Consider the following 72,089-nt stretch of genomic DNA (forward strand, 5'->3'; position numbering starts at 1 on the left):
ATATTGAAGTAATTTAATAAAGGAAAAAAAAGATGACATGACCGAAGCCAAAATAGTGCCAGTGTCTTAATACGGTCTTCATTCAGGACGTGTGGTATTACAACTAGGATTGTTTTCTTTTCCATGAATCTCAATATTTTTTTTCAATGAGCCAACTGGGGCTTTTGAAACCTCGATTTTAGAAAAAAAAAGAAAATCAGACCAGGAGCATGTCATGTAAGAATAAAAATAGTTTCTGCAACTTATTTACATACAAAAGAACACATTTAGGTTCCTTCATGAATTAATTATGGGACTTCTGAACATCTGCTGGATGAAAAAACGAGTACGGTGTGTGTGTCTGGGCAGACGGAGCCAGTTTGGCTGCTCCGTTTGCTTGAATCACATTCATTATGGTGGGAAGACACAAAACACGCATTTAGACTCAGATTCTGTGGGAAGCCATCTAGCCACAATGACCACACTGGTGTTCAGAGGGGAGATCCTGAAGCAGTCCACCACGACAGGATCGTACAGCATCTGGGGCGGACCGCGGAACTGCTGCACTGCAGACGAAAGCCTGGGAGGAGACAGTGAGATGACCTCAAACTTCTTCAGAGCAGCCTCATTATTTGGGCTGAATGTTAAGACACGGCAGCTTTTTTTTGCTTCAGTAGAACAAGGACCGTGAATTAGTTGGTTTACCAAAATAAAAGCTGAGAGTCCTTCCAAACGAAAGCCCAGATGAGCAACAAAACCATTTAGTTGCCAAGTATATTATCATCACACAAAATATAATGCAGACAGAGAATATTCAAAAACATCTTTAATACGAAGAAAACTACTGATAATTAAGAAAACAGGGCAACTCAAAAGGGTGCGACTGTAGCTGCCGTTAACATCCGTCAGTAATCGCTTCAGAGCTGCTCTCAGATCATTTTAGTGCAAATGCAAAGTTCTATGAAATGCATTCAGTTTGGATATTAAGGCCATAACTTGTAACATGTAAAAAAGTCACAAAGTTCTTGTTCTGGTTCCTAATTCTCTCAATTAGTAATTGGTGAACTTTCTTCTTTCAAATAAAAGAATAGAATGTAAATCTGGACTCGTGAGGCCTGAGGATGATCTCCATCAAGAAAAACAGACTTGATGAACGTGTCACAGACGGAAACTTAACACAGAAGAAAGTCTGCATTTAAGTGAGACAATATTGCCACATTAACGTACATCCTTGAGTATATAAAAAACACACAACCTCAAAAGAAGTTCCTGATAAATATGATTGAACTACAGAAAGCACCCGTTACACTGGGATGTTATTGGAGAATGTGCTTTACTTCCAGCTGTCACACAGTGGCCATCAACATGATGGGAATGCGCAACTTGAAAATCATCAATGTACGTGCCAAATCTTTTACATCAAGTTCGTCAAATGCAACAATAACAAAACAAAAAAAAGACATTTTAGGCACGTTAGTCTATGTAAAAATACGCTGACTGGGTAAGAAACCGTACACACATTCTATCCGACATGAGAACATTTACTTAAGCCGGTCAGAAGCATCAATTTTACATTGAAATTGTAACTGCTGAATACAATAATTCATATTCTGTACACACTTTGACGGATGTCTGTTAAGCAACATATCGGCGTGAGTGGGACACGGCTTTGAGAACGACCACGGATGATGCAAAACTGTTGAAACAACACAAATGTCAACATAAGTCAGTCAATGTAGTGAGACATTCTGATGTCAGAATGAGTAGTGTGCTGCTGTTGGTCAGTGTTAGATGAACAACACCTTGCATGCACTGAACAGTTTACATATCAAGTCTTGGGGGTTTTAATCCAAGCGTTCAGATTTGAAGCCCGTATTGTGCTTTCAGATGTTAAAAAAAGTTTTGCGTTTCTTCGCCGCTTCATGCTTTGAATCCAAATCTCTCAGGGTCTTGATTGCAGATGAGCAAAATATTTCTCTGCTAAACTGTGTTTCTGGCTGTGTTCGACCGTAGATCCCTAAAACACCAAGCGAGTTGCCATCAAAGAGGGGACTGGGTGACCTTGCAAATCGGTGATTTCACTGGTATTTGTGGGTTTCTTTCCCTTTTTCACCTCCATTTTTTTTCTTTTTCCACAAGCTAAAGATCACTAGGTGACAACAGGGAACTTACAAGCAATGTGTTAATTAAAGTGTGCAAGGTCCATGCCATTTATGATATTCTCAATTCCTAATTGGAGCATCACGAATTCCGAGCATTTTCACAATTTATTTAGCAAAATGCCAGGGTTGTTTGCCTCGTTTCTCTTTCCACTAGGTTTTAGACTGCCAATTCAAATATCCCCTTTCACCCACACACAACATGTGTGCATGTTGGCGGTCAACTGTCCACTAGTTTAACGAAGAGTTCAAGTGCAACTTTTAACAGGAGACTTGAGGCGACAAAAAGCCTATATCTGCACCAATTCTTTGAGGCTGGCTTGGTGTGTCAGGACCCTAAGGCAGCCGAAATGTAGGCCACAGAACACACTGACTGTGGGAGAGAGTCTGGGGGGGGGATGTGTATTGCGAAGCGCATTACTTTCGGTCCATCTGTCTCTATACACTCCAACCCCCCCCAACCATGACCTTCCTTTCCTCAATCGCAGTCTACAGTAAAGCACTAGTCTAGGTCTAATCTGCCTTTAAACTGGTTTGAGCAGCTCTCTCCCTCCCTTCCTCTCGGACTTCCTCCTGAAGGTCGGCCTGCAGCTTAACCCAGATGCTGGTGTCCCGACTACACAGAGCCTGAAGGAACAGTTCTGTGTGTTCTTTTAGCCGGTTCAGGTCGCTCTGGGTGCGCCGGTTCTGCCGGTGCAGCTCCTTGGTGCGGAGTGCGATATCCAGCAGCCCAGATTTGCTCAGGATGTTGTAAGTGTTGCAGAAGCGCTTCCTCTTTGAATCAACACCACCGTCACTGTGTTTACATTCTTCCGATGAGCTGATCTCCTGGGTGACCGTCCGGGGAACATGGCCAGTGGCTTCAGTGACAGACAGGGAGGTGGAAATCTCTGCCTGGCTAACAACAGATGAAGGCCTCTCACTGGCAGGACTACTGCTGGCACTGGTTTCTGTGGTGGGAGAACAAAGTCGGCTCTGGAGCAGAGGCAAAGTGGTGCCGGGTGGAGCAGGGACACTGGGAGTGGTTGAGGCAGAGTCACTAGCACCACTACTCAGTTTTCTGTTCTGCTTCTCTCTTTGACAGTGTTCACGGTTGTTGGAGGTCAAACTGCTACCCCTCTCTGACCCAGAAGAAGAGGAGGAGGAGTGGAAAGAAGACGAGGATGAGGAAGACGAGGAAGCGGTTCCTCTCCCCGAGGAACTAGAGCTGTCTCCAGGATGTGGAGCGATTTTGGGGTAGGATTTCAGGATTGGAAGATACTTCTTAGGACGTCTGTGTCTAGAGGAGGCCTCTTTGGAGGCAGGGGAAGCTTGACGAGAGACCACAGGCTGAAGAAAGACCACCTGAGGCTGCTGGACCACAGGCTGAACCACCTCCACCGTGGGACTAAACCTCCAGGGCTTCAGAGCAGGAGAATTATCTCGAGGCTGCAAAGGGTTAAGAGGTCTTTTCAGGCACAATGAAAAATAATTGTAAAAGTTTTTAACTGCAACACTATTCACACCATAAAGTATACACTTCCATTGAGACTGGAACCCCATATTTAGTATGTGTAACTGACAAATAACTCCTATTATCAATACATCAAATTATTTGTCTGTTGATTAATTGTCAGAATAGCATCGGCACCACTACCCAGTCAGTTCTCAGATAACTAATCCCCTTTCCGGGATTTGTTTATGATGCAGATCCACTGATCACCCATTCAACCCTGTGTTGGACCCTTTCATGAGACAGCTGTCACAGGTCAATCGCTAGTTATCACCATTTGCAGAGACTCCGGTATAGTTCTCTACACTTCACTATTAAGCCATAAAATCACATTACATAATTATCAGATATAGTTTCGCTTTCACTTCTCTTCGCCTCTCGCTCACAGGTGTGCTTTCAATGTCTCTCTCTCTTTGTCTCTGGGGACAATGAAATCAATTTCGTACGACAATATCATTAAATTATTTCCTATCCGTAATAGAGACGCCTGGTCCCCCTCGTTCAAAGGAGGATCAGATGACACATGCTGGCTGGCGTGCAGTCCATTCATTGAGAGAAACTGCAGACGCACACACCTCATCGTGTCCGTCATATCGGGGTTTAACTAGTACCAATGTGAAATACTAAAAATTATTAAGACAAAACAAAAAAACACACTGTGCCGGCAAAAATTATATTTCAATCGAAAGAGCAATGTAATGATCATTGCAGTGGTATGATTGAAATGAGCCATTTAATCTAATTAAATGAAACAAATGTAAAGGTTTTACATTGACACAGTCCTTGAGTTTAATTAATTCATTAAAAGTCAATCTGGTCTGCTTTATTAACTGTTGGACAAATCTTTGTCATAAAAAAGGGAATAACCCATTACAGAACAATAAATCAGGTTAATATTCTTGGTTTTCATAGCCTAATCTTTCATATTTACATTATTTAATGAAATCTGAATACAATTTTGAGCAACTCCTATTTACTGTTACGTCTATGTTGTTGGTCAGTAAGTAGTGTTGACGCGATGTGAATAGTCACAGTCTTTTTTTGGCAACGCATTCCAGGCAGCTGTGATTGGAATGTGAACACACATTTAAGTTAACCACAGGCACGATTACACCGCAGCTTTACTGTTTTTACCTGCCTCTATCTCTGCATGAAGTTAAACGATTGAGGGCTGAAACAGAGTGGAAGGACATAATTCCTCCAAACAGATAGTGTTGTAAGGTTTATGTTACAGAGTTATATAGTTTTGCTGTGTGGGAGCAGCGTACCTGCTTGAGGAGGACGTTGTTCATGATGATCATGGGAGAGATGCTAGAGTAGGAGCCTCCCACCACAGCCAGCTGAGAGGACTGGGGCCCCGAGCAAGAAGTCTGCAGCCCCTTGTGTACGACCCGGTGGGGTGAACCCTCAGAGTCTGTGTTGTCCATTGTGCTCATGTGCTCTGAGCTTGCATCTGTAGACCAGGAAGAAGTGTTAATGGGATTCAAGTCAGCGATGCTTTACAATCTAAGCACATTAAACTGTTGCAAGAGCAAAGCCGAACCTGAGAATCCAGAGTCTCTCTCTGAATCAGCCCGGGTGCCTCCAGACTTCATGAGGCGGGGTCTGGAGTGACTATCCGCCTTCCTCCTGGTGCTCATCTCCTTTCCTGCAGTGAGTTACCGACAAACGTCCTCGACTGCAAGAAGCTCTCACAGCAACTACAAGAGCAATGACAGAATGCGATGTTATGTAAATAAACATAAAAGGTGTTAGCTGACACACTCAGTTAGTGCATATCAGGACTTGGTGCATGCTTGTTATTTCAATGTAATGGTATACAATAAATGCCACTTTCTGGTTTTACAAGTTGCATTAACGTTACACTTTTCAGACTTTACTGGACAGTTACATGTTCGTGCAATGGAAAATGCAGGCTAGTATGAGGTCATATGTATATAATAAATATACGATTAATGTATTACCATCCTTTTTTAACACACGGCATTCAGACTGTTATATCAACACAACTGAATAAAAACACCAAACGCCATTGCTATCATACATATTGTCAAAGTAACGTCGCCAATATTAAGGCAACGGTACTGTACGTTAACTCGTCTACAAATATAAAGATATAAAAGGTTAACGGTAATAACTAACTAATTAACGTTATACATTTAGTAAATATGAGGAGAATGCAGTTCGGCTGGCTAGCTTAACGTCACGCGGCAACTCGATTCGGCGAACGTTAGAGCGTCAACTGACAAAAGTAAGCAGTTAGCTAAAACGTTGGTGAAACACACAGAAAGAATAAGCGGAAGTCTACCGTGTCCTGTTCCAGCGACGCTGAAGGGCTGACGCTACAGGCTTCGCAGCCGGGTCGAGGCGGGCTGTCTGCGGCGTTTCGGTGACTTATGTGGCCGTTATTGCTGCCTAGCTACGTCGAGCAGAACTGTTCCACGGTATAGCGCACGAGACAACGTGGCTCCTCCCCCTTTCCCCAGCTCGGTCACATGCGGCGTAAGGTGGCGGCAGCCGTTTACCGTGGCGGTTGCATTGTCCTCCGTACGGAAGGAGAGCTCCCGACAGCGTCGTTGCTTCTCACGCGGCTACCGACAAATTGCCCCTGAGCGGCGTAAAATAAAATACAATCAAGAGACAAGGGTATCAGTTACAGACGCGCTGCTATATTTGGGTGTTAAGGGTGTGTTCTTAGCTGGAGTACCGTCGACGTCACAAGTATTTCCAGGCCTCTGATTGGCCGACGCGGCCAGCAAAGCACAAAAACGTGACCACTGCCAAATGTGTGGCAAATTAAGGGACATTGTGTTCGCTGTGCGGTTAGGTGGTGTACAGTAGGCCGACAGGCATCTTGAATGAACGGTCCTGGAAGTGACGTGCACCGTAATGCACTGGTGTGTTACATAAGAGTCCTGCGGGCCCGCAGCTAACCTAAGCGGGGCAAGTCTTCTCGGCGGCACGTTAGAATAAGTAAACGCAACGCTGCCACTCAGGACAAAGCGTTTCTCACGTGCTGATCGTCACTAGGCTGATGCTACTTTTCCTCTTACTGCACGTTTTCATGCATGAATAAAAAAAAAAAAGCAAGATGAGGTGGCAACGTTGTGCCTACATGCCTGCAGGAGACAGGACAACCTCTACTAAAGAAGAGCAGATAATAGGCCTGTCACATGCTGCAAGAGAATCCTTTCACAAAGTAGGATTAGAAAGTAAATTACCTGTTGGCACTCATTTGAAATCTATATAAATCTATATCTTTTTTGGTCACTTCTCAAGGCTGTCCGGCAAACCTGGTCCCTTTGTTATGTGAGACACCGAACAAGTTTTGCCCTTAAAATCCAGCCACACCTTGGTCATCTGACATGTCTCTGAATGGATAACAGTCACCCCTGTGCTTTGTTAACAATGAGCCACTACGGAGATCCTCACATCCTAACGGTCTACCAATGCACATGTAGATAACACAGAGGCTACTTGTATTCAGACTGCATGTTTATTGAATGAACTTATAAATGTGCTGTATCTCAAAATAGGTAAATAACACTTTAAAGAAAGTAACACATGATTAACAGAGGAGTCACATGGCAAAAGTCACAGTGAACATGAAGTCGTGGGATGGATGGGGGTCTTCGTCCTTTCAGGCTGACAGCATTCAACTCATGATCTCTGTTCTTTTATGAATCTGTTGTCATATGTTTGTTTTTTTAAGCCACCCACAAAAGCAACTATTTTAGGATTTTGGTCTGTTAAAAACAGCAGTTAGAGCCAAAGGAGTGTTCAGATATGGTTGTTTGATTTGATAATCAATCAGAAAATGTTCTTGGACAAGATGGAACGTCTCATGTCTGATTGGATGAGGGAAGATATACAGACAGAAGATTACTGTTGTTTGCCACTCCAAAAGTCACTTCTTTAAACTATGGGCCGCAGTGTGAATCAGTGAAGATTTATCTTTTTTTGAGACAACTGGCACCTGAAAAGACAAAAATACACATTAAAGACACTCATATTGGTACCCTGGAATGTGTATGAAACACGTCCGTGTCCATATTTTTTAACCAACCCAGCAAACAGCAGAGCGTTTGGTGTTAATTATCAACGTCATTCATGAGCTACTATTCCCAATTAGACTTATTGTTGGATTTGCCCTTTCAAATTCTGAAATAATTAAAACATTGGGGAAACCATAAAAAAAGTACATGTTTCATGTTTTATAGCTCTTACGTAACATTTCTGAGCAGAAACCACAACAAAGTACAAAATCTCGGTCACCATAATACTCAAGAGACTTGAATCTGCCTTTAAGATACTGACTGTAACTTCTTTTAATTTATACAGATGTTTTTATTTTCCATGCATTGTAAGCGAGTTAAATTGATCTCTTCACGAACGGCCACTGAAATGGTAAATTCTCAGCTATTTCCAAATTGGAAGTGGACTCAAGTGGTTATGAGACCAACATAATGTACTAAAATAAAATCTCAGAGCTACAAATCAACACCCGATGATAATGTTGACACTTAAATAGATGGATTAAAGGACGGACATCGGGTAATAGGTCCCTTAAGACTCTGTGTGTGACATTTCTCATTGCCGAGTGAAAAGGGCAAAAATAAATTCTCCAACTAAAGATTGGGTGGAGGGGTTATGAGATAATACGCCTCTAGCCCTTTAAGAATTAGCCCATATAAATGTATAGGTCCAATAATGCATCTTTTAGTGGGGCTCATTAAAAGGTTGGACGGATTCCCTTCCTCTATTCGGGCTGCTGGATAAGATGTCCCCTCTCTCCCTTTCTTATAGAGGAGAAGGTGAAAGCCTTTCCTCAATGCTGCAAACAGTTGACCTAGTTTTCACCACATCGAGCACCTATTCAAATCCCCCGCTGTTCCTTGCTGCCAAAGAGGAAAACACTGACTGGGCCAGCAGTAAAGGATCGGTTGGACATATTTCCAAGTTCAAAACAATACTCACAAGCCCATATTTATATACGTTGAAAGACTTGATTCTTAACAGCTGTGAAGAGATCCCTCCATAATGGGGAATACATTCCACAGTCCTCATTCGCTTCATCTGCTGATTTGAGGCTCTAGCCGTTTCAGAGTGAGACCAATAAAATGGATATCTTCCACAGTTACAGTGTTTCTTTGCCGTGTCAAGATGGAGAGATACAGCAACACAAGGAGTTTCCTTTTTGTATTAAAAAGCCTGTAACCCAAGAGATAGCCAGCTGATTTAAATAACTCAAACTGCTCCTACTACATTCGCATATCTCAGCCCCTTGTTAGCTTCAGCTAAACTTCACAATGCCATTTTTCAAACATGAGGATGATGGATTTTGTTCCCCACTGTGTTCATTGGAATTGTTTTAAGAAGAGATCGTTTCAGGGATGGTGTGGACAGGAGCCATGATTAAAGCACAAACTGTTTCAATGTACATGATGTTGTTGTCATAAGAGTAAACACATTTTTTTCTTTTAGTATTGTCCTCCACCTAAATAAATACAACTAACAGGTGATTCTTTGTGTCTTAAAGTCCTGGATCCTACAGTTTATATCAGCTGGATATAAAGTATTGCATGGACCTTTTGACCAAAAACATTTTGTAACACCCTACAAACCTGGTTACAGCTTAAAAGTAATTATTAAAGGCGATGCCTTTATTGAACACCAACTCAAGATTGGTTACGTATAACGATCTTCCTCGTCAAATTAAGACTGGCCTAAACACCTTTTTATTCAAGAAGACATTTTTGACTTTGTGGTAAATCGTTGTCAGCTATTTCTTTTTTATTATAGTTTGTTTTAACTATGTTTGTATTAGTTTGACTAAATATTGGCTCTGTGGCACTCTAAGATTCTTTTGAGAGAAAAGTGCGTTACAAATTAAATGCATTATTAATATTATTAAATAGCAGAGACAGAAGTTAGGAAGAGAGACAGAGATATAATTCTGACCTTTTGACCTTCATGTGAAAAGAGTTACCACACAGACAAACAAAATACCAAACTCATTGAACATACACCTCCTGGATCGGACTGTAAAATAACGGTCTGATATTTCTCTGAATTCCTTGGACAAAAAAATGCCTTTCAGCCTTGTTCACAAGATAGATTTGGTCGCTTTTTAGGTATATTCCTTGTTCAATTCACATTCTGACGGCTGCAGAATGGGACATGGAAAATATACTGAGCCCCTCCACCAATCTTTACTGATCCCTGCATTTATTTTTCCTTGTGCGTGAATCTGATGCACGGGCCCGTCCTTGGTTGGAATTGTCAGCGGCCTTGGATTATTATTATTATTATGATTGTGCCGTAAACGCATGGCTTTACGGAGAAGCACGAGCTCAACATAAATGGTCGGTGGATTACAGACCTGCCAAAGAGAGGAGCAACACAGCAGACAATATATTGTGACATTTTTTAATCTCATCTGTCCTTGGTAGTCGGACAGCGCGAAAGAAAGGAATCAGTGATGAATGTAGCTGTAAATGTCCAGACATACTGAAGTGTGCGAGAGAGTGTGTGTGTGTGTGTGTGTGTGTGTGTGTGTGTGTGTGTGTGTGTGTGTGTGTGTGTGTGTGTGTGTGTGTGTGTGTGTGTGTGTGCCGCTGGAGGGCGATCCATCTCTTACTTGCCACAGCCGTTGGCGGTCTTCTTGTGTTTCCTCCTCCGAGGTCTGTTCTTGATAGACTCGCTGCTGCTGTGGAGGAAGTGCAAAGTGCAGTGAAGATATTGATGTGTTCAAATCCGATGGACTCAAAGTTCATCCACTGACCTTTTATTATCCAGCTGTTTCTGACGGAGTCTAAAACAGTGGCGAGGAAGAAGAAGAAAAAAACACAAACAACTGGCAGTTAGGTGTGTTATAAAAAAAAAAATCTAAATTTTGCATGCCGTGTTTTAGAAAGAGTTACCTGCATTCACACCTCTGATGCTCCACAAATGTGAGTTCCACATGGTGCATAGATATCATGGGGTGAATCCTCATCACCTGAGAAACCAAGGAAAAAACATCACTGAAGGGCCATATATTTAATATAAACAGCATCTTTAACATCTCTCTTTAGGTATTTCTGATACATCATGTCTGATTAGAGATCTTTCTCCACCTGCAGGGTGATGTTGCTTTCAAGGGAGGTCTGGCATTCCAGGTTCTCGTCCCCGCAGCAGCCAGAGCAGCGCCACAGCGGGACACAGGCGGGCAAGTAGATGTACTCCACTTCTCCCGGGTACTCCTGCTCCACGTCCACCAATTGCTCCATGGGCCGACACATGCTCTTCGCCATCACCTCATGGAACACCATCACTACGAGACAAGCCGAGTCTTTAGATAATCTGCGAGGAGATGGAAATGCCTATTCAGTGGTGCGAACCTTACCTCTTGAGTGACCATCTTCTGGAGGGTGTGAAATCTGACAAATGCATACAAAATTATTAGAAACAGTTGACATCTACGGAGATCGACCCTTCAAATATATTTAATAAAGGCATTGACATCAATGCCAAACATGGTTGTCATGATACAGAACTTGCAGACAACGAGGAAACTGATACAAGCTAGAGATTAAATGGCTTCAAGTAGTTTCATTGTGCAGCTGCAGAGGGCCCTCTTGTGGCAGATAAAAAGGACTGCATGCACATTGATCCAGTGAAAACATTGACGCAGCACGGTGTCAGGAGTGTACCACTGTGCAGCTGTTTAAGTAGTAAAGTGAGCCCGCCCTTAGGAAAAATCTGATGTGATACGAGAAGGTTTATTATTACAAGAAAGCAAAAACCTTGTAAGAATGCAAAGAATAACAGCAAATAACAGTTGCTGCTTTTACTCGTGGGAGTTTTACACACAATAAACACAGTTCAAACAAAGGCAGCACTGAGCAGTTTCATGACTCAGCATGGATTTCTCCAAGTTCTCAGCCTCCAAACTCAAAATGACAATGTTCCTGATTTTTGAATGCCAAATCGAGTAGAAACACAAAGTGAAAAGTTGATCTTGGCTCTTGTCTTCTTTTCAATATTAACAATCTCTTTCTGACTCCTCACCTCTCCTCTCTGTGAACATTGATGGGAACATTGTCTTCTTAATGTCACAAGCAGGGAATGCTTCGTAGTTTAGCCAGCAGTGGGGTTTTAAAAATAAAAGTATTATGTTATTATTATTATATTATTTATGTTTGCTGGAAGTGAGTTTGTGCCAAAGAGTGTTGGACATGATGAACTGAAACTGGTGGTTTGCTATAAAAGGACAAAATATGGAAAATAATTAAACATGGAAAAATGTCTTCTCTTGTCCCTTTCTCTCGTGTTTTTTTTTCCCGTCCTCTAATTCAGTAACTTCCACAAAGCTCAGACAAATGCCCAAAGGGTTACTGAAGACATTTGCAAACCTGCATTTTAAAAACATTTTGGAAACTAGAACAACCAGTTAGGATATATTCATTGTGATTCCCCCAGTTATTAATGTGGTGGTCATTTGCGATTCATAAAAATGGAAAGCTGAACCCTGGACTTTCTTAATATCTCAAATGATTGGGTTTTTTTCTGATTCTTGAGGCTAATTTCTCATTTTCCTGCAGCCCAAACTACAAACTTCTTTCATGGTTTTATCCCTGACACTGTGACTTCATGCAGGCCATTCATATAATATTACAAACCACGAAAAAGGTTTTTGACATAAATTGAATTCCAACCAAATGCATTTGAACTGTCAAACTGAAAGTTATTATTCTTAACGTTATCCTTGGTGTAGGGCAAAGTATTTCCATTTATGCCCGTTGCTGTGTCTCTTCCAACATCTATTACACACAGCATTGTGGATGAAATATATATATATATATATATATATATATATATATATATATATATATATATATATATATATATAAAAACACATTTCACAATATTTTAAAGGTGACTTTAAACTTGTAATAGCAAACTCATCTCACCTCTGCACTATTAAACACATTTCTGGTTATTCCACAGTCTTTTAAAGACCGTAGCTTGCTCCTCAACACAAGTCTAATCTCCTCATAAACTGCAAACCATATTCACACCATGCAGCCGGTTCCCTGCTGGGAGACACTGAATGTATCTGTCTTGTCTGGGGCCAGATGTCGTAACACAGAGAAAGAGCTGCAAAATCAGAAAGAGATGAAGAGGATAACACCCTCATCATGACCATGAGCGTCAGCCTGGCTGAGCCCTGGTTTGACTTGTTCCTCCTTCACTTCTCTATCTCCACCTGGATCAGTAACATGCAACAGCTGCATCTGAAGTTGCTGTGCCACATGCCACATTCTCTGAACATGGCAATCCCCCTTAATGCAGATATTATCGTCATGGTGGGACACAGCCAGACAAAATACAGATAGTGTGTAAACAGACTGTGGAGCAGATGTGTTAAAAGTGACTCCTGTTAGCTTCACTGTGTCCTCCGAGGTGCTAAAAGGAGTCCAAACAACCCACCTTACGTCTTCAGAATGCTGAATATGTACTAATTTCCAATTCAATTTTACTTTGATAAATATAACAATGCTGAATATTCCACGAATAAATATGACAACCATTAATTTACTAAAACTAAAACACCGAAAAGTGCAATGTCCTATATCTTAATAAAAAACATGTCTTAAGTGAGTTTGCGTTACCTGTGCAGGTGCCAGCTGCAGCAGAAGAACCGAGAAGAGGTGCGAGAGTCCGATGAAACTTTGCATTGTGTCAAAGACAATTGCTCCCTCCCTTCGCCTCCGGCCGGTCGGTGAGGACTGGAAGAGTCGAAATAACAGCGTGATGAGGATGGTGAGTGGCGTGTTGTCCCGCTGTGCGCGAGCAGCTGGGAGCAGGCGCGGCAATCCCCTTGAATACATGTTGATTATTAATAGGAGAGAGAGAGAGAGAGAGAGAGAGAGAGAGAGAGAGAGAGAGAGAGAGAGGCTGGGATAAGTTACCGCAGTGTCTCTCTCTCTCTCTCTCTCTCTCTCTCTCTCTCTCTCTCTCTCTCTCTCTCTCTCTCTCTCTCTCATATTAGGCAATAATCAATGCAGCCATAATAATACCTGATCGCCATAACAAGAAATAACAGCTTCAGTTATAGTAAACAAAACTTTAAATACTTGTAATGGGAAAAGTAGTCATGATAAATCAATCTAAAGCTAACGCTATACATTAGTATAGGGGGGACCGGAGCCAATTGTAACGCACTCAATTCCTCCAATCAGGAACAAGTCAGTCGACACTCTGCGGAAGTTCAGTGGGATTCTCTCTCTCTCTCTCTGCCTGTGGAAATGGAGCAGGATCATTTCAAGTTCAGACTTGATTTGATTGCAAACTCTGCTGATTGATTTGCATTGTATTGTCCTGTTCAGTTAAAACATGTGTGTTTCTCACATTAAAATGAAGAATCAGGTGTTTCATTATATTTGTGCGCCAAACAAACCATCACAAAAACATAACTCATGACTCATAAAAAGTTGACATCTTGAAGCTACATGGTTTAAACAGGACATGGACGTGTATACAGACATAAATCAAAACCAGTGGCCGCCAGGAGCGGTGGGAAAATACAAACTGCCTGCATGTAAAAAAACGTAGTAAGTAATGTTTTGTCGTTCAGAAGTTTAAAGAAACAAACACTTTATTTCAAGTCTTGGCACAGACACAGTTGACCTGAGGTTATCAACATTGATGCTGCAAGAATGACTTATTCCAGATTTGGGCTTATAAATACACAAGCGTGTGTTTATTTCCAATAACATGCCCGTTATTGGTATATGTCTGGTACGAGAGCTATAAACACTGCTTCATAAATGTAGCCTTCCCGTTACACAATACCTGGCTTTCAGTTACAAATAATTCAGATTCGCAATTATGTTGCCAAAATGAGTTAGCTGCAGTGATAGCTGCCATTTCACAATGCCCAGTTTGCTCATTCTGCAGAGCATGAATCACAAGCACAGATGTGCTCCTGCGTTTACCGACATGGCCCAGGTGTGTCTTCACAGCCGGCGTGATTTACGGGATAATTGGGCTGATGTGATTTTGAAAAACTGCCTCCGTGGAGGAGATAACGGAGATGGATGATAAACAAATTCACTTATCACTCCTTGCAGGCTGTGATGATGCACCTGCTTGTTGCTCAAGTGGGAAAAGTCATATTTACGTCAACTTTAACGTGATGTGAAATAAGTTCAGGATGAGTTTGCACTTCCAAAATATATCTGAATAATCTCTAAATTCAGTTCACAATACAGATACATAATCACGATTTAACGTCATGATTTCATCTGACTGAACATCCTGACAGATTTGGGGTGCGCAAGCTCCTTTTTAACCTGGTCTTCCAGCTGGGCCAACACTCCCTCCAGGCCGGGCTCAGCTCAACCACCATCCGGGGGTTTCCCCTTCCTGCTCAGACTCCCAGTCTGACGCACAGAGGTCAGATGGACAGCTGCTGCTTCCTGTCTCTGGGAACCACACTGATGCTCCAGTCCCAGTGTCCATCAAGGGAGGATGGGGTTTCCCTCAGCTGGAGCGGAGGCAGCAGCAGGTGGGATGACGCGGCTCTATAGCCTCAGATACGGGCAAGGCTGTGGTTGTCTTTCGCTATATGATCCCAAAAAAAGGATAATTTTAAAAGTTTGCATCCGGTAACTCATACAAACATGGTCCGGACTCCTTCTGCGTCCAAGCCTTTAAAATCGACCATCCAAAGAGTAACAGAGCTCTTCTTTTCCTCTCCCAAATCCCTCTGGAGTTGAAAGTGTTGACCCATCACGTGGAAACAGATGAAACAAATCACAAAAACTGGGCACTGAGAAAATGTTTCTAACAATCACATGAATGCTTTGGGGAGGCAGATGCACACCTTCTAACGCCCATCTACTGCCCCGGTCTCCACTCTGTGTTTAGGCTTATTTTAAATGCCTGTAATGAGAATCCAAACTCTTCTCAGATTTCCCACACTTTTTTTGCCAGTCTTGGGCCGCAGGTGCATTGTGGGTAACGCTACTGGTTCCCAAGCCCACAGTGACCAGACTGACCAAGACCCGAGTGATGACTGTGACCCAAAAGGCCAAACAGATGCAACTCCATTCTGGGATGTATACAGTGCAGGGTTTCTTGAATAAGTTTCGCTGAACAAGGAAATACACAACTGAAGAGAAAGGAGCGAGTGGATATTAAGAATATGTGAGGAAAAGTCAAGTATATATATATAGATAAATAAACACTGTATTATATTGATTTGGGAGTGTATGCATAACTGTATTTTTAGCTTGATTCTGGCAACCGACACAGTGATTCCTCCCACATGTTGTTAAGACATCCAGAGGAGGGAAAGAGATTTCGCTATGATTCTAGCTCAGACTCAAATTGGGGAGAACCGTAGAAACTGAATTGAGCAGCCCCTGAGGCAATACTGTCAGGAAAAATTGTCCTTTATAGTTTGAGTTATTGTATTTCTCGATGTGACTTCAGAAATTCAGTGTCTTTATTTTCGAGGGAATTCCTGACATCATAAATACATTTGTCTGCTTGTTTTCTAGCTTTGGGAAATAGGTCTGTAGCCTGATTTTAAGACGTGTGAACTAGGAGTGTTCAGAGTTTAGGCTGGAAGCTCGCTTCACACAAATATCCCATCAGATATTTCTCTATAGAATATTTTATGCCAATCTAGGACAGAAATAGCAAGTCGGATTGGATTCTGAGTATTTATTTGTTGTAATAGTTGAATTTAAAGGTTACAGAGCAAGACTGCATTGTTTGGAAGATGTTTTAAAGCATGTAAACAACAACAAAAACAACATTAACAACGGTGGACACACAGGTGATTTTAATTATTTACTGCTCAGGACAGTGTGGATGTGCTCAGGTCAGGACTGATTGACATCCAGGCCGCCAATGTAAATTAGAATGTTTGTCATGACTTAAAGAAAAAAAAAGAAAACAGAAAAAGCATCTCTGACCAGCTGGAATAACTGAGAACAGCTGGAGTGTACAGGGCTTTTATTGAGTTCAACAACCACTTTACACTGATATATAATAAATACATGAGTGTTTTTTTTAATTGGGGAGGGGGGGGGGGGGGGGGGCTTCATGGGACATTACTGTCAAATAAACCAAAATACAGTCAAATCTCCATGAAATAACTTCTGCTCTCTGCAAAGCAACATGTTCAGCGGTTTGGCTGACAAATGGAGTAACTTGGTAATCATCTGAAACTTTTCTACTGAACATGATTTTTTAGTTAAACCGTCGTCAACAACATGCAGAACAAAGTGGAGCGAGAGCGGGCACGGCCTCAATGAGACTTCAGATGAAAACTGAAGTCAGAGATGCGTGTAGCACAAAACCTATTTTTAAGATTCTAACACTGTAATCCTTGTAGAATATCAATGTATCCCATAATTTGAATTTTTTTTTAAAACAGCTCACAGTCGGTGCACAAAAAAAAACATACATGCGACTAACTAGACTTAAAAACATCTGGAGCTGTTTGTGTGTTGAAGACATTGACAAGACTTGTTGAGACGTTACATTTTAAGATTACTGAACTGTTTTAGTACGTAGAGTAAAGGAGAGGACATCGTCTGAATTATCGCATTCTACTTCTCTGTGGAAAAGGCTCTCTTCATGAGCGGAGGAGGCGTCTTTCCAGCTTCGTACAAAGACTCGGGAGGAGGGGAGCTCAAGCAGCACCAGTCTGGGATGCGGCCCGTCTGGTTGTAGTAGTCTCGGGACACCGACCTGCTGCCCAGGATGTCCTGCAGTGCCCCGAAGATAGCGCCTGTTGAGCAGAAGGGCAGTATTTCAATTCAATTCAGTTTATTTTGGATAGCCCAAAATCTGAAATTACAAATTTGCCTCGGACGGTTTTACAATCTGTACACATACGACATCCCTGTCCCAGGACCTCTCATCGGATCAGGAAAAACTCCCCCAAAAAATAGAAAAAACCCTTTCACTGGGAAAAAAAGAAGAAACCTTCAGGAGAGCAAAAGAGGAGGATCCCTCTCCCCGGATGGACAGAAGCAATAGATGTCATGTGTACAGAATGAACAACGTAACAGAGTTACAGAACATTCAATAAATATGACAGAAATTATTCATATAATTAATAGTAGGCATGGACCACGATCCAGATAACCACGATCCATGTCAGCAGGAGTAGATAGAGAGGTATGAATACACAGAGAGGGCTTTCCAAATGGTACGAGAGACCACTTATAAATAACTTAGAAAATCTCCTCGTCTACAATACTGAAAAGGGCTGACTCCCTCGGACAGGTAGTGATAAAAAATATCTGACCTCCGAGCCAGGCGGTGCAGTTGGGCTTGGCAGGGGGAGCGTGTATACGCAAGCTCTTGCTGGCCAGCACGCTGCTGTACTTGGGTTTCTCCACAAGGAGGCGTATCTCCGCCAACAGGCGGTGCAGGAAACCCGGCAGCATGGCCGTGCCGCCGATCACCACCAGGTTCTCTGAAAGCACCTTCCGCGTGTCGATGGGGCACTGCGGGGAAACGCATTCACCGAATTAGATCATCGACATAGCTTTCACCCTTTTATCAGTTATCCAAGTCCACGGCCAGCGCAGGAGGAGAAAACACGAGACAGGAGGAAGCAGCCGGTTGGACCACTACAGGACAGCACTTTATGGGTTTCATGTGCAATCTAAATGAGACGGATGAAAGACGGTGCGCAGAGCCCAATTTATACATTGATATACTAGTGCACAGATCGGTGTTTAAATGTCTGAGGCTGTGTAACGTCTGCTGTTGTTGCACCCTCTGAGATTAATTAGGCTGTCTTCCCTACATGGCACAACAAAAATTGCTCTCGGTTACAAGGAATGGCCTCAGATGAGCGTTGCCATAGCAACCACACTGAGTCAAACTGCACACTGTGTAATACGGAGAAGGAAACTGGGCTGTCGCTGTTCCTCCTGTCGAAAATACTGAAGATACTGAAGCAGCGTAATAAGGGAGAAACTAATTCAAAGTGCAATCGAGCAAAAGGGAGGAGGAATAGTTAGGCAAAATCCAAAAGAAATAATGTCAACCAAGGCCCAAAATATGGTGACGGGGGCCATGTGTAAAACAGTTGACATTTCTAAATAAACAGGCATATAAAAAAAGTGTTATTTCAGTACATTTAGGAGGGTTCCCCGTCGAAAGCCACACTGGAAAGTTTGCGCAACATCAAAATGCCTTTATTACAAATGGAAAAATGTATTTAAATGTTCAACGCCTTGCAACCAACACAGGTCTTCATCAGGGTCCGTTTAAGGCACAGCCCCTACTGAGTGCCTTCGATTTTTGAAGGAGACCATATTCCACCCATAAAATGAGCCCTTCACAAGATTGAATAAAGATATTCGGATGTCTGATTAAAAAGGTGTCAACTCGCCAACATCATAATTAAGAATATCTGTTCCTGGTTTGACAAAGAAGATCTTTGCTGAAAAAAATAAAACTCTTTTACAGTTTATTTACGTTAATAAAGTGTGACGGATCGAAAGTGACTGTTTATAAACATGCCACATCATATAGAACAGATAACTTTTCTCTACCTTGACCAGAGCGTCAAGTATCAGAGAGGCCACACTCTTCTCTTCGTTGTCCTGTTCAAACAGGATTTCCATCAGAGAATCCCTGGAGACCAAAAAAAAGAGAGACAATCTAATGAGGGACAACTTTGTGACAAAAATGTAAACACACAGTGAAGAAAACAAGCAAGTTAAAAGACAAATGCATTTTCCCACAGATGGACGGTGCAGCATTAACACCAGAACATCTTATTTTTACAGGACAATGACAAAGGGAAACTTGAATCTCTGGGTTTGATGAAGTACCTGATGGATCCTTTGACGTGCAGGATTTTTTCACCATCCAGAGGATAATCAACGTCCGGAGGAGGGGCCGGACGCTACAAACACATTCACGAGAATACAAGTACAGCAATGCATTATTTAATGCAAACATTGGTTTACAGTATAACTAAGTTGACTAAGTATAAAAAAACAATATGCACACAACATGTCCCTCACTTCAGCTGTGCCATCCAGGTTAAATTTGGCTTCCTGGATCTTCAGGCCTCTCTGCAGGTCACTGACAAAGCAAGTTCTGACTGCAGGAAACAAACAAGCAAACATCAGAACTAAAACAGAAGTACATTCATAACAAATGGTGAACATTTGACCAACATCAGTAGTGAATGTAGGCAATGTTAACGACCGGTCATGAATTAAAAGGTTTTAAGATGCACATCCTTAATGGAAGCTTGAATTACATTATTGATGAGGGCTGTTTTGCAGCACAAGTAAATTACATATATGCATCATTATGAAACACTCAGCTGGGATAATATTCCAGTGGACGGATGAAAGAAGCAGCCGCAGTCTCAATAGAGCTTTGTATCTGTTGTGTTGTTGGCTTTTGGGAACGCTGCCTTTGAAGGGAATAATTAAAATCTTGATGCATTGCCCTCAAGGGAGCAAAAGCGAGGGGTTCGGATTTTAAACCCGAAAACAACTCAATCAAAACCTACCCTTGATATCTTCCACAGTGTCCTCTGGGATGGTCCCTGAGGGAAAAAGATGAAAAAGACATAAACCAAAGTGACGCTTCTATTTTCCGACAAATCAGCCACATTGTTAACTTCACAAAGAGGTAGATTTACGACGAGGCGGAATAGGCGTTTGGGGAAAGTGTGCGCTGACGCTGCAGCAAAGTCAAAGACAAGTGCATGAAAAACATGACTGCTTGGTGTAAAACAAACACTTCTTGTTGTCACTACTGTCATAGAGATGATTTACAAATTCCTGGATGGAGAGATTTTGGACATTTATTTTTCTCCTCGAGTGTAAATGGTTGATTGCAGAGATCTCAGCCCATCTGTGCTTACTGCAGAAATGCAGTTGGTTCAGCAGCCCAGCAGAGAGAGTCCACCGGCTGTCTGTCTCAATTATTGATGCATTATTATGTTGAGCTTCTTTCACTCTGCTGCAGCTGTAGAGCTCAAAGCTCAACGCGATAATACATCTATGGAGATAAAACTCTAAAATGGACTATGTGCATGTGTAAATTTCACAAATTGAGAAGGGGAAACATGTTCCTATTATGAATAATAAATCAAAGCCATTATATTTTTTTGCTTTTTGCATTTTTAAACAAATCACTCCATATCAGAGTTAAAGGTTTATCCATTTAAAAAGACAAAGACACACAATTTATAGTTTTATTTCTGTATTTACCAATGGCAGCTGGTACACTCTGCCCTGTGATGGTGTCGGTGTCCACAGTGCATTGTTCCATAAGAAGTCCATCCAATTCTCTACAATAAATACACATACATGACGTTATGGGAGAAAAATGTGGCACATCTTTAAAAATAAAAAAAGGTCAGTTTTACAGTCACAAGATTTGCAATCAACATGGAACAGAGTGTAAAATAAAAGTCTTCTTTTTAGAGAAAAGTGTGCGTAAAATAGTACACCAACATGTAAAGTCACAGACTTTACTTAAATATGTTAGAGCTACTTACTTATGGATTGCTTTTCCTCCCAAAGGCAAAGCCTCCCAAGCTGGCAGAATAGGAGTGCACTCATAGACCTGTGTTTGCAGTTAAGGCGGTAACATATGAAGTGTATACACAATAAAATAAACCTTTTTGCATTTTGTTCTTGTAACTTGTCATTTCCCTCTACTTCCTGTCTTTCTGTGTCCCGTTCCACTCTCACCATTGAGCTAACGGAGAGATTAACCTGATATCAATCTTCTCTCCTAATTACGGGTAAGAAGGCAAACAAATCCACATCCTAAAGAGCGGGAATATTCCTTTAAAAAGGTAAAAGATGACAGGAAAAGGATACCGGCAGCACCAGCGTCTCTGTGTGGCCACAGTCCATCACCAGAGCAGAGTTGATACCCAAAGTCATGACGGCCATGAGGTGACTTGGTGCAAACAGCACAGAGGGAACCTGGAAAGCACAACAACAAAAACACTTTTGTGACATTTTTTTGTGTCACATTTGTAACACGCATTAACACTTTTTCAAAACATGTTCTGCAGCTTTTATAAAAGATGGATCTGCTTGGTTTTCATACCTCAAACTGTTTGAAGAAAACCTTGGTGAGCGTCTCCCTGAAGTGAGACGGGCAGAGGATGGACTCGATGATGACCACTCTTCTGTCGCGAGGATTCACCAGCAGGTGCCTGATTGGAAGAAATGAGAAGACAAACATTGATTCGACGAGACCGGATCACTCCCATTTTTCAGGTAGAATTGGTATCTGTTGTGTAAAAAATTATGCTGAACGCCGGCTTACAATGAATAACAAACGCAGTAGAGTCTCACCTGAAGTAGAGTAAATGGATAAACTCTTTGAGGATGACATAAAGCTCTTCTGTGTTGATGTTGTACTGAACCACTTTGATGGCCTGAAAGCGAGACACTACATGTTCATATGTTTTGCAATTTCCAAACAAACGATTACAGGCAGCAAAGCCCAGCAGTGTCCCTCTCACCTGCTGCTGTCCCGGTTTCCGGATCTCGCTTGGAATGATGAACCTGGGCCCCGTTTCCCCTGCAAAGCCACATCTGCAAGAAATGGAAAGAGTCAGCAGAGCTACAAGATAAGGTTCAGATCTATACTCTTTTTTGGGTTGATCTTTTTTGTGTGTGGCTCCTATACAATCTGTAATGCAAATACATCAAGGGACTGCATACAAAGTCAAAGGGCTACATAGTAATTTTGGAAAATGGCAACAAATATTAAATTATTATTTAGATAGATAGATAATTAATCCACAAGGGGAAATTTGTTTGTGGCAGCAGCAAGCAAAGTTACATAGAATATAGTAAGTTGCATATAAGAAGAAGAAAAAAAACAGTGCAGCTCTGTCAAATGATGTAGGACAGTAACTGCAGAGAAAGAGATCATTATTAAAAGTAAACGGTCCTCTTGATATTCATGTGACTTGCCTCAGGCTGGTTTCTCCTCCTAATAATATTATACAATTGCTTCCAACTCCAGCAGGATGACATAAAATCCATTGAAGCCATTCATACTGCCAGCGAAATATATGAAGCATTTCACAACAGCTCACTGTAAATAACCTAAATGCGTGTATAATAATGTAATGTTAGGTCACGTGACGTTTAGTATCAGACAGCTTTCAGATTTCCAGGTTAATTAATAAAAACTATTTAGGACACTCGGACAGTTAACAGTTAACATATTATTGTGTTTATCTCACAACAGATAATGAAAAGGAACCTGGTTTAAATTATGGTTTTAAATTAACAAATTCTCTGACATTTACCCAAATAAGAAAATACAGGGTGTTGGAAAAATCATAAAAACAGATATAAACGTGACCTGGCCGTTACTCACTTCGTGTACGCGGCTCCTAAATCAATAACGATCGCAGTCTTCTCTCCTCCGCTTCCTAAGCCATCAAATAAGGGCATTTTATTATCACTTTGTTAAATAATGTGATGAGCGTTGGGTTGACAGTAGCCAATTTTCATCGTATCAAAAAGGGAGAAACAAAAAAAGCTGTTGTCTTCCGGTCGCGTCGGGTTGGGTCCTCAAGAAACGGGATGACGTCACGGGAATTGCCTGATTGAAAATAGGCTCCGGGATGACGTCACGGGAATTGCCTGATTGAAAATAGGCTCAAAACTATTGATGAAAACTTTCTACGCAACAAAAAACATTTCAGGTGAATCAACCAAATACATGAAGTAAAAACCTAAACAAAAAAAAATACCTTAAATTCAACATATATTTTCCATCAGATATATACTTTTTATATACACAAACATACTTAAATATTGCTAAAAAACATAGTTAACAAATAATTACAATGTATAGATAATACATAATTTTACTGTTTATATTTATAGCAGATATCTTATTGTGCTGTGTAGCATCCATAGGTCTTCTTTGAAGCATTGAAACACCATGTGATGTACAGGCTGGGGACATTTGTACCAGTAAAAAGCTGTAATACAATTTCATTGAATAAAAAAATAGTATTAGAAATAAAAGACGTGTAATGATGATCCCTTTGACTGTTGACAATAGACAGATGTAACCCATTGATGCTGATGGTGTAACTTCACTGGACCACAAGAGGGAGTCGCTTTGACCTTTCCTGTGTACCCAGACCCTATTTTACACAGTCTATGTCAGTGGTTCTCAAATGTGGGTAATAGTTGAAAGCCCCCCAGGGGGTACTTGAGATTTAAAAAAAAAAAAATAAATATATATATATATATATATATATATATATATATATATATATATATATATATATTTAAAATTAGCATAAATTGTTATTGTTATTTAATAAATAGTCAATAATATAAGTGTATGTTCTGAGATTGAATTGTATATATTCTAAATTAAATCAGACACTGATGGCGCAGTGCTGTGTATTAAATTGTTTTTTCAACCAAAAATGCTTTGCGCTGGTACTTGGCTGAAAAAAAATTCCACAGGGGGTACATCACTGAAAAAAGATTGAGAACCACTGGTCTATATAGCCCCAACCCAACTCTTAGTACACTCCAGCTTTGCCGGGCTCTCAATGGAATATCTTAATATTAAGGATTTGTCTGTTCCCACATGAGTCACAAATATCAGGTGGAAATACAAGCAAATTAGTATCTACTTTGTTATTCAATTATTATATCACATTACCATATCATTAAATGCAACTGGCCTGGAACCGGTCCTGCCTACTGCCATGGCCCTGCTGATGCCCCTCCTCTCTACCTCCTTCTGCTTAATGGATCGTGGCTATCTGGATCATGGACCATGCCTACTACTCATTATATGAACCATTTCTGTCATATTCATTGAATGTGCTGTAATTCCGTTACATTATTCATTCTGGCCACATGACATCTATTTTTTCTGTCCATCCGGGGAGAGGGATCCTCCTCTGTTGCTCTCCCTCAGGTTTCTTCCCCTTTTTCTCTGTGAAATGGTTTTTACTTTCTTTATTGGGGGAGTTTTTCCTGATCCGATGTGAGGTCCTGGGACAGGGATGTCATGTGTACAGATTGTAAAGCCCTCCGAGGCAAACTTGTATTTGTGATGTTGGGCTATATAAAATAAACTGAATTGAATTGAATTAACTGTTTTCAGCGTGTCACCTAATTCCTGCCTATAGTGCTTGTGTCCGCACATGCTGGTATGCTGCTCTATTTAGGAATGACTGTGCTAACTGAAGGGGCCAGGGTAGAGGAATTAATCCGCTGTCCATTAAACAATTATCTATTTCTATCAATGGTAAAGTTGGGTGCTCGGTGAGGCCTTAGATATAATACTGTGCGTATTGTATCCCTAACTTCTGCACTACTTTATGTCTTAGATTCTATTTTTACTTGCCTGGTGTTTATTTGTATACTTATTTATCAATGAGCATTGTTGGAGGGAGCTTGAGATCTAAGATTGCATTTTATTTCCAAAGACTGCCTTCTGTGTGATTGATGTGCACATGACAATACAGAACTTGAAACATACAGGTGCTGGTCATAAAATTAGAATATCATCAAAAAGTTGTTGATTTATTTCACTAATTCCATTCAAAAAGTGAAACTTGTCTATTATATTCATTCATTACACACAGACTGATATATTTCAAATGTTTTAATTTTGATGATTATAACTGACAACTGAGGAAAATCCCAAATTCAGTATCTCAGAAAATTAGAATATTACTTAAGACCAATACAAAGAAAGGATTTTTAGAAATCTTGGCCAACTGAAAAGTCTGAACATGAAACGTATGAGCATGTACAGCACTCAATACTTAGTTGGGGGCCTTTTTGCCTGAATTACTGCAGCAATGCGGCGTGGCATGACATCAGTCTGCCATCCCAAACCATCACTGACTGTGGAAACTTTACAGCAATGTGGATTGTGTGTCTCTCCTCTCTTCCTCCAGACTCTGGGACCCTGGAGGAAGAGAGGAGAGACACACAATCCATGTTGCTTGAGGTACAGTGTAAAGTTTCCACATTCAGTGATGGTTTGGGGTGCCATGTCATCTGCTGGTGTTGGTCCTCTGTGTTTTCTGAGGTCCAAGGTTAGAATATCAACTTTGTGATGATATTTTAATTGTATGACCAACACCTGTACATTCTCACCTAATGTATGCATTAAAGCTAATGTAAACGTTAAAAGTAACAGAGTTAACGACAGTTAAATCAACACAGCAATACAAACTTTAATATAATATGTTCAGCATAATAATGGTCCCCGCTGTTCTCTGCAGGCGACCTTTAACTTGAGGTCAAGGAGCTGTCCATTCAGCACCACCAGGAGCCTCTTTGGGAAAGACAACTAACAAGGGAACTAATGATGATCATACGACAAGGAATAGATGCACTCGAAAGGCAATACGGCGCTTAAGCCGATTTAGAAAGCGACAATTTGCATAAATTCTGCAGATTTGAAGCATTTGGTGGCAGCACTTCTGTTCTGGAGCAGGCGGACGTACGTAGAGAAGACTGACTTTCAGTCAGTGACGACAAGCTGCACAACAACAAGCCTCTCCTTCAGCTTGCTTTCCCACACTTGACTCTCCGGAATTTGTTTCTGTGCACGAGCAGATTTTTGTATTATTATTATTTTTTCACACAAGATAAACTCTGCGTCCTCCAGGCACAGCGATCCCGTCATGAACTCTGGAAGGTATTTATTTGTTACGCGACTCAAATCACATTTTTACCAATATGCATTTGCGCTCTCGCAGCCAGAATGTGATGGGTGGTGCTATTTAAGGGGAATGCATTGTAGTCTCCGTGAGTGCATGTGATTAGCCCCAGAATGATCATTCCGCAGCGTGAATGTGTTTGCGGTCCAAATGCTCGAGCCATTGTGTTGACAGGCGGTGCATGAGCGTATACTGGCTGTTTCTCTGTATTGATCACAGGGGAGGTGCGCAGACAGAAAAGTGGGGTTGCGTTGTGACATTGTTGGACTGTGTCCATAGCCGGGGCTGGATGGTCGTTCCTCTCAGACGTGTGTCTGACTCAGACAATATGAAAGGGTGTCACCCTGTGAACGCCAGACGTGGTCGTTCCTCTCCATTTTCTACAGAATTATTGGTGATTATTGGTGGTCACGTCACGTGAAGCAACAAATTGCGCCGCAGACAACTGTTTGCTTATGTTTTCCAAATCCAATTTAGCATTTTGACAAATGTGCATGCATATTTGAAAACTGCCGCTTTGCAGGTCTGTGTGCATTCTAACGTTCATGGATCCATCTGTAGAGGATAGAAAACCTGGTGCTATTTATAGGTAAAGTGCAGGGAGGAGGGTGGGTGGGGGGGCTGAGGGGGAGGGGGGGGGGGGGGGTTAGGATTGCTGTGTCAGACTCTCTCTCTCTCTCTCTTTCTCTCTCTCTCTCTCTCTCTCTCTCTCTCTCTCTCTCTCTGCCACTCTCCCTCTGTGTGTGCCCAACATGTCCTTCTGGTTACACAAAATGAACAGAAGCATGCAATGAAAAAGGGATTGCATGAAAATTATTCAAAAACGGTGCAACGACAGGCAATCTGGATCATGGACCATGCCTACTACTCATTATATGAATAATTTCTGTCATATTCATTGAATGCAAAGGCACGCAGACATGCACAGTGAATCTGGCTCTCTGTGGTTATCGCAGGATATGTGTCAAGTATACACTTTGCATTCTGACCCTTTACTATGCGCCCTCTCTCCTATCTTAACCACCACCACCTCTGCTTTGTCTCTCTGTCCATGTGTCTGCTGGGTGTTGGAAGTTGCAGGCAGAGACTGTTCACATCTCAGCTGAGCCTATTAGCATTCATCATTTGTGTCCACTCTCAGCAGGCACTGAGACGAGACAGAGATGCTGATGTCTGCGAGGCTCCGTCGCCTCCTGCTGGCTGGGACCTGTCTCTGTGTCTACGGGACGCCTGTCCACCTCCCAAACGTCACCCCCACATGGGACGGCTCGGTTACAACTGTTGGGTCAATGCACACCACAAGTGAAGAGTCTGAACCCTCAGACACAGAACATGTGACTGGCCTGATATTGAATGCAGGTGCAGTAGGAGGCGTTGGCCCACATGGACGACCTGAAGGGACGGGTCCAGTGACGCAGACGGAGAACGGGGGCAGCGTTGATGGAGGATCTGGGCCGAGTGAGGCCGGCGGAGAGGCATGGAGCCAAAGTAGGCGGGTAAAGAAGTTCGGGAGCTCATCTGAGATGGGAGATGCTCAAAGACAGAAGGAGGCAGGTCCAGTGCTGTCTGTTGATCCAGACGGGAGACATGAGGACATAGCTGTCATTAGTCAGCCTGCGTTAAGTCCCACAGGTGGGAGAAAGCTGTTGAACACAGCAGTGAATAAAGCGAGAGATGGATTTTTAGCCTCCCCCTCAGAGCCCCCACAGCTGAGCATCACAGCCAGAGAGGCCAAACACCAAGGCGAGGAGGACCTCCCCACCACAGAACCTCCAAACCCTGGCGCACCGATACAGAAACTAGCCTCCCACAGCTCCATCCCTCCCACGGTCTTTGTCTTCCCTCGGACCTCCACACATTTGTCAATTTGGGGCCATGATGAAACAATGTCCTCTCTCCCAGACCCATTGTTACCCGCAATTGGACCAAACCTGATGCCCAGAGAGGATGGACCAGAAAGCCTGTGGACGGAGGCGGCGAGGTCCAGTGGAGGTAAGTCAGAACGATTAGAAAAGTGTGATTAACGTGGATGCAAAATTGACCTTTTTGGGGGGTGGGAAAACTTTATATAATCCCAACTATTCAACGTGTTCAAACTTAAGACACACAAAGTCCCTGGTGTAAGGTAATGCTCTGCAGGCATTGTCACCCTGTAAGACTTCCTTCCACAAGAGCCCGTTCTCTCTGGCTCGAACGAGTTTGCAAGGTTTCAGGAGGCTTCATTAAAAAGTGAGGCGGAAATGAAAACGACACGTCTAGTGGCAGAGATTGCCTTTGATGATTGGCAAAGAAAAGGCGTACGCTTTTCCACGCTCCACTTTGAACCCCAGCTGGTACCCGTGGCAGTCTAATTACTTTCTATTCCTGACTCGAGCCTGCATGTAGAAAAAAAGAAAAAAAGAAAGAAAAACAGAGAACACACAACTGCTAGGAATGGGCTGTTGGATTCAACCCCTTTTTTCTCTCTATCTATATATTCCCCCTTGAAACGGCCTCTCCTTCTTTCCCACCCTTCACACTCCCCATCCAGACTATTGTAAAGAAACAGGCAGATTAATATTCAGAGGCAGAGGGAAATGGATTAAAGCAGTCTGTCTGAGCCAATATGTATTCCCGCTGTCCATTTGGGGATTGTCTGTTTGATGAAGCTTCTTCCCAATAGAAAGGAAGCTGGAAAAAAAACAGCATTATATAAAAGGATTGTACGCATTTCCAGCCAACTTTAGAAATGCTTTGGACTAAAGGAAACGCCTGAGAGATATGCAGTGGCAGTTTCTCCGGTGACAGCCCCCTCTGTGGTCGCCTCTTATCTAGAAACGAACGATTTCTCAAACAATCCTACTTTCATTGTGTCTTAGCTCCACTGTGAACTCAGCTTTGTGAGAGCGCTAGTGCCTCTAATGAGAAAACTGCATGTCCAAAGAGGTTCCTCTTTCAGAAAGCCGTAAACTGTCATGAATACTTCAGCGCTAAATACAGTTTCTGCTTCGCAACAGAAGATGTCTTGGTACTTTATAATAACTACACACTATTTAGCCAGTGGTGAATTGGCCATAGGGAGTACCGGGAGTTTTCCCGGTGGGCCGGTCAGTAGTGGGCCAGCAGTGGCTGACCTTTTTTTTTTTTGTATGTAAAGAGGCATAAGAGGCCCAGTGGCCCAATGATAGGCCCAGTAGTCCCGTCCACGCATTTTCCAGACCCCCTCGTCCAATCACCTTTAATGATGAGCTAATGACACATCATTAGCAATCTGTGAGAGAGAAGAGAAAGCAAAAATGGAGAAAACACGAAAAGGCGGTGCAGAAAAACTGAGGGAAAAGAAAAAAGCAACTGATGCTGCTAAGAGCAGAAATATAAATATATGTTTGCTCCTGCGGGGGCCGGCGGCGGTGGTGTAGCCTCCGGCTCCGGGGCTTTGGCTGCACCGGGCGTGGCGGGTCCCTCTCAGGTGTCGTCGGACAGTGAAAGTGAGGCTCCCGCTGTCATGGTGGCACAGTGTCATGAAGTGGAGCTTCTACTGAGCACCAAGACACGTCTGGTATGAACGGACTCACTTTACTGGTGAACTGCAGTATTACTGCAGTATAACTGTTAAAGCATTGAGAACGCGCTCTTGCACCAGACTTGTATATATTTTCCACACGTAACATTCAACATTAGTTAGCGTCAACAAGCACGTATCATTGTACTTTCTGCCTTCAAAGTAAAAGCACTTCCTGTTTCCATTCTCTTCACAATAAGAGTAAATAATGTAATAAAACAAGTTACAACATACAGGAGGGGGCGGAGGAGATTGGTGGTGGTGATAGCAGGTGAGTGTGCTAGCTAACATGTTGATGTTGTGGATAAACACTCATTCACTAAATGTTCAGAAACGTTGTCTATGAACTTTACTTGACATAATAGCGTTTGGTGTAAATCTAGTTCTAAAATGTTGGAAAATTATATACTATCCTGATTAATTAACCACTATTTTATGGTGCTGTGGTTTGAGCATGCAGATCTGCTTTTTCACAATTTTAATAATTACAAATCAGGTCACCAGAGTTATAGTGTTTTAACTATCAATATACTTTCTTTAAGCTCCAATTTGTTCAAATGTGCTTTACCTATTTTTTTCTGTCAGTGTTTATGGTTTATTGTCCATGCTTTTCTTTTTTTTTAACACTTATCTATGGACATTTTCAGATTAAATTACATCAAATAAGAGACAAGGAGACAATGACCCATTTCAGTATAGTAGTGTTATTAAGGGCTTGTGTGATTATATGCACAGTATCTGCGCGCGGATTGTGGTGGGTCAGTCTGGACCAAAAAGTCCAGGGTCGAATTTTTGTCCCAGTCCAGGCCTGTATTTAGCATTAGTAAAGCATAAGTAAACACTTAATTCATCCTTTATTAAGCATTGTTCCAACATGAACACTCATTAGTAAATCATTATTATGCAATTCATAAACACAGTTATAAATGTTTCATTCTTGATTACAAATGGGGAATCCATCATTTATAAAGTACGAAAAACCCAAGCATGAAGCATAACTGAGCTCACAGTAGACCACAAAAACACACTTTATTCACTTTGGTCACTTTAATAACTTTAACTGGTGCAATATAAATACTTTTTTAAATACTTTTTTATTCTGTCTGTATATACAATACTTCTATTGTGGATTCGTTTTTTTTTTTACTGTGGTTTTAGTACTGTTTTACTGTTTACTTATATTTCTTAGTTTATTTTATTTACTATGTTTCTCATGCTGCTATAGTCCTGCAATTTCCCCACTGCGGGACTAATAAATGAGTATCTTATATTATCTTATTTTATAATGACACGCTTATTAAACTATTACGTTTATGAATTGCATACTAATGAGTTATTAATGTTCATGTTGGAACACTGCTTTATAAATGATGAATTAAGTGTTTACTCATGCTTTGCTAATGCTAAACAGCGTGAAGTTATTACGAGATGTCTTTTATTTGAGCTGTCAACAGAGTTGTGTGTTAGCAAGACCTTCATTTATTTGCTGTAGTTTAATCACTGAACTGAACTGAGCACAAGTTTCAGACTGCAGTATTTCACAGACTTTTCCCAGAAAGCCCAAACAATTCTGCCCTTTGTAACTTAAACTCTGTGCCACGCATGTTGTGTTTGACACAATTACAGTGGACACTACGGTCCCGCCGTCTCAGGATGAGGCCACAGAGGGCACTATGTCATCAGAGGCTCTGCCTCTCATCTTCGAGCCGTTTGAAGATGTCACATCAGAGGGGGCAACGGTCACTCGGGTGTCCGGCAGCGCTCAGCCTCCTGCTGCCATGGCGACCGGAGGAATGCCTCAGTCGGAGGTGGACCTGGACCGGCTCGTCACCGGGGAAAAGGACAGCGACGGCCCCTCGTATGCCCCGTCCCTGCTGATGCCAGACTGGACGTCACCTTGGCAGACGTCTGGCGGCGAGCTCCTGGAGCCAATCGGCTCCTCGGGTCCGTCTGTGTCACAGCTGCAAGCCGGAGTGGAGGATCACGCCGAGAGAGGTGATGTGGCAGCACCAGAATGAATGAATGAATCTCAACGTTAACACAATGCTCTGCAGAACCATGAGGGATGACTCATTTTGTTTCTACATGTCACATGTACTTCACATTAAAGCAACCTATGGTAGGGGTCGTGATGTAAATGTAATTATAATATCAGAAAGTGCATTATCAACATAATTAATTTACTGTATGCTACATTTGTATGAGCATATGCATCTAAAACTTAGTTTAAAAGTGATAGTATTGTGCCACCCGTAGGTGCTGCGAGGACACCGAACCTCAAGGAGCGCTTGCCCGCCACTGGCCCCTCCTTCTCATTCTTCCAGCATGCTATGACAACGGTAACCATGGTGAACCATCGGCCAGCGCACAAATCCAGATCAGGGTTGGAGGAGATGGAGTCTGAGGGTAAAGCGAGTGAATTGAAAATATTTCCTTTAAATTCATTTTTTTCTTTTCGTATTATGAATCGTAAATGTGATATTTCCGTGGCTGCTGAGTCGATCAATGTTAATTGTATTCCCGGCAGAGGATCCAGATGAAGACGAGGACGAGGAGAACTCTGAAGAATCGGTCGAGGATGACAGCGAGGAGGATCTAACGGAAACACCCAAAACGTCCTCAACGCGGCCTCCATACAGCCTCATACCTCCACCTCCCGTCTGGGTTCAACGCAACCAGGGGTTGAGTAAGTGAACACGGCTCCTAAATCATCTCCCTATTATAAACCCTCGAATTAAACACCATGCTGTATTTAAAGCTCACACCTCCACTTGCTGCCATCAGAAACATTTAAAGAGAAATAGGGCTAAACCTGTGGCTCTTTTCTTCCAGTGAGGAGCTGGTTGGAGCTGATCAGAGAGAAGGTAGGACTGCCCCGTTGCCCTAAAACTGTCCAAAAATTGTAATTTTCCTTTGCTCCCTTACTGAATGATATGATGGATAAAGCCGGCGATATTCTCTATTCTCATCTGTTAGACGTCTTTCGAAATCCAGGCAAATTAACCACCACTATATTTGATCATTTGGAGTAGGAATTCGTCAACAAGACTAAATCCAGGCAATCTGGATTTAGTCTTGTTGACGAATCTGCTCCACTTTGACCTCGACAGGCGGGTTATGTGTCCGGGATGTTGGCCCCCGTGGGCATCGGCATCACCGGGGCCCTGCTCATTGTCGGCGCCCTCTACAGCATCCGCATGATTCACCGCAAGAGGAGGAACAGCTTCAAGCACCAGAGGAGGAAGGTCCGGCAGCCAGAGGTCAATACCCCCACTTGCACTTATTCCACTTGTTACTGAGGAACGATCCTGTATTAATGTTCTGTATTAATGTTCTGTGTAAAGTTCATTCTCGCTCCCCAGCAACCTCGAGAGCCCGGCACCAGCCGTCAGGACCAGGCCATGCTGCTGGCTGACAGCTCCGAGGACGAGTTCTGACGAGACCCTTCGTGGCACCTTTTCATCGGTGACCAATGCGGTGATCCCTCTCCCCCCCATCGCCATGACTACCGCATCTCCAATCACCCTGGGCTGTTTGGTCTGTGACTCATCTGATCCAGTGTGACTTTGTGGCCTATAGGGGACAATTTGCACGGGCTGCACCAATGGTCAGCTTTGAACATGAAAGTACCAACGTCAGCACTTTTCTGAACGTCTGAATTCCAACTATTAGGCAGCGCTGGCGGGATGCACTTTGACATAAAAATGATATTGTTGCTTGTAATTATTATTTTTTAAATGCATTAGCGGGGTTTTGGCAGGATGGTGTTGCTGGTAAATTGTTTGAGGAGAGGCAAAAGTGTGAGTCAGCAGGTTTTCTGTCAAGTAATAAAAAATGAAAAAAGGGCTGTAGAGGAGTTACGTTACATAATGTAAATATATATGTACTGTATATGTAGCTGACTTGGGATCAGTCTAAGTTTTCTTTTCTTACCCCACATACAGGATATTTAAAGAAAGATTTGGGGAAATGAACCTATTTGCTTTCCTGCCGAGTTAGACGAGTGGCCTCTATCTTCTCATCTCTGAGCGAAGACGTGCGTTTCCCAAAAAAAGATTTCCAGAAAACCTTCACAAACAAATCATCAAAATTACTTTGTTTAAATGTACTTTTGTCGTAATGTAAATGTTTTATTCTAAGGAATTTGTTAATTTAAGTTACTGTGAAAGTATGTAGCATAAAACAGATTTTGATGTACAATATAACTGATAGAAGTTATTCTTTTGTCGCATTTTTTTTTTAAGTGCATGACTATAAAGTCTATTCATACACTCTGCCCGTTGCAGAGACTTCTATTGAATGAAGGGTTTCTGTCAGCTGGAAAAGCACAAACATTGAAGACCAAGAAGTTCATATTTCCACGAGTGGATTACTTTTGACCAGCTCCTTTTTTTTTTTGCACAATCGTGGCGTTTGTGCTTTAATCCGGTTCAGACAAGGGCAAGAAAAGATGTTTTGGACGACTCACAAGAATCACATTGCTGAGATGCAACGATATGTAGTTAAAACAAGTCGTATTTTCCGAGGAAATGGTGTAATAAAAAGATCTGTAGATTAAAAGGGAAAGTATGCAACAAAATATCTGAAAGCTGCTCTTTGAGCCATGTATGTAACACCAATGACATCAACACAAAGTCCTGCGTTTTGTTCAAGGGAAATATATTTTCTGTAATTTCACAAGCCATCGGATATGCTTTATGTACAACTGCCTGTTTATTTGCAATAATACTGTTTTAGAGTACGTGTGGCGTAAAATAGTGGAGACTTTTTTGTGTGTCTCTTTACGTAAATATGAAACGTGATCAAATAAACAATTACTTTAGACGTCTGATTGGGACTCATTCTTATAGCAAAGCTCAAGCGGTGACTTCTGTTTGTAAATGAAAAAAACACTCCACACAGCAGACAAGATAACCCGGTTTACAGCATTAAAAAAATCAAATAATTTATTTCTGTGTTCTTTTTCCACATTAAATAAAAGCTATCGGACATTTCCAGATCAAAATCAAGAGAGGGGAGACAGGAAAGAGTAACAGGGGAAACAGAAATGTGACATGCAAAAATACCTTTTGCGCTCCCCTTTGCACACAAAAAGACTACAGGAAGCCCCTGTGATTGGTTGACGGGATCACAGCCTTTTTTTTGTGGCGCAGCGTGACTGCCAAAAAACACACTGGTTTCTGGGGGGAATTTATAGTTGTTAAACTAGAATTGCAGGATGGCAGATGTCGCCCCGGGTGAGAACGGAGAAGTAGGTTTTTGATTGTTATAATATTCCACCTGGATATCACAGCGGACCTCCAGGACGAGGAAAGAAACGGCCTCCGACATCTGTGAACACTGAACTGGCATGTCAAGTCAAAACTTATTCCAAATGCATCGTCGGAGAGAGGAGGGGGAAAGAGAGCGAGAGCTGCATGGGTAAAACTGTGCAACACCACAGGCCATGGCTATGAATTTATATTGATGACAAAGCCCTTCAGTCTGTGATCAGAAGCTAAACGGAGCCCTTCGGCTCTTTGCGACAGGCTGTAATGCCAACATGGAACTGCCAGAGTTTCACAGGAGTTAAACCAAGAAAAAAAAGAAAAATAACAGACACGTTTCCTTCAAAATCTAAAACGCCTTCTCAGACATACTGATAGCTGGTGTGAACGAGGCGGGTTCACCTTGTAAGATGTTACCTGTCCTTTCATCCACATCAGTAGTCACTGTGTTAAAGAGGAAAGAGCCCCAGACAGTGAGAGGGAGGGGGACACACACACAGGAGGGGAAACAAGTGTCCAAACACAGAGACAAGAAGATTTAAACTTCCAAAATAAACCAGGGGGAGTTTACACAGGGTGATCATTTAAACAGCGTCAGATGAGCAGTAAAAGGAAAAGTTGGTGACAATGTAGAGCGTTTTTCGTTTTGCCCGTTTCAAGTTCTCGTTACACCTCTAGATGGGCTGAAAGTAGCACAGAAAATTAAAATAATGATTAACCCAAACCAACCCTCCCTTCCCAAACAGATGATTCAACCCCCCCCCCCCCCAAAAAAACATGCTCTCAATATAGCCAAGGAATAAGAACAACACTCGTATACAAATCTGAAGAAAAAAAGAATAGGTCATCTGATCCTTTGTTCCAAATGCAGACAGACAGACACTGTTATGAGGGTGGCGACTCTGTAAACATCTACTCTTCTCTACTATCTTTCAGTCCTGGACTCCAGGGATGAGACATCTCAGCTGGTCTGTTGAACGGGGAAAAAACCTAAAACACGAACACGGTTTTGTGGCGTCATTCACGGAGACTACTGTAACTCATCAGTCATCTACGTTTGCTTGTTTGTTTGTTTGTTTGTAGCAGATTTTACTGACCGTGACCGTGTGTCCTGCGCTGCTTTCTACTCTGAATATTGCAGGCAGGATAAAAAGCATGCAGAATTCCAATTGCATAATTTGAAGTTGACTTAAAAAAAAATTGCATGAACACCTGTGGCGTAGGTTTTTTTCTCCTTTTCTTCCTTTCTCAATTTTAAAAAGCTAATTGAAGGGTTTATTCTGCCCTCAACTATGAACCAAACTGTCTCCGGCCCTTTCCATCACAGTGAACACTAACTCGAAACCCTGGAACGCTAAAAAATATAAAGTGTGTGATTTGTTGCTTAGGCCGGAACAAAACACAGCACCTCAGAAGGCTATGCTTTTCCTGTGTGGGGGTCTCTGAAAGTAGCAAAATAAAAGTCTAACAGATCAACACCATTGTCAAAAATAACAGGACACACGGACACGTTCATACGTACACATACACACGGCAGCGATTTCCAAAGAGGCTCATCTGACCTTTGTTCATATTACGTTTAAGAAGAAAAACAAAACAACAAAAAAAGCGGCTGAAACAGACTTTCTTCGCATATTTGTGTGGATTGGAACGTCCGGGTGCATCCACAGGTTTTGAGATCTCAAAATGTTAGCGAGGTTGGTTGTGCATCGAGTTAGGGCACCTGGGAAGTGCATTGTGGACTCAGCCGCTCATGAGCAGCATGAGGTTATAACAGGTGTATATTAGACAATCTAAACAAACTGAAAGCGAACAAAAACAATAAAATATAATCTGCTAAGAATACTTGTCTATTGTCCTTTTTTTTCCTTTTTCCTTTTCCTTTATCAAGAGATAAAACACACACACACACACACACACACACACACACACACACACACACACACACACGAATCCAGCGTTACACAACACTCCACCTCTGGCGCCGAGCGCGGACCAGAAGCGGGCCAAGGCTTCGGCTTGGCGCCCGTTAACGAGCTCATCAATGCAGCTGTGGCCGAGTGCGCTGATGGATTGAGTGGCACTTGCATTGAGGAGAACAGACGAATAAGCCCAAAAAATAATAATTCAAAAAGTAAACTGAGACGGCTGGGACACATTTGACCACACCATCATTGGCAAGGAGTCTCTTAAAAGAATCATTTTTTTCCTTTTTCGGGGGCCGGGGGGGATTTCGCAGCGGCTGGCAGTGCATTCGGGGGGGAAAAACTAGTTATGATCTGCAAATATAGGAATAATAAAAATAAAATAATCAAATTGCTTGCACATACTGTCAGGGTTTGATGATGAAAGATCGAGTGAAGGACACTGAAGCAACAAGGTGGTGTGCTATATGGAATGATTTGTTTTCGATCAACCGCTCTGCACCAACATACGACACCAAACACAGGAAGGGGTTTAGCCTCACACTGGGTTTTCAACGCACGCACGCACACACACACACACACACGGCTGAGGCAGGTGACGGAGACAGCAGCACGGAGCTGCCGTGCCCTTTGGACAGGATGGGAAACAAAAACCAGACATTATGCACAATTCGGACCCAGCCTGCGCTTACGCAGTCGCACAAAAACCCTTTCTCACGGAGAAACCAACCACAAACACGTGCCCACGAAAATCAAGCCAAACACTCCCCCACCAAAAAAACAAACAAAACATGAGGCAGTACAAACAGTCATACTGTAGCTTCTTCCGCCCCCGACCAACTCACAAGGTTAAAAAAAGAAACCATAAAATAAACTCCACAGATATTTTCTTCTAACTTTTTTTTAACTGCCCGGCTTCCTTGTTTCACGTGTTGCTGTTTAATTTAAGTCTTCTTTTTTTTTGTCCCGTGTTCCGCAGGAGGACTCGGTGTGGTGCCTTGTCCTCTGGGGTTCGGACTCACTCGCGTCCCCGGTTCAATGCGGCATCCAAGCTTGAAGGTCAAGAGGTCATCTAGTCCCTCCTGCTCACAGAAAGTCTCAGGGTCATGAGAAGATCAGGTGGGATGTCAGTCCTAAACAATAGTTGTTCAGAGGTCAGGGACAAAAAAAAAGGTTTGCGTGTCCTTATTTTTGTACACAGGTGTGTATGCGTGTGTTTGTGTGTAAATGAGTGAAATGACCAGGGCTGGGCTGAGGCTGTCATGCCGATAGCGTACGAGGTGAACAGCACCCGCTGTTCCGTCCTCACCCGTCCCCTCTTCTTCCCTCTAGCGGAGCCACAGTTTGAGCCGCAGCGCGTCCACTCCGTTCAGGTAGTATCTGAACAGCCGCTTGTCTCTGACAAAACCCAAGTTCTCGTACAGCTTCAGGGCTGATTTGTTGGTGATTTCGGTCTCCAATACAACCTGGGGACAGACAGATGGACATGTCAGTGTATTGTTTCCTACACGAGAGGACTGACTGAACCGTGTAACTTGGGACTAAAGATGTAATTGGCTGTTGTGGACCCAAACAGTATGTTTTGCACGTTTCATCCTATTAAAAAGGAAAATGTTACATTATTTGAAATCAGCCAAAGACTGTATGTAAGAAGTGGACATAGTCACCATGACGTCACGCATTGGTTTGAGGACTACAGTTTTGAAGCCTCAAATACCGTGTTTTGGCCGTCGCCATCTTGTTTTTTTGGAACCAAAAGTGACACAAGAGGGTGAAGCTAAGTACAATCGAACAATACATATGAAGTCGGCCAGAGTATTACAATTAACTTTCATGAACTTAAAAACACTGTGAAAGGGTTCAAGTTGGAAGATGAGAACATGGACAACTCCCAGACAACGCTGTGGTATAGACCTGTCAATCACAACGTAGCCCCGCCCTAAAGCATACCCATATTTACTAAATGAACATCATGCTGTATTTGAGAAGACTTTAAACTAGCGACTGAGACCATAAACTCATGTTCACAATGATTACTGAGGGAATAAATCAAGAGAGAAGTAGAGTCATTTTCTCATAGACTTCTGCCCCTGACGGCCATTAGAAGGAATTAATGTTTCAGGCACTTACGAATTGGCTTCCATTTTCAGACCCGGAGGTTGACGCCCAATTTTAGCTCATTGGTTGTCATCAATATCAAGTTATTCTTTGCTCGCTCAGTTCAGAGATATGTTTGTCAGAAGTGGAACTCGAGAGATTCAGCCTCTGTAAACCAAACAACTAGAAAGCTAGTCTGCAGTACTTAAGAGTCGGCTGGGTTTAGCACACAGGGTTAAAAGTACACGTCCTTGTTGTCCGAATGAGAAAGTAGGTTTGCCCCCCTTCTACAACATTGGTACATTTTTCTGTATATGCCCATATTACACATATTAAGTGCCTCCTTATCTTTATTCCCTTCTGACGCCAAATACTCTGCAGCTGCAACCTCTGTTCTTGGGGTCAAATTATGCACGTCATTCCTAATTCCTACACCGTTTTTTGGCGAGAACGCTTATAAAGTTTTCAGACCCTCATCTTGTCATGTGGAAGAGTGACATTTTAAACTAGATTACCTCGCAAGGATGTAAGATTAAAAAAAAACAGTATTGAGGATCATTTGAGCACTGAATGTCCTTGTCCTAATATGGACTCAGAATTTGTTGGTGCGATTTGCTGGTTGATTTTAAGTCTGTCGTCTGTCTTTTCATGTTTGTTTTTTAAAGAACTGTACATCCTGACCAGGACCCTCTTGTTAAAGAGATATACAATCTCAATGGGATTATCCTGGATGAATAAATGTTGAATAAAAAAGACAATCGATTAGCTTTAAAGCACCTGACATTTTATATGCTATGTGCAGTTTGCAGGGTCAGCTGGTGTTGGTCAAGAATAGCTTCAATGAGTAAACTAGACAGTTTTGAAATACACCTTAGTCAAAGTTGTTACCCACTGCTTTCTGTCTTTATTCTACAGTGAGTGTTCCATGTAATGGAGCAGACATTTTGACTGAAAAGCACAGTACATAACACAATACAGCACAAACAATATCTCCGTCCCAGTAAGTCATGCCAGTGTGACAATGAGCCAGCATACAGAATTACAAGTACCACTATTAAAGTATATACTTGACGGTATAGTTTGGATGTTTTAAAGTGGGGTTATATGAGGTCAACAGTAGATGACGGCTGGCACGCTCCCACTTTAGAGAAATAGACCACATAGAAGCAAAGCAACGTACTGCTGGGGTCTGGGATGTCAGCAAAATATATTTTAGCTACAAATAAAAGGTCCAACTAAAACAAAAAAAAATCTATATTAAGTTTAAGGGTACACTATATCTAGAATATATCCGTCCGTTAACTCTGCTGAAAGACAGCAAAACAGTTGCCAGACTATTGAAAAATCAAACAGTAATTTTACCTCGCAGAATACAGAGGTTGCTGCTCTACTGCCGTCTTGATCAGTTAGTTAGTGTTATTGTGAGACTTCTATTAGTTTGGATGCAGCCAAGTCACACAATAATGCAAACAAAATAACTGATTGAAGCATCGGTAGACCAGCTGTGTTCTGAGAGCTAAAATGTCTGTTTTTCCTCAATGGCGGCTGAGGCTTTGAAGAGAGCTTAAGATGATTTCCCAGTAAGAAGTGGCAGTCAAGGTAAAGTGATGAAAACATATTCTAATCATAGCGTACACTTTTTTGGGATGGGCCTTTCAATTCGGCGTCTCACATATATTTTGCCGCTGCCCTCGTCCACGGTGGTAAATGGTTTGCCTCTCCAAGCTAGCGTCGTGCCGACCGTCATCTACTATAGAGATACACCGGCTATAGATGTACATCGGCTATGGAGAAGTACCTCATGCCACTCCCCAGTAGCTTTTTGTTTGCATTCACTGCACTTCTATGAAGAACGTCAGGAACAGATATTTTTTGTCAAAGATTTGTTATCACAAAGTAATGCAGTTGCAAGAAGGAGATCTTTCTTGTTTGTGCGTCCGAGGAAGACCTTTAAAAAGTTAACTATCTGGAGGTTTTTGTATTCACAAGCAAGTCAGTACTCTAAAGACGTACTGACTGTAGAAGTCCAGGACATTTGCATATATGTATGTATGTATGTATGTATGTGTGTGTGTGTGTGTGTGTATATATATATATATATATATATATATATATATATATATATATATATATATATATACACACACATATACATACATACATACACACACCCCTAAAGGATTATTAGGAACACCATACTAATACTGTGTTTGACCCCCTTTCGCCTTCAGAACTGCCTTAATTCTACGTGGCATTGATTCAACAATTCTTTAGAAATGTTGGCTCCCGTTCCACCACATCCCAAAGATGCTCTATTGGGTTGAGATCTGGTGACTGTGGGGGACATTTTAGTACAGTGAACTCATTGTCATGTTACATTAATACAAATACAATGCAAATACATTAAAGTACCATATGTGTACTACTGAGCATTAACATGCGTTTCATGGAGCGGAAGACATGATAACTAGTTGCCTATAAGTATTGTAATTGTGCAAAATAGGCGGCGGCGGCGACTCCGACACAAACACTTAAAGCTGAGGTTCTCAAACTTTTTCTGTAAATAACATAATTGTGTGAATCATCTGTGCTTTTATAAGTAACAGAATAAAGAAAATTGCAATCACTTACAAGTAAATCAGATTGCCCCATCAGACAATGTTTTGTGTAAGTTCTATCTGTGCAAAAAATAACTAATATTTAGTTTCTACTAAATAGCTCACTGTGGAAAACAATAAGCTTTTCATTTTTTTTTGCCAAACAAAACAGAATGAGTGCAGATATGTGAACCATCACGTTGTATCAGTATTAGTGGAGCAGTGACCTGCTTTCCTCTCTACACATATGTTATAAACGGGGTTGTAGATTTGATACGGCCTCTCTCAATTCATATCAATATTGAGCTTAGATCTGTTTTTTTTATTTTGAGAAACGCAACAGCAGGAAAAGACGAGCTCACGGAGACTTCTGGCAAAACGCAGGAAAAAAAAAATTGCGTACTAGCATAGAGTCGCATGCGCAAGTGTAACCTGTTAACGGCGTACTGTAACCATTTACCCGAAAGTACAGGCATTTCTCCATGTATTTATTCATGAAGCCAGCAGATCATTGTTGGTAGAAGACACGAGCACCGTGGCTCGTTTCACCTGGAGCAGGAGAGCTGCTCCGGGTTCAGCGAGCTGCTCCGGTGCGAGGAGAACTCCGGTTGCTCCTCACAGGAGAGCTGCTGTTGCATCTTCACCCTGGGAGCGTTTAAAACGCAGATATAGCGGTCTACTTTTTATGCGACATATTTGTCGACGTCTCTGTCCGCTGCTGTGTGTGCTCAGTGCTCACCTGTGTGCGCGCGCACGTATCTGTTCGCAACGGGGCGGAGAGGTTTTTTGTGTGTGTGTTTTTGAACGATGACAAGCCGGAATGAAAACAAACCAAAATTAAATAGTAACGAGGCTATTTTTAAAATGTAGGGAGTAGAAAGTACAGATATTTGCGTGAAAATGTAAGGAGTAGAAGTAAAAAGTCGTCTGAAAAATAAATACTCCAGTAAAGTATAGATACCCAAAATTTCTACTTAAGTAAGGTAACGAAGTATTTGTACTTCGTTACTTTACACCTCTGATATATATATATACACACACACACACACACACATATACATATATATATATATATATATATATATATATATACATATATATATATATACACAAAATCCCAAACCAATGGGGCCTGGAAGATTAAATGTATTAATATGTATAGTTGGCTTTGGAAAATAGTTGGTAAAGGTGTGAAGTGATAAGTGGTAAGGAAACCTGTAAAACCACTTGTACCTGTATTATAGCCACGTTGTAATGTTTTGTTGGAATCTGATACACAAGCATCAGAGCTAGAAAAACACAGCTTGCAATACAGTTACAGCTTAATTGATGAAAAATTAATTCCTATAAAAGGGTGTCATCTTGGTACTCTTGTGATGACGCAATCACACAAACATGAAAATCATTTGAGTTGATTCCTCGTCAGTCGTTTAGTCTCAGTCACCAAAATGATCTGAGAGAGTTTCATACAGAGTCTCATTTCGACCTCAAACACCTGCAATACATGGAGGTTTCAAAATTATTTCAAAACCTACTGTGTGCATAAGTCAGTGTGTGGTTATTCAGAGCGTGAAATAGTCTGTGGAGAGAAAATACTGAGAGGCTCGCAGCAGCCGAGTATCCTTCCAAGGTTACCAGCAAAAAAAGATAAGTGAAGGACGGGGAACGAGAACTGGTCCTTGAAATTCAAGCAGCACAGTTTTTGTTCTCTTGGTTTGTGCTCACCCGGAGGCCAAACCAAACCAAGGACCCAATGTACAGATGTATTTCAATCATTTCATGTGTTGTTATTTTACGTATTAAGAGTATTTTCTGTACGATCTGGTTTGATAAATGCAAAACTGTCCTTGAGTTCACCATTGTGAGTGAATACGCAGCTTGTGTGTGTGTCTCAATATCGGGCATAAAAACCACAAAATGTGCATTTCGGGCTTTTCTCCAATATTCTGTGGCTGTACTAAAGAACCTATGGGTCTATGCATTTTACCTCGTCACAGTCACCCTCCACCATGGCATAGATGGCCTTCTTCACCAGATTAGTACCTGAAACAGAAGAGACCTAAGTCAATGATGGCACGCAAAATAAACAAAACACAAACTTTTCATAAAAGAGCATTTGACGTCTGCTAGTAGAACGTGAATGCATGTTCCTTCAGGTTCAAGTATTGTGTTACACATCAACCCCCAGTACATAACTTATCTAAATACTGCATTTGCATTAAGAGATTTGGTTGTCAGAGAAAGCACAAAAGACGCTGTTGCGCAACTTTGTCTCGGCGCTACACATTGTAAAAGGACAGACTTTTATGTTATTCTTTATAACGTATAATATATAATATATACCTGTTAAAAGGAGAGTTTGTTTTTCTTGCTAATAAGCAAATGTGTATATACATAAATGTTATTCTTTTGTACGAGACATGCAGGGTCCAGATCTCACCGATGCTTTTCCTTCTGTGTTTCGAGTCCACGGCCAGCATGGCGATGTAGCCACGGCGGAACATCTTCTTGTGCATGTCAAGCTTACATACGATGGCTCCGACACACTCCTGCTCCACCATGGCCTGTGACACACACACACACACACACACACACACACACACACACACACATACACACACACACACACACACACACGTTAGGGCCTCTGAGTGTCTACGGGAAAAGCCTACATACAGTTCCCGTCATCCTGCCAGTTCAGCTCGTTCTCCCGGCTGACCTCTGATCTTTATTTCAAGACACTTCCTCTTACTGCACATGGATTGCTCCGGACAAACTGGAACTGAGTTTATGACCTTGAGGCTCAGAGGATAAACAAAGAAAGGATAGTGTTTGTCAAAGTGGAAACCCCTGACTGGACAATGTCTGTGGAAGAGGAAACACCAACAGCACATTACTCTTCAACTAAAACTGGAATGCGAGGGTTTAAAACCGTTGCTCGTGTCTGAATTCCCGTACATGTGACGGGACAAAAGACCCTTACATGAACTGTATACTGTGTGTGTGTGTGTGTGTGTGTGTGTGTGTGTGTGTGTGTGTGTGTGTCCGCAGTGTGGCTGCCTAGAGACACACTGACAGTCGATGGGAAGCTATAAGTGTGCAGTCACACCCAGCCACAGTAATGCTATGCACCTTTACGTAACCTTTAGGGAGTCCATGAGCTGGATCACACTTTATTTCGACTTGAAGAACAGAGTTATTGATGTATTATCCTCACATTGAGATGGTTTCAGTGTCATACTCACCAGAAAGCAGAGCTGCGGCCAGTTGTGGATGAAGTACCTGTAGGTGTAAATTGAATAAGGCTCAGACAAGTCCTTGGTGATCAGTCTCATGATCCACGGCATCTGAAGCTCAGACTCGTAGCGGACATAGCGGATGCCATGGCTGTCCTCTTCCGCTCGGCCCGGAGACCCGCTGAGGTCGAGCCGGGCCAGCTCGGCCACCGGCGGCTGCAGCTGCGGGTCCGCGGGGCTCTCCTCTCCGCCGGGCCCGGCGTCTGGCGGCCTCGGTGGCTCCGTGAGGTCGAAGCCCTCGTTCCCTTCGTCCCCCGGGTGGCCGCGGGCCGCCTCAGTTCTTGTGTAACCCGGCATCCCGTTCATGCTATTGTTAACTAAAGGAGAGTGACGGCCGTTTTTAGAGAAGGGGCTGTGGCCTTCGTGTTGGCAACGCTCATTATTGTTTCTGGCGGCCGGAGCTTCCTCCTCGTTGCTGCTGTCACAGTTGTCCGCGGACGGTCTCGGTTTGTCAGGCCGGTTCCCCGCGTGCTGGTGGCTGTCAGCTTCCTCTGACGGGCTGGCCAAGCCGTTTAGCTGCTGCTGTTCTCGGGCTGGCATTTTGAGGTGCAGCGCCGCCGGGCTAGCTCGGGCAAGCATGTTGTTCTGCTTCTTATTAACCGGCCTATTAATCTCGCTTACCGGCTCCGACGGCTTCCCCGTACTGGCGGGCACACAGTCCTCCCTGTGGCAGGCCGGCTCTCCGCCTTCCCCTGCCGGCTCCGCCCTCCCAGCCCCGGGGAAAGGAGGAATTTCAGCCGGGGATGCGGGCAGTGCGCTACTAGGCCCAGGCGGCACTGTGGCCATCCCACCGCATTAAGGTGGAGATTCACGCTTGGAAAACGTTGAACACGAGCTCATCCACAAGGCGAAGGTGTATACAATCAATATACACGTTAGTTTGCCGAATATCGCATAAATCCGAGGATATTTGAGGCGGTAACGTATCCGCTTGCGACGTTTGTCGCTGCTTTCTCCTCAATTTCCCTGCTGCCGGAAAGTGCTGTCGCAGCAAACGCCATTGCAACGGCAGCCAGAGACGTTTTACGACAGTGGTGTAACGCGTGACAGATGCAAGTTTTTTTTCAGACACCAGGGCCAATATGCTTACTATTTAAATAAAGTCATTAGTAAGAATTCGAACAAAAATATCGAGGAGGATCATAGAAAGAGAAGAAAAACACAAATAAGAAATGGAAACTGTTACATGGAGTGGGGTCAGGATCAGGAAAAAACATTATTTTACGATCATGTATAGCCTTTAAAGTCGTTGTCGCCATTTTATACATCTGATTACATATTATCGGATCGTAATATGTTTGCATGTGCAGCTCATAAGGTGATAATCTGCACATGCTGTCATCATGTTGAACCACCAATGTTTTGTGTCAACCGTGATAACTTAGAAAGTTGTATGAAGTTGACCTGTCTACTTTCTTACCAGCAGAGGACACTAAATTGAGGATTTAGTTGGATCTATTAATTATTTTATTTTTTAACTTTTTGCATCAACACTGCAGTTTCTCCAGTAGATGTCACCAGTAGATTATTTTCGGTGGCCTTTCCTTACCAGTTTGCTATCATTCTGGAAAGTAAGTACACGCCAGTTTATATGCATTTATCTTGAGAAGCCTAATACAGTTGTGAGACTTAATACTTTCACTCCACTACTTTCCGGAGGGAAATGTTGTAGTTTTCACTTCATCACTTTCTGTATCTTCACTGTACCTGTGAGTTATCTCAGAATACGACATTATACAAGCCACAACAGTCGACATTTAAAATCCTGCTTTATACATTTATCTAATGATTTTAACACATGTGTTAACAAGGTTTCTGACTAAATAAAATCACTGAAGTAACCCCAGATTATTTTTTCCCCCATGTTGTGTAGAAGCATGCATGTTATTCTGATGGAAACGAAAATAAGAAATACAAATGTCCATGCTTGGTGTTTTAAAATCTTTAATTCTGCCAGACAGCCTTGTTCAGTATACATTTGGTATGTGTTTGACCTTGGATGATGGACTCATTAACCTCTTGAAACCTGAGGCTCAAATATGGTTCTTTTTTTACGTCTTTATTTTATTCAAGTAGTCGTATGAACCCCAAATGAGTTATATTACTTGTATTATTTTATATCATTTTTTTCAGAATTTATTTGTGAATAAAATGTATATTTTCAAAAAAAACACTTTTTTAACATATTTTGAGCATAACTATTAATGTCCAGCATGATCTATGCTAGATTTCCGCCCAAAAAAGTAGCCAAACTTTTACAAACTCCATGGTTCAGGCCCTTACCAACATCCAAAATACTAATAGGTCACCTTTTTGGAAAGCTTAGGACCTAAATAATCAGAATATGCAACCAATAAGCAAATACCACTGTAAAACCAAGCTTTGATATATTGGGAAGGTGTTTTAGTAAAAAAAAACGTGTCGTTCAGTTCAAAAATAGAAAGGTTACTTGTTTTATGACAAAACATGGTCTCACCAGAGTCAATGCTGGGTATTAAAATTTGCCTAAGCCTTCCCTCTTGCTGTGTGAGGTGTTTCTAGAAATGTGGGGGGTACACGTAAGTCACAGGAAGCGGATTTGTGAGACAGAGAAGAAGAAAAAGAAACCTCCGGCCGATTTGTGATTTTACAGGTACTAAAATTGAGTTTGTAAGGACTTTGATTACTTTGTTGGACTCCCACAAGCCTGTACAATTACTGAGATGCGATTGTTAGGAAAATCCGACTTTGTAAAGGGTATTTATCATGGATTTAGTGAAACCTTACGCCCGCCGCGGCAAGCTGACGGGGCAGCAGTATAGTCGGCGGAGTTTACGTAAATACTTAAACTTAACAGTTACTTTAATTATGTTTTACACCATATGTATCTTCTCACAAGGGTTGTGGAACTGTAGAACTTTAAATAAAGTTAAACAATGATGTGGTTCTGGAGATAATTAAGGAAACGTTCAAACAAAATAAAATAAAAACAGGCACAGCGGCGCTGCTTTGCAAATGGAAAAACCTTGGGCTTGACCAATAGTCTCCAAGACTGAGACGGCAGACAGACTTTAGTTCAAGTGTATCTGCCCATCGTAGGTGGCAGTGTTGCTCTATCGTGCCTGTAAGCCTGTCCGTGTACTCAAAGGGGGGTTCCCTATTGGAAAAGACATTGTGTGAACTTTCAAGTCCAATATGCAATGAGAGGAAACGTCTATTGAGCTCTATGGCATACATTATATAATAGATAGATATCTTGATTAGCGCTAAATCCCCCCCCTCTCTATGTCCTACATCCATCCATAAAAAAACACATGTGTGCTTGATACGTGGAAAGACAAAGTCCTATTTTGTTTGTAGATATATGTTACAGAAAAAAAGAAACGGAGAAATAAGACGGGGAGAGAGAGACGGCCCTTTGAAAGCTAAGCCTTGGGGCTGAGAACTCTCTGAAGAGCTGGAATCAGACATGCACAATCAGTTCCCCTCTTCAAATCTCCTTTACAGGCCTATCTACTTGAACAGGCTTCTCTTAATTACTTTCTCTATCACTTAGCGAGCCGTGCCTGGGACTAGCAGCAGCAGCGTCGTGCCAGAGACACTTGGCTGGTTTGAACCCATATTTAGATATCTTCTTTCCCACAATCCTGTCCCGTACCTTCCTCCCCACCTCCTCCTCCTCCTCCTGCTTTCATTCTACGCCGCTCTTGTCTCTCCGTGGCTATCCCCATCCTGTCTCTACCCTTTTCCAAATATCTCCAGGGCATCAGTTGCGTCATGTGACTGGTGTGCTTGTGATTACAGCAGTTGGCAACCATACTCATCTGTGAGAAAGAACCCCGAAATAGCTTGAAAAATGGCAGCATGTGAAGAAGTATGAGGTCAGTGTGGAGCTCAGGACAACCCAGGCTGACAATGACACCCGAACACCCTCCATCTTTGAATCCCTGTCCCTGTCTTCCTGTGTGTCTGAAGCTGGAGGCCAAGCTTTGGATCTCCTCTTTCTCTCCTCCCCTCTCTCCTACTCCTGCCTGTCTCGTTGGCTCACTCTCTCCTCGCTCTGCTCACTTGCCTGTTTCCTCCTCCTTCGTCTTTTTTCTGTCTGGCGTCTGGTCCACTAGAGCTGTATTTAATTAGTTTCCGTTGGGTTAATTAGGGGCTAAAGTTAGGAGGTCGGACCAGAACAAAAGCAGGTCGGGCTAGACGGATGCAGGTGCTCCGCTTTGGTTGCCAGATTCCACCGTTCAGATTAAGATGGCTGCAATACAATCTGGAGTATTGAAGAGAGAGATAGACCCACTGGTGCATCGCAGGGGAGGAGGTTTTCTACCACATATGGGGTGGCACCTCCTTATGAACGCCTTTGCTGGCATCATTGTGCCTATTATCTGATACATTTCAACATCTTTTCTTCAAGAAGCCACCTTACATTGGCACAATTTCCTCTTACTTTCATGTCTTTTCCCTCTCATACCACACTGGCACACATCACAAGGAGCTGATCTAATGTATGGAGTAGCGTGCAAGTGATGTCTTTGCCAGTCTCTTTCTCCGTTTCCATACATGGTGCTGTGTTGTACGTTCACGCTCATATCGCTCGCAGCACTCAGTCCCCTTCTTTCATCTGTGAGTGGCAGCTATACCCTCTCCTTTTGCTTTGTGGGTTGGCGGTGTAGAATGAAGAACATGTGAGGAGGACATCAAATGACCAGTCCAGACAAGTGAAGTACATAAAATGGGCAATTCCAGCCTGTGAAGTGCACATCAGTTGCTTAAATGCAGTGATCATGTAAATGAAACGAATGAAAACAGAAGATGTGACTGTAGGAAAGCTTCAGGCTGCAGCACTTTGAAGGTTACCTGTTTATTCATTGTACTTTTGGCACATATTTACAATAATTTGAAACATATTAAAGTGGTCAACAGGAGCGTTTTTTCTCCCCATACATGTGCGCAAGAATATGCACCAAGATGCCGACTTATGTGTAACTTTGATTTGTAGAGAAGAGCGAGAAGAGCCAAAAGACACACAATTTGACCTTTTCTTCTGTCCCGTGGAGATGAAGAGGGACCAGATGAAGTGATACGGGAGGAGAGAGAGGAGGGAGAGGACAGGGGAGAGAGGGCATCTCTGGCATGGCTGGCGCCCCTCAGTGTGTGAGGGTCCTGGGGCCCTTTAGACAGGCGCCAGCCCAGCAGGGAAGCAGAGACAATCAAGCAGCACCAGATCCAATGCACAGAGATGGATGGAGATGAGGAGACGCAGAGGGGAGGATTGAGAGAAAGGGGGTGCGGGGGGTGCTGGGACAAAGTGCACAGTTGAGGAGTGGTGGAGGACACGACAAGGAGAACAGCAGACATGTCCAGGTAGAGATGGAAAGAGCGGCATAATAAAAAGATGAAAGGGAGATGGATGAGAGGGAGAAAACAACAGCAGATCAAGAGGAGGTGAGAGGAGAAGGAGTAAAAGGAAGAAAAGAGTAAGATAGCATACATTCACTCGGTAACAGTCTTTATCACCAGGCCAGATCGTGGCGTATGAACAGTGATCCAAGTCAACCATCTGCTGAGGCTAGATAAGCCTGGGAGAGCTGGGCATTGAGCTGTCACTCAGGGAGGAGCGCAGAAAAAGAAAGAGAGGAGGGGAGAGAGAAACAGAGGAGAAATAAAGACGGGAAGGCGAGAGAGATCGAGAGGGAGGGAGGGGTCTGTGCGCAAAGGTAGGAAAATTCAAAGGAGAAGATTTGTGCAGACTGGAGAGCATCCGTCTCGTTGGGGAAAGACTTAACGTCAAATAGACGTCCAGCCCTGTCCTGCCTGATCTGGAAATAATCCTTCAGTTAATGTGAAGAACAATAAAACAAGGCTATTTATTAGGTTTTTATTTTTTGTCAACCCACACACACACATTCTTACACATCCACTCCTAATCACACTATGACACGAGGCCGTTTGTTGTTCATTTTCTGTCACTAACACACACACACACACACACACACACACACACACACACACACACATATATTCATACATGTCACCACAGCCTATGTGCAAAATCAGGCTGTTATTTATTTTCTTAAAATAACTCTTCAATTCACAACACACATGTTGTCTCAGTTGATTAGACACCTCTACTGGTGGCGAGGATCCCCAGAGTGGAAGATGGGTTACTAGTTGATTAAGCCTCTATATGTGCAGGTGATTAAGTTAAATCCCACTTAAACATACCCCACTAAACCACTTACTGCATATCTATGAAGGACATTATTATTATGAGTGTGAGGAAGAGACAGGAAGTGGATAAAACGTTCGATATTGTGTGATTTGTTTCACAATTCGCCAGATTTTGTGTTTTTTTAAGAGGCACATTCTATATTTTTAGATGCGTGTTTGTGTTTGTAGCGGGATATTGTGGTAATACGGGGGCATGAATTAAGGCCGGGAGGGGGGTCAGGCCCGGAGAGTGGGGGTTAGGAGGGGATTATCCGAGGCCAGTTGGATCATTTTACAGCCGGAGGACCCCCCCTCACCCTTTGCAGTCTCCTGGACAATGAGGATTAAACTCCTCTTGTTCCTCAACTCCAAAAAACGGCAGGACGACAAAGACACTATTCCTCCTGGGTCCCCTGGCCGTGGCTGGAAGCTGAGCTGAGCTGAGGAGGGAGGGAAGGAGGGAGGGAGTGAGGGGGAGGAGGGAGGGAGGCAGGGAAGCAGGAGGAGGCAGGGGGTCCATCATAAAATTAATCCCTTCACAGTTTCCTCTGGGTGCAAAGTGAGATATGAGGCAGACATGTCTAATGAAACGCTACAGTCATCTAAGGGCACAGCGATAAAAGCAAATATTAAACTAATGGAGCTCGTCATTAGTGCCTCTATTAAGCGGATCGAAAGGGTTGCACTCTCCGGTGATCAGCACGGAAGATTAATCAATACCAATAAAACTTCCCACATTCTACTATTTCAGCGCTCGAACCATGGTTTTATGAGGATATTTAAACTCACTTACCCATAATCCTCAGGGTTGAAACTACATTTATGAGCCTTCATTTGCAAAAGTGGTAAACAGTGGACGTAGTTTGAACTTTAGGAATTATGCTTCTTTACAGTCAGATGAGAAGTTATGATATCACTCCTCATGTCTGTACAATACATACGAAGCCATACAGCCGGAGACGTTAGCTAAGCTATAACATTTTCAAAGCTTTTGATAACTCTATTATATGCTATCTTTTGTATATATTGTGCATTTTTATATTTAATATTGCTTTACTTGTATGTATAAATGCTACTGTAGCGAAACAATTTCCCCTTGCAGGATTAATAAAGTAACTATCTATCTATCTATCTATCTAAAAAAACGAGACATAATGTTCAAGCTTTGGGGAGGAGGATTCTGGACAGAGCCAAGTTACCTTCTGTTTGTCTTTAAGCTAAGCTAAACTAAGCTCTGGCGACCAGACCTCCTGATGCTGTGCGTCCCGAGCCCCGACAAATATCTGTAAAACACAAAAATGTGATAATAATATTATACTTGTTTTCATAGACAATTTCTATGTTCTATCCCACTCATTATTATCTAACCCAATATAGTAACATAAGCAATGCACCACACATCTGAACAGTGCTTCATCAGTCCTTGCTCTGGAGCTTTAGTAGGCTTACTTTTTCCATCGTAAAGTACCTGGCGATGAATATGCGGCGTTCACTTGAGGACTTGACCACTTGAGGATCCCAGTTTGGGGGGTTGAAAACACGTCCTTGTTCTCAGCCCTAAACTAAGTTAACCGTCACCTGGCCAATCTACAAACTATTCCTTCAAAAATTGCATTGTAAGACACAAATAGCGGTCACAATGTACCACTTGAGCAGAAGTGGTACAAAATGTACCTCGAGCATAGTTAATTGAAAGATAAATCCTGTGTAAAAGTGCTGTGTTGTTGAGCAGTGTGTGATCATAGCCCGAGGCATGGTGACTAAAGAGCCCTATGAGGCGAAGTGTCCACCTGAAGACAGAGTGGGCTCAGCATGAGGCAGAGTTTCAGGCTTAGAGAAGGAGACAAATTTAGTTTTCCTCAATGGTTGGAATTACAATTACTGTGGTAAATACTGTTGCTGATAGAGATAGAGGACAAAAGTGCATTTTTTAATGTTGTGATGCTAAGGATCAAATTTACTGGTCAACATCCAAGTGACGGGGACAATAAAAGAGCAGGACAAAAGAAACAGAAGTCCACTGGTCTTAATCTGAGAAAAAGAAAATGTGGGAGTCAATATAGGAACGTAAAGAGAGGAGAGAAAGAACCGAGGAGGAGGGCGAGGAGCACAACAGAACCAGGGGGAGTTAGAGGAGAGAGGAGAGCAGAGGAGGGGCTTTTCATACAAAACAGGTTCTCTTTTACTTATAGAAAAAAAAGAGCAAAAGAAAAGCTTCTTCTCGCCTCCTGGACGCAGTGTCAAACCCAATCAGTGTCGGGTCTGGCAGCGCTGCTCGTCTCCCAGGCACCGGCTCACAATGGAGGCGAGCCTCGGCCGCCACACCTCTCACTTCCAATCTGCGTCCTGCAGGACGGGCCTGAGAGCAGGGGGCCGCGCCGAGGGACAACAATGATCCTCAAAATTTTCAAATTCTCATAAAAAAATCCCTCTGTGCTGAGAATTGGATTAACTAGTAAAAGTAAGAAAACACTCCTCAAGTAGCTTTAGATCAGTTCATGATGATTTGAACAGTTAATGTCAGCTCTTTTTTGTATGTGGCTTAGGATAAACAGCTGGTTGTAGGTGGGGGTTATTGTTCTTAAAGAATTCCAACACAGGTGGAAAGAATGGGACTTAGTGTCAGGGTGCATATATTTAAAGCCAAACACAAACATGGATAAACTGCTCGGCGATTACAACGACCAACAATCCCTGAGCTGTGGAGTCCCGAGCTAATAAACGTGAGCAACAAGGCTTGATCCTTCAAAACCTAGCCACTCAAAAAAAAAAATGTCTATCTTGAACAGACTCCCCCCCAAATCGCATTGTTGAGCAAATCCTGTATTAAAAGGAAAGAGTTGCTCTGCATTTATACTCCTGAAGACTTAAGTTAAGCCAGTGCCTCTGCCACTCCGCAACGCGGGCTTCATCCAGCCCGAGTAAATCCGTCCCTCAATGGCGATTGGCTGAAGCCGAAGGGGCCATCTTTTTCACACGCTTCCTCACTTGCAACCCCCACCCCATCCCATCCACCTCCTCTCGGCTAGTGTTTACCCGTCACCAAACAATGGCTGGTTACTGGCAATTAAACAGCATTTTCCGAGGAATCCGTGGCACTGGTCTAATGGCATTACTGTTGGATGATTCAATCCTTGAATAGTCAACAGGATTTTGCCTCGCACCAGGAAAATACTGCTTCATCGAATTACCCGTATTACATAGATTTACCCAAAGCTTATGATTCAGGGTTCACAGATTACTGCTCTTCTAAAGATGGCGGGAGAAAGCAGTGATAGGCCGAGAGAGCGATGACTCCCAACGCCACAAAAGCCAGGCGCTTCTCTCCCTGGCACGCTCCCCCCGCCCTCCGAAAAAAAGGATAAAGCAGACCCAGGATTTACCCAAAAACCTTTGGAGATTTAGGCAGATAATTAATTTACCTGAATGCTGAGACTTCTATCCTTTTGTTGTTCTTTGCTTTCCTGACTTTAATACTCGATGACGCAAGTCTTGAAAGATGGTTTGCAACAACAACATTTACAGTCAAACACGCACACACCGACGTATAGGAGCCAAACTGCACATTGTGCCCTTTGACCTTCCCCGGGTCGAGTTGACCCGGGCGGCTCGGGGAACCAGGAAGACCGGCCAAGTCCATTATCTCACAATGAAGGGCTAATTACTGGGCCGGCAAGCCTCAAATCACACGGCAGCAGACTGCCTGTCTCTGTCCTCCGCTCACCCAACATCTTAATTGCTCTTTTATTCTCTCTGTTTTCGCCGTGCCTCTCTCCCCGACTCGCTCCCACTCTCGCCTCAGCCATTTCGCACATAAAAGCAAGATGCTAATTGCCTGCTATGGAAATATTGGGCCTGTGATTAGCCAGGCAGAGGGTTTGGCTGGCCTGTGTTTTTCCCCTGTCTGTGTGAGGGAGTGTCGAGCCAGCATGTCGCGGCGTAAGAATAGGAAACTGCGGTTGTCGGCGGTGAAAGGAAATCCATTTTTCTGTCATTCGCAGGCGGGGCCGCGTTATAAGTACACTGTGCTCCAGTGGCAATTTGTCAGACTGCTATGTTGGCAAAATGTTTGCAGAAAATCCGCTTGAACGAAATTACAGGAAAATTAGTTCAGCTCCTCTTAGGCCGAGTTTGATTGCTATCATTAGCATTGACAGAGATTCTAATTACTTCGCCCTCTTGTAGTTTAAATATGTGGACCACCAGTCTGAACCACTAACTGAGTTTACAGAGAAAAGAAAAAAACGATGTGATTAAATGCATAAAACAGGTTGTAGCACATTGGTTGATGACTATTTTATCAGAGTTTGTTCCCCTCACTGAGCCACTGAGACTTATCAATCTGTAGGTAATTTACTAATAATGGCCGCATGTAATCAACAAGATAAAAAAGGATCAGTTTTAATAATCTCCACCTCGAGATAAATATGCAGATGGAAATAAGACCCAGTGGGGGAACTTGCTTCAGCCTCTGCTCTTTATAACTGCTCCGTCTAACCTGCACGTTTTCTGAAAGATTCTTACTTCTACTAAATATTTTGTTTCCCTTTCAACGAAACAAGGCCATCTTTAACCCATCTGTGACTTTAGTCTCCTCCTTCCTCGGGAAAGTAAGTCAAAATCCTCTCAAAGTACAATTCTCTAAGTGTTCATGTACCGTGCTTTCAAATTTAATCCATTACTGATGAAACAAAACATAGCGAGTGGCCAACATGAATTCTATCGCGCTTCTCAAAACCAAGAAGATAGAGTAAAGAGGGTATGAGAAGAGACAGAATACATCATATAAAACAAAGAGAAATAAGTGTTTAATGACTTGATAAAAATCAAGAAAAGGCCATAAAAAGCTAAATTAGTTTAAAGAGGTGCTGATTTGGCCTCTCTGACACTTAGCAGGTGCAACCTTTTCCTCTAGAATGACTCCTTCCTCTATTGAAGTCCCTCCTTTGTAACCTTTAGCTTTTTTTTCCAGACACTTCAGATGTTAGCAGGTTATTTTAGTAACTTTCTTCTTTCAGAGTCCCCTGCCATTTGACCTCGGCCTTGTCCCGCTACCAAACCAAAGCTTTTTGAGCACCAATGGCGGATATTGAAATGCTCTTTCAGACACTTTCTCTTTGCAGTGCTTTGCAAGCGCTTTGTCCGAGATGTTGGAAGAGATGGAGAAGGGAAAGAGCCGATGGGAGCAGTGGAGTGTTTGGGCAGCGCTGCGATTGGTGGTGGGGAGTTTTGGGGGGGGCCAAGAGGGGTGCAGGTCGGCTGTTCAAAGGCTGGCTTTTTGCATTGTTGGTCAGTTGGGGATTAAGGTCCTCTGTGCAGCAGAATAGCCCCTCTAATTAAAAAGGATAAGAAGGCAGAAAAATAGCGAGAGGCACGGGAGGAAGCAAAGAGAGAGGGAGAGCAAATTTGCAGAGAAAAGAAAGAAAAGAAAAACTGTTTTCAGTGTCACTCCTGCAGCCGGGCCCATCGATTCAGACTGGATTAACTTTACACTCCTCCTCCCTCTTTCTCTCACTCTCTCTCCCCCACTCTCTCCCGTCCTTCATTCTTTCTGTCGTGCAATTTCCAAACTTTGTTCTCCACATGCCCTTTATCAACTTGAAAGTACAGTTAAACAATGCATTCAAAGCATTCACATGGGCCCCAAAAAGCTACATGTGTGTATGTTTTCTCCTGAACCTCTTCACAAAAGATTAGCTGCAGTTACAGACTGCCAAAGTTGGTTGTTTCAAAACTATTTTTCAGCAAAAAACAACTATGAAACCAGATCGTTTTTTATTCAGTTGCAGGTTTTGTGAGGAGTGAATCTGTATGCAAGGGGACATTTTGCTGTATGAACCAGGCCACTGACTACTACTAATGTGTGTGTGTGGGTGTGTGTGTGTGTGTGTGTGTGTGTGTGTGTGTGTGTGTGTGTGTGTGTGTGTGTGTGTGTGTGTGTGTGTTCCTCACTATTTGCCGGCATCAGAATGAGAATAGAGAGGCTGTGTGCTGGGCCCCAGATGCTGGCTGACAGTAGGTGGGCTGTTTGCCGTGGGGGTGCCAGGTTGTGTTTTTGTTTGGCCCTCCTCTGTCCCGCCTGCCTCCCTCCCCTCGCCCGATGGGGGGTCCAGGGCTCCCGGGGCCGGTCCATGCTGACCAATACCCAGGTATGAAGCCTCTCAGTTTTGCTAACACTTGACACAGGCCGTGGGAGGTTAACGAGGTACCAGCAGGGACAACACATTCAACCCTCTCCTGGGCAAACCACAAGTGGTGGATGTATCTCAATGAAGGGCATGAATATGGTCTGATGTAGGCCATGCAGTAGTGGGTGAAGATGGGGTTAAAGGGTGATAATACTGCAGGTTATTAAAAAAACAGTACACTCAGCTATCAGAGAAAAAATCAAACCAAAATATCCAGCAAGTCGTTTGTAAATTAGAAATTCTGCAGGGCCAATTTTCCAATTAATTTGGATGGAACTGTTACAGTGTCAGTGGATTTGCTTCGGCGGGCAAAGTAAGTCCATGCAAATGTTAACTGTCAAATGCAACTTTGGTGAAATTTGATATACTTGATATACGGCCGCGCTTCCGCCCATGCCGTATGCCCACAGACCAGCCCCCCATATTATTATTAGCTTGTCTTGTCTCGTTGGCGGTGAGCTAACAAGCTATCAAACCAACAGTGAAATGATGCACAGCTCTGAGGAAAACATAGCAAGAGGGAGTAAACAGCCAAAGGGAGAAAATAGAGCGCTGTTGTGACTGAGAAGCACTAGCATGTTCACAGTTATAGCATGTTAGTTGCTATATAGTTCTAGTCCTCATGAAGCCCCGTCTATTTTGCAAAGACACACCAATTAATTTCACTGTGCCACTTTCTGATAGGCCTTTAACACAACATTTGAAAAGAATGTTTCTGTTGTTTTCCTAAAAAAAAAAAGAAACCACCTTCTGTCTGAAGCTTATGTAGTTTCCTCTGATATTACAGAAGTTCAATATCCAAGGACGCTCGTCGAGACATGTATCGCTTCCGCCGCTGAGCCTATCAATAAATTCATCAATAAGTTCATCAGTGAGCTCTACGCAGCAGATGGCAAAGAAAAAAGAAGCAAGGAGTCATGATGTCCAATACAGTTTACTCTGTGTGTTTGTGTGTATCAGTGTGTAAAAAATGGGTTCGGTTGAGCGAGCCAAGTCATTGATTTGACCTTGAGATGGTCAGCTAGAGTGAACTGAAATGGTTGGTGCAGGAAAAAACTGTAGATCCAACAATAAGCTATGTAGCAGTTACATCCTGAGATAAAAAGATGAATTTAAAATGTGTCTCGCAAGACCCGTAATTTAAATCACTGGAATGCCCCTTTAAAATGTTGAATCAAACAGATTATGGAAATAAACAGTGCTTGAAATTTAAAAAATACCAATAATAATGACTAGTAAATCAAATGTATGCAAACACGGAACATAAGAAGCAATAATGGAACCAGATACTCCAGATGAGGTGTATTCCAAATATGAATTCAGAAGAAGATTTAGGAGATAAAATCCCATAGAAAGGATTCCTCCGATTTGCGTTATCGTTTATGGTCTGTAACCATATTACCCACTCCTATACGCAAACAAAGAGCTGCTGGAGGAGAGAGGAAGCAGCACATCGCGCTCTCCTGATGCCAGCCGGTATTATCCAGCACGCTGAGCGAGAGCGGTATCTCAGTCCCACGATTCTTAGCCTTCAATTCGTCTCCCTAACAGCAGGAGAAACCGTGACTTCGTCAATTGGCCCGGAGACAGGGGGAGGGCATATTGCCACAGACATTAACAAGCGACTTCACCTTTTTTTACAACCACGGCCCCGTTTAGCTGAAACGCTCCCCAGGGCTATTAGATATTTTCCGATGAATTATATATCAGAGCTGAAGATGAAAGGGCTCTGCGTGAGTGAGCCAAGAACATAGCTGTGGGACAACAAGGGGACCAGATATCGGCTGTTTGTTTTATCGCTGAGGGGAAATGGGGAAAACTCAACTTAAAAAGGAACCTAAAACTATTTCAGTCCCCTAATGACCAAAATGCAATATATATATATATATATATATATATATATATATATATATATATATATATATATATATATATATATATATATATATATAAAAAAAATCTTAATTTGAATCTGTATCGATAACACTGACTTTATATAATTGCACTAAATCATAAACAATAGGCTACTGTCAATGGGTCTGGACACAATAGAGTCCACTAGCCTTAAAAAGGTCGTATTGATTTCAGGCTTGTCTAACAAGCCGGCAGCCTCACAGCCTGTTCATCTGGCATGTAGACTCCTAATTAGTTCTCTAACCTGCTGCTTGTTTGGGGGCGTCAATCAAAACCGTCAGTCCGGGGCTGCCGAAGCCAAAGTTTTGGTCAAAATAGACTTGAATTGTAAATTACATTAACACAATTCCATTCAGACGTTTCATTGAATGCTAAATGCAGCAAGTCCCTCTGGACACACATTTAAGGGGTGTAATGGTGGGGGTGACAGAGAAATGCTTTTTTCCCCTCCAAGTGGTTCATGGTGTAACCCAGCAAATTAAATAAGTAACGCACAGCCCATAATTTAGGCTGCGGCCTCGGGCAAAAACATTGGTTTTCATGCACTGGTCAATTTTGAGATTTTAGGCTATTTTACATCCATAACATAACAAGAACACATCCAAAATATACATGTAGGTGTATATTTGACTGCTTTTACTGTATATCAGTGTCTCAATGTGTATTTTCTCAAGTTAGCATTAGATCATGCCAAATTTGCATATATAAACCACATGTCAGAAAGCTTAGAAATAGAATTGTCTTATATATGATAATTGTCTCGTAATCAGAAGTCTAATTGTGTCTTCCATTGTCTTCTAAATGTTTGTAATTTTACAATACATATATTTAAAGTGTCTTTTTTTTCATTCATGAGCCAGATATCAGTAGCACTTACATCAAGTTTCCTTCATATATTCTGAAGGGTTTCACAGTTGTTCCTTTATCATTCATCGCCTGATTTATTCAACATTGTATTCCTAAAGACATGGCAAAAAAAAAAAACAACGTTTTATGCCAGTTATTTTCTGATTTATGGAGTGATACAAAAAATCCACTCAAACATGTTTGACTAATATGTCAACAAAATGAAACGAGAATTTTGAACCTGCCTTCATTCAATTGTTCAGATTTTTGGTCTGGAAATTAGCACATCTTTGTCAAAAAACACGTACAAAATGGAATTAATGTAAGAAATAAACTGGGGAATTGTATTAGTTTTTTATTTATTTTTTTAATTGTAACCACCATGTCTCTCCTTAAAAGAAAGAGGACCTCGAAGTGGTGCATGGCGTACATCCCCCCCCTTAAATCTCCTTTACAGGGTTACACAGACTCAAACCGTGACAGATCCCCGAGAAGTTATTTTCACCTCTCGCCACAAAACAGTGTTTCCGTTTAGCTCGCTCAGCTTTTTTTGACAATCAAGCTGCAGCTCAAATCTCCTGCTTTTTCCCATGCACGCGGGTCTGTGTCGGGTTATATCGGCCACTGTTTGGTCGTCACTAAGCTGCGTGCAGGTGCTCGGCTCTGATTGGCTGCTCTGGATCAACGTAACTATATGTGTGCACGTGTAAACACTTGGAATCGCCTGCTGCAGATAACATGTAATTGAGAAGGGTGTAGGCAGTATATATATATATATATATATATATATATATATATATATATATATATATATATATCCATATATATATATATATATATATATATATATATATGGATATATATATATATATATATATATATATATATATATATATATGGATATATATGGATATATATATATATATATATATATATATATATATATATATATATATATATATATATATATATATATATATATATATATAAAATGATTAACAAATGGCAGCAGGAAGATCATGAGCGCTTCAGGAGCTGATGTTGCCTCCATCCAGCTGCTGCATCCTTTCACACCTCAGCCCATCACAGTTACTCTCATTTTCATTGGCTGCAAAAAAAAGAAAAAATCTTCGCAGTCTCTCTCTCTCAATAAATACTGAGAATCTCTTCGTATTATCCGCATCCAACAAGCTTAGTGGGGAAGGAATAATCAGAGCCGCTTGATTTGCACTCTGCCGAGAGAGGCGTTTTTATATAACAGATAAAAAACATCAACAGCTGAAGTAAGTGACTTAGTTATTTACCTTTCGCTGCAACGCAGGGTGATATGTTGTGTTTAAATGTATTTCAGCTAAGTGATAAGTTGTTTTTAGTTGTTTTTTGTTTGTGTTAATCGACGTTGAAAGCCACCAGGAGCTGCGTGCGATGGAAATGCAGATAGCCAACAGGGAGATAATTGGAGAGGCGTGTTTTTAAGAGGAAACTTTTCTCCCTCCGGCCTCTGTGGGTTTCACGCGCGGAGCAAAGAGGCATTCAACCGAGTAATAGCAGGCCGGTGGAGCGGACCACGACTCCGGATAATACACTCCAACTGCTGGATGTTGGACTACAGACTGTGGGTGTATTCAGCCGTGTAGGAGGGAGGAGTGGACACGTGAAGTCAAGTTGTAGTCCGACGGAACTAAAAAAATTTTTTTTTTAAAACATAGCGTATAAAATTAAAAGAAAAGGCTGTTTATTACAGAAGCTATTGGAATACATGTTATTTTAGACAATACAGTTAAATATTGAATGTTGTCAACAACTCAAATATTATAAAATAAAAGTAATAAAGGTCATATAAACGTGCATATGTCAGTTTGGGAAAGTGAGTTGTAGGGTTGGTTGTGCTGGGGTTAGGAGGGTATGAGGGGGGGTCGGTTGTCTGGCAGTCAGCTGGTCTGATAAATACAATGCCAGTCTTTGTTTTATTTTCGTGACGCAGAAAATTAAGGAGGCCTGAATGCGGAGTCGTGGCTGGCGTCCCTTAATCAGGCCAGCGCGTGCCGTCCGGATTATCTCGTTAATTTCTTACAGAAAGAAGAAGAGGAGGAAAAAAAAAGAAGAAAAAATCTCTCGTAGCCAATAATAATTAATGTCCGGGCATGGTATTTATTATTGAACGGGTGTGGAGCAAGTGACAGATTGAGTGTAGGAGTGGCCGTTATTGGCTCTATAAACGAGGGGTCCGGCTAGAGAGAGGCACCCTGGGGTCCTGGGAACTTTATGCCACAGGTAAGCGTGAATGGGAACGTTACGACAGGCACGCGGAGTAACTAATTAGCTGCTAAGAGACACAAACTAAGTAATACGGTTCATTTAACATTGGAATTTTTTGTTTGGATTTTTTGTTTAGTATGTTTTTCTTACTAGGCCAATTTTTTGTATTACCTAATTCATATGTATTACGTTGTATTTCTAATTTCTAGATTAATATTTTCTATATACATATTTAATCTCCTATATTTCTTCAGGATAAAAAGGTACACGTGTTTCACAAATTATTTATTCCGTAGAGACCCTATATCAGACTATGTATTCTATTCATTGCCGAGTAATCCTTGTCAATATAATTTAGGGTTTAATTTTTATTGTAAAATATTGAATCACTTTAAATAATTGTTATCTGTAATTGTAATGTCAATAGACCTCGTTTGTGGTCCTTTTAACAACAAAGTACACTATTTATGAAGTAAAATATAAGACTGACATTTAGTGGGCCATCTCCTTGTTTGTTTAGATTAAGATTAAGTGCTCCTCTCTAATCAACACGTTCAGATAGTCTCACCTTCCAAATCTAATTACTGGGAGCAATTCATTAGGAAAGGAGGGGAATCGCCGCGAGGAGTGTCAAATATCAGTCAGAATTCACTTTGGGGAATGTCTCCATGTTTCCAATTATTTGCTAAAGTTGTTCTTCGTATTTTAATTTCGTTTAATTTGAATGTACAAGGGTTTTAGTGGAAACCAACAATGGGCCCGATATATAGAAATGAAGACGCTCAGTTGTATTTGAATGAGCGCTCAGTTTGCAGAATTGGCTTCTTTGTTTGTTCCCTAAAGTCTTTTGTTATCAGCATTACTTATCGGTCAACAGTGGGCTTTGTTTCTGCAAATGGCCCCCCAATCAGCTGTCTATTTAGCTTCGCCTAACCTGTGGGTATATGCTAATTGGGAGCCCGGTTGGGGCCCAAAGAGTGTGCGCATTTTAACGACAATGTTTTGTTTTGGTGGTACTAGAGGAGGAGAGGAGTGTGTTTGTGGGGGTGGTAAGGGGCGGAGTTATAGTAGCAGTTAGAGTGTATGTGTGTGTAGAGGGGGGGGGGGGGGGGGGGGGGGGGGTGATGGCGTAAACGCCTGTCAGCCAGACAGAGCATCCTCAGTCCAGCAGGGACAGCTGGGGGTCTCCACTCGCCTTTAAGAGCCTTGCGATTTGGAGGACGCCCACTTCTTTAAACCCTCCGCGGTGCGTAAAGGCTGCGCGTAAAACTCCGCGGACTTTCGACGAAAATCAGCAACCTTATATATATATATATATTAAAAACACGTTCCTGTTCTGTGCCCTGCTCCAGGTTGATCCGGACGAGCTGAAACACCAAAACGGAGACGAGAGAGAGGATTAAAACAACAACACACATTTTGTTTTCTGCCCTATTTTTCTCGTTTTTCTTCGAATCGGCCGCCAGCATGATGTCCTATCTGAAGCAGCCGCCGTACACGGTGAACGGACTGAGTTTATCTACCTCGGGAGTGGACCTGCTGCACCCTTCAGTGGGATACCACGGTAATATACACCAGGGTTATAACAAATACATATATATATATATATATATATATATATATATATATATATATATATATATATATCCAGTTTGCATAATTCGCAAATGACCAACGTGACCAACGTGTATTGTAGTATTATTTTTTACATTAACAACTGCTTTATTAACGACTATTACGTTTCGCCTAGGGATCAAATAATCGATCATATCTATTTTTTTTATTATGCTGCCTCTGAAGTCAAACTGTGTTATTTAGGCTTATACTCCAATTTCTCAGGAACCCCTCGCAAGCAGAGGAGGGAGAGGACGACCTTCACTCGGGCCCAACTCGACCTGCTGGAAAACCTGTTCAACAAGACCCGGTACCCGGACATCTTCATGAGAGAGGAGATGGCCTTAAAGATCAACCTGCCTGAATCCAGAGTGCAGGTGAGCCCCCAACACACACCGTCTTATTCACGGAAGGTCGATAATGATCTGTTCGAGAGGCGAGAAGCTCCACTTCAGGCCGAAGTGTCCTCGTCGTTGACTCATTTCAAGTGCTTAATAACGGGAACTGCTTGTGGCGAGACTTGTCCGTTTCTGAGTTTGAATCCCATTATGAAGGGCAGAGTTAGAAACTCACGTTTTAGGTTACAGTATAAGGAACGTGTGAATATAATGGAAAAGTTGGAAAAATGACAGCCGACATAATTTTCTGGGAAAGCTATGTGCCTTTGTGAACACTTGAACTTGTATTTCGTTTCAATGTTTTAGCACTGCATGGTTTGCAAAGTATCTTAAAACCTTGAAACAGCAAAAGGGACAAAGTTTCTAAATTACATTAATAATTGTTTTCTTATTTCCCACCCCCCAGGTGTGGTTCAAAAACCGACGGGCCAAACACCGCCAACAGGCCCAGCAAACCCAAAGTGGAGCGCAGAACAAGGCGGTCAGCAAGCCGGTGAAGAAGAAAAGCTCCCCTGTCCGAGAAGCCAGCTCGGAGAGCGGAGCCAGCGGGCAGTTCACGCCGCCCTCGAGCACCTCGCTCCCGGCCGTGAGCAGCAGCAGCAGCAGCAGCGCGGCCCCGGTGTCCATCTGGAGCCCGGCCTCCATCTCCCCGCTGTCCGACCCGCTGTCGACCTCCTCCTCCTGCATGCAGCGCTCCTACCCCATGGCCTACACGCAGGCGTCGGGCTACAACCAGGGCTACACGGGCTCCTCGTCCTACTTCCCCGGGATGGACTGCGGCTCCTACCTTTCGCCTATGCACCACCAGCTCTCCGCCGCAGGCTCCGCCATGAGCCCCATGGGGAGCAACGGGGTCTCCGGCCACCTGAGCAACGCGTCGTCAATCTCCTCGTCGGCGTACGGCGCCGCGGGGCTGGGCTTCAGCAGCGCCGCGGACTGCCTGGACTACAAGGACCAAACGGCCTCCTCGTGGAAGCTCAATTTCAACGCGGACTGTTTGGATTACAAAGACCAGGCAGCGTGGAAATTCCAAGTGTTGTGAGAGGAGAGAAATAAAATAAAAAGAGACCCCCCCCCCCCCCGTCCCATCCCGTCCCCCCCCGTCCCGTCCCCTCCCTCCTCCCCCCAAGCTGCAGGCAAATTAAAAAACCCAAGGTTGGGAGCAGCAAGTGCAGCGTTTTTTTCTGTTGTTTTTTTGTTTTTTTGGCCCCAACTTCTACCTCGGGCAGAGCAGAGCAGGACTGCCAGCCGGTTGTCTCCCTTGTTGGGTTAACTTATTGAACATTCAGACCGACTTCTCCCCAACTTTGATCAAGGACACGGAACAAATGTGTTGACCAAAAGGAAAGAGAAAGGATCAAAAGAGCGAGAGATCCAGTAAGCCTAACTTGGTTGAGTGTGAGGAATAGGTCTTTTTTTCTAAGCTCCTTAAAGACTCCCTTCTCTTGTTTTTTTTTAATTTTGTTGGCACGCTGAAGGGCCCCTTTGATCAAAGCGTTGCGCATGAGTGTGTGTGTGTGTGTGTGTGTGTGTGTGTGTGTGTGTGTGTGTGTGTGTGTGTGTGTGTGTGTGTGTGTGTGTGTGTGTGTGTGTGTGTGTGTGCGCGCAGCTCTGACATGAACCTGGATGCACTATTAATTTATGAGAAATGTGTAAAACTAGTTATAAGAGACAATCAGTCTGTTGCGTGTGAGCATAAACGTCCCTTATGTGTTTTTTGTAATTATTTTCCCCCATGTGTTAGCTTTGTTTTAAAAAAAAATTGTGATTCTTTGTACCACCTGTATGCAATTTTGTTTTCTTCGCAACCCACAAACCCAGCTGTGAATTTGATAGATTTATTTTCCTGTCTCGAGTGTTTAAATGATAAATTATTACGAGGACGTGTTAGCTGAATGGATTAAGGGAGTGCAGAGTGAATCGAGCCAGCAAGCAAGGTCAATTTGAGCTGTAAAGGCCACAAACACAGTAAACAACAATAAAGACCACTTGAGCTGACCCAACACTGTGGCTGCATGTGTAAATCCATCTAAATCTCCTGTGTTTCTTCATGTTTTCACCACCGGTTTCTGCACACAACACACAACGCACCACAACATGCAAACAGGCATATTCATTTATATACATAACCTTTTTTGATTTGCCACGAATCTTATATTAAAGTGTCAGTAAACTGAATCCTCGTGATGATCACCACCATTATTATGACCGTCATTATAATGCCCCCTTTAAAACAAAAAGTTTACTACATCACTAGAGTCCTTGATTTCTGTCCAGCCAGGGAGGAATGTGAATTATGTGAGAGCTATGTTAATCCCGTCTCAGAAAGAGGATAATCCAACATTTTTATTGACGGCTGCTCTGTGGTTCAGGGCTCACCGCTGGCCAGTTCACACGGAGAAATGTGAAATGAGCTCTGCAGCTGACGGAGCAATCTTGAATTTAAAGTTACACAGCAAAGAAAACGGCAAAAGAAAAAGTGTGCGTTAAGGCTGAAAACAATAACTCAATTTATGATCCACATAAAAGTGGGTAAAACGGAATATACTTACAGAAGGAACATTAAATCATTGCACTATATAAACACGCGGCTATTACAACAAATCATATGCGGCCTCAAATGTTGAAGCCTTTGCTCTTCATCCTTTGGTCAAAATGAGCTTGATCCAAATCAATGTGCATTCAGACATCTGTTGCAGGGATTGTCATTAGTGCACGGCACGGATTTGTGTGGACGTAAAACCAGGCAGTCTCTTTGGGGTTTTAGGGAGAGCATGTGAGCCTGAGCAGGTCCGGGGGCTCGTGCATGGATTAAGGAGGAAGAAGAGGAGGAAGGAGTAGAAGAAGAGGAAGGAGTAGAAGAAGAAGAAGAAGAAGAAGAAGAAGAAGAAGAAGAAGAAGAAGAAGAAGAAGAAGAAGAGGAAGGAGTAGAAGAAGAAGAAGAAGAAGAAGAAGAAGAAGAAGAAGAAGAAGAAGAAGAAGAAGAAGAAGAAGAAGAAGAAGAAGAAGAAAGGCTCCTGATATCAGTCTAATTAGGATGTGACAGGAGACGTCAGAGAGGCTTCTAATAACTGTGGCGTGACTTCTTGCTGCCGTTGAAGTGCTTTGTTGTCCATTTGACCCCCAATTAGCACCGAATTAAACCCACAATTACAGAGCGACAAACAACTGACTGTAAACGAGCAGTCTGCAAATACCATTGTCAATTTAACCCGGTTGTTTTTTTAATATTGATAATATGTTTGTAATTACAGGACTTGGGTTTGGCACAAGCTTTAGATCATGCAAACAAATATTGACCTAAATTAAGACAAGTTTTAATTAACTATTAAATCAATACATAAAACAAAACAAATGACGAAGAACACAATAATTCATATGGAAATATATATATAATGTAGGAATCACGTCTATAAAGATTAGTGCTCCCCATCAGTCATATATATATATATATATATATATATATATACATATATATATATATATATATATATATATATATATATATATATATATATATAAAGCGTGCTCATGAATAAACTAAATACATATTTTTTTGTTACATTTGCCTATTTGTCACATTCGAAGCCCCAACAGGTTCCATGGGTGTCAGCAGAGGGCAGTAAGTCAGGCTTCCTGCAGCAGGAGGACCCGGAGCCCCCGAGTATCCGTTCGGTTTTAATTAAGCACAAGCGGCACTGAAGGGGACATATGGGTCCGGCAGACGCGCTTCATTAATCCTCTCATCGCATTTGAGGATGTTAAACAATACACAAAAAAGAGCCTCGGAAGCCTCCTCTTGGCTGCAGCGACCGCACATTTAGCCGTCGACCCCCCGAGGCACCGCTTCACCAGGGAGGTTTCCCAGGTTCCCCCGCCGGCGGAGAGGATCCGACCGACGCTGGAGGGGCGTCTCGCACTGGTGACAGACCTCCAAACTCCAGCACATTATACTCCAGTGTCACGGGGAAATGTAGCAGATCAATACTGAGATGAGAATACAGAGAATATGAACAATGCACATATGTATCAGATAAACTTTATTATGGGAAGGTAAAGGAAGTTAAGGCACTGTAGGCCTGAATTAGTGTGTTTTACATGATACATTTTTCTTTCTTTTTTAAATCTCCCATTGTAAAATATTAAAATATTATTAGTAAATTGCCTTGGAGTTTCTTTGAGATACCGAGGCTTTAATAGCAATAAAAGCAATATCAATAGCCAAATACATTGACTGAACACCATCAGTGTACTGTAAAGATATAAGGATATGGTAATTTTGGTTCAGTCTCTATTATCAGCTTTTAAGGGATTTAATTATTTATATTAGGCTATTTATTATTTAGGAGTTGTTATTGTATGTTGTATCCTATATTCCTCATTTGCTTCATAATCAACCGTTTAAACTCTGTTTTAATTAAAGAACAAACGTGATTTCAAAAAACGTACTTGTAAAGGAGGAGTAAATAGTTTATTCAATGATTGCACTTGGCAATATCTATTGGCAAATATAGACTGTATATATGCAATTCATATATAGGCTATTCTGGCCTTATAATAATAATAATTATAATAAACAACAATATACGATCATTATTGCCTGGAAAGATTAATGATTTGGTCTGTATCATTACAAATGCAGCCAATATGAGTTTTTGGAAAGCAACAGCATATTTTCTTTTTGCCTCATTCTTTTCTTTTTTTAGCCCCTAACTCACTATTATATCACTTAGTATATCTGTGAAATAAACTACTGAATATAAAATTCCACCTATTTTGCATCTGAATCCGCCTAAATCCAGCAATGGCTGATTTAGACGTGAAAATATTTTAGATTGGCTTCGTATCAGCTTTGTAAAAACACATCCCACAGCCTGTTGTTGCAGCTCTTTTTGTAGTCTTGTGGCTCTTTTTGTAGTCAGTTTATTGACTGATTGTTTGTTTTTTTGAGTCAGACCAATACAACGGGCCGATTGGGAACAAATCAACATGCCAATTAATGTCTAGTAAAGAAGGAAGGCATGACTTAAAACATCAAAAAACATTTATGATGAACAATTCATGATGTATAGCAGCTTATCAGAGTTAATTTAAATAGACGACGCTGCTACCAGTGCAATGTCACTGACAGGCATATGACTTTGTTGTTTTTTAAGAAGAAATAATTAGTGAAAGTACTGGAGCAACAATCCTGCACATTTGAATACAGTATAACCGCCAGTTGGTGATGGACCTGATTTCACGACAGCAGTTGCATAAAACAAACTGAAGATGATCCGAATGTTGTTTCTTTTATGCAGAAAAGAACACAGGAGATAAACGGACTATTTGTTGGTGAGAATATAACTAAAGACTATTGTTATGCATAAGTATGTGTCCTACATTCCCCGAGAGACGACGTCTATCACATATCAATGCATACATAATTCATCTCCAACAACAGCGGTCCTGGGATCTCATTTAAATGAAGGAAACAATAGTGTTTCTGTACTCGTCAGACTGGCGGTTGAGGAATATGGTAAATGGTTAAAAGTACACACAGCCGTAACTCTTTATGACCTTCTATATCTGTGTTAAGCCACGTAATGTGACGAGTGATTTCATCTCATGGATTACACAATTTGATGAGATTAAACTCAATTCTATCAGATGCACACGCTATAATGTTGCCATGTGATGTTTTTAATGGGACTTAAAGCGCCGCAAAATGTTCTTTTAATTGGGATCCAGGAATGCCACGGGGCTGCGGATGAAGGCACGCGGCGCCGGCTCAAAGGGAACTCATTCGGCTCGAATGTAAAACGCTGTTTTCACATTCGTAAATTGTTTCTTGAAAAGGAGACGCAGAGTTGACAAAGTGAAGTAGAGCTCCAGGGGGAAGTGTTTGTTTCAAATGTCGCTGCTGCCGAAAGTGCTCAGCAGGGGTGCAAGAAGTATTCAGATCCTGTAGTTCAGTAAAAGTGAAATACAACGATGCAAAAGTACTCTGTTGACGGTGATTTCCTGCGTTCAAAATTCTACGTAAGTATTATTATCAAGCAAAATGTGATCAAAGTAACAGAAGTGAACGCACCTGTTCTGCATTAAAAAAAAGCCCCCTGGGAGGATGTGTCCAAAGGGTCACATGATACATCTGAGGGGTCTGCTGATGACTGATGAGATGAAAAGAGATATATGGGATTTATTTTTTTCTATTCTTTGCTTTTTCTGAAATTTTGGCTAATTCTGGAACTGCTAGCAACTCATAGATCTCTGAAACATGACAAAGAAAACTATAGAGACTACTAGAGAGAGACATTTGGAACCACTGGTTTATTCCTCATTGTATTTTAACAGCTAATCATATGTTTTTTTTATATAAAATCATAACGGAACATTGGAATTTGCTGCAGAAGACACTCAGTAGCTGGACCTCCTGAGTGCTGCTCAATAACTGTTGGAGGAAAAAAACGTATTTACTATTAATCAGTTACTGTTTCACTGTTCTATTAATAATCATATGTTCTGTTTATTAATCATATAATGTTAAAGGCTTGTGACTTCAGATTGAACTATTCCTTGTTAACTTGGTCTCCAGGGTCATAAGACAGGTTGGTATCTCTGTGTCTCTGTTTAAAGAACACACACCCTTGCCTGTCTTGTGACCATGGGTGCATACCAATCTAAGCAAAGGCGTCATGTGGGATAAGACCGAAGACGTCATAAGGGACTCTGTGATTAATGTATTTAAGAGGTTACAATTCACCCGTTCGCAGAGCAGTGCAGGGTACGCAATTAAAATACCATGTTGTGTTGATCTGTCTCCACCTCCTCTTTGCAATGAATAAATGTCCTGATTAAATGATTTTACCACCAGGTGTCGGGTACATTTTTCTAACAATAACTAACTTTATGTTTTGCAAGTGCGGCACACTGCATGCACACTTTTCATGTTCATGTAAGGAGAAGGACCCTCTGGCAAACACAAAAGCATTTGTATGAGTGATAAAGAAAAATAGCTATTGTGCAGTAAACGCTTTTCTTAGAGAGCATGTAAACTACATTGTGCACGGACAAAGGCCTCATCCTCAAATATCTGCAGTCCTTCTTTTCTTAAGTCCTTTTAAATTAAATTAACAGCTGTTTGGTTTCTCTTATCGGGACTGAAAAAAACCCATTACTTCACAATGAGCACGATCCAGTTTAAAAAAAAAATCATAACACTTTATCTCATTTGTATCATAATCTGTGCATTAATCTCACCCAATAATAACTGAATTTAAGTAGAATTAACTGATTTTCAAGACTTGAGCCTGTTACGAATGGATGAAAACCTCTTATAAAGTGAAAAATTAGTGAAATGTTGAATTAAATGACTTTCCAATGGGGCTACGATTTGAGCTGGGTGTCTCCGCCATATGGCTGGAGTTAAACATGTGAGCCGAAATATGAATAATGCCGAGATACTGTCATTTGAGGAAATACAGCGCTGGCTGTAAAAACACACAATACAGTATGTTGCACACACACACACACACACACACACACACACACACACACACACACACACACACACACACACACACACACAAAGCTGAAAGCTGATTA

At 42.2% G+C, this 72,089-nt stretch overlaps 5 protein-coding genes across 6 annotated transcripts; 1 reads left to right on the forward strand and 4 right to left on the reverse strand.

Moving 5' to 3' along the window:
* Nucleotides 1-2,651: 2,651 nt before the first annotated feature.
* Nucleotides 2,652-5,270, reverse strand: cipcb (CLOCK-interacting pacemaker b; the record flags this gene model as incomplete). Its single annotated transcript, XM_079215403.1, has 3 exons — nucleotides 2,652-3,566; nucleotides 4,899-5,083; nucleotides 5,174-5,270. The coding sequence occupies 3 exons, from the start codon at nucleotides 5,268-5,270 to the stop codon at nucleotides 2,652-2,654; spliced, it is 1,197 nt and encodes a 398-aa protein (XP_079071529.1).
* A 4,996-nt stretch (nucleotides 5,271-10,266) lies between these two features.
* LOC306734361 (vascular endothelial growth factor A-like) lies at nucleotides 10,267-10,943 on the reverse strand (the record flags this gene model as incomplete). Its single annotated transcript, XM_079215719.1, has 4 exons — nucleotides 10,267-10,339; nucleotides 10,415-10,444; nucleotides 10,554-10,630; nucleotides 10,749-10,943. 4 exons carry the CDS (start codon nucleotides 10,941-10,943, stop codon nucleotides 10,267-10,269), a joined length of 375 nt encoding a protein of 124 aa, XP_079071845.1.
* A 5,503-nt stretch (nucleotides 10,944-16,446) lies between these two features.
* actr10 (actin related protein 10) lies at nucleotides 16,447-23,168 on the reverse strand. Its single transcript, XM_079214728.1, has 13 exons — nucleotides 23,032-23,168; nucleotides 22,163-22,235; nucleotides 21,993-22,075; nucleotides 21,742-21,850; nucleotides 21,507-21,614; nucleotides 21,179-21,246; nucleotides 20,889-20,968; nucleotides 20,183-20,218; nucleotides 19,683-19,762; nucleotides 19,488-19,561; nucleotides 19,206-19,287; nucleotides 17,945-18,146; nucleotides 16,447-17,422 (listed from the first exon to the last, which is right to left on the reverse strand). Exons 1-13 carry the CDS (start codon nucleotides 23,106-23,108, stop codon nucleotides 17,241-17,243), a joined length of 1,254 nt encoding a protein of 417 aa, XP_079070854.1. The 5' UTR covers nucleotides 23,109-23,168; the 3' UTR covers nucleotides 16,447-17,240.
* Nucleotides 23,169-38,429: 15,261 nt separating this feature from the next.
* Nucleotides 38,430-45,877, reverse strand: naa30 (N-alpha-acetyltransferase 30, NatC catalytic subunit; the record flags this gene model as incomplete). The annotated part of the gene is made up of 4 exons (XM_079215401.1): nucleotides 38,430-38,567; nucleotides 43,783-43,838; nucleotides 44,236-44,359; nucleotides 45,041-45,877. The coding sequence occupies 4 exons, from the start codon at nucleotides 45,875-45,877 to the stop codon at nucleotides 38,430-38,432; spliced, it is 1,155 nt and encodes a 384-aa protein (XP_079071527.1).
* Nucleotides 45,878-63,957: 18,080 nt separating this feature from the next.
* Nucleotides 63,958-65,544, forward strand: LOC306733746 (homeobox protein OTX2-like; the record flags this gene model as incomplete). Of its 2 annotated transcripts, none has more annotated exons than XM_079215039.1 (3): nucleotides 63,958-64,054; nucleotides 64,309-64,481; nucleotides 64,909-65,544. In XM_079215039.1, the coding sequence occupies 3 exons, from the start codon at nucleotides 63,958-63,960 to the stop codon at nucleotides 65,542-65,544; spliced, it is 906 nt and encodes a 301-aa protein (XP_079071165.1). The 2 variants fall into 2 exon arrangements, with proteins under 2 accessions (XP_079071165.1, XP_079071166.1); XM_079215040.1 differs by having other exon boundaries at nucleotides 64,330-64,481.
* Between the last annotated feature and the right edge of the window lie 6,545 nt (nucleotides 65,545-72,089).

Source organism: Taurulus bubalis (assembly GCF_910589615.1).
Source record: "Taurulus bubalis genome assembly, chromosome: 3".
Classification (NCBI taxonomy): Eukaryota; Metazoa; Chordata; class Actinopteri; order Perciformes; family Cottidae; genus Taurulus; species Taurulus bubalis.

Coding starts and splice junctions, on each gene's coding strand:
- actr10 (XM_079214728.1), bottom strand. CDS start 23,108: ATGCCCTTATTTGATGGCTTAGGAAGCGGAGGAGAGAAGACTGCGATC. Junction 19,562..19,682: donor ACCTGGATGGCACAGCTGAA/GTGAGGGACATG, acceptor ATGTGTTTGTAG/CGTCCGGCCCCTCCTCCGGA. Junction 19,288..19,487: donor CACGTCAAAGGATCCATCAG/GTACTTCATCAA, acceptor TTTGGTCTCCAG/GGATTCTCTGATGGAAATCC.